The following is a 72,089-nucleotide window of genomic DNA, read 5'->3' as shown; positions in this document are numbered from 1 at the left end:
TTCCAGAGGATTGTAGTCCCCCAAACATCTCCAACGCCCAGGTGAGAACTGCCCTCACTAAGGCAAAAAACCACAGCATCCATGGGACCGGATGGTGTCCCCGGCTGTGTGCTTCATGAACTCAACGAGGAATTAAACCCACAGTTAGGACAGCTGTTTAATCTTAGCCTCACCTCAGGATACACACCCAAGGGGTGGCGCCGGCGACTGTGGTCCCACTTCATAAGGGCGGTGCCTCCACAGACCCTGGAAATTACCGCCCCATTAGCTTGACAAGCCTTATCTGCAAAGCCATGGAGAGGATCATAATGGAACTCATAAATAACGACATAGGGAACTTGCAGACTTTGGATCCAACCCAGTTTGGCTTTGTCAAAGGCAGATCCTGCCTCTTAAACTTGGTTGACTTTTTCGAGACAGTCACCAAGGCCATTGATGAGGGAAAGGCAGTCCATACAGCCTACCTCGACCTGGCAAAGGCCTTCGACACAATACCCCACTCAGGTATCATCGAAAAACTCATCAGCTTGAATGTAAACCCATACATCACAAGATGGGTTGCAAACTGGCTAAGCGACAGAACCCACAGGGTCAGAGTTGCTGGAGCCATGTCAGACTCAAAGCCTGTCACAAGTGGTGTCCCACAGGGCTCAGTCCTGGGTCCACTCTTGTTCGGCATCTACTTTTCTGAAGTACAAGCAAACACAGGAGGGTTATGGCTGACAAAGTTTGCAGATGACTGCAAACTGGGCCATAGTCGAAAACACATCTGACACAGATATCCTCCAGAAGGGCCTCACAGAAATGGATAACTGGTGCCAGAGCCATGGCCTGAAGTTAAACGCCAAAAATGCATAGTCATACCCTTCGGGAAAAACAAGGTTACCCTAGCTACCATATAGGTGACAATCCACTGAGCACAGCAAAAGTCATCAGGGATCTGGGGTCCCAAGTTGACAGTAGTCTTTCGGTTGACACTCATGTTGCTAAAGTAGTTAGGAAAACCTTCTATATCGCCCAACTGCTCATGATGGGGTTCACATCTAGATCAAGGGAGGTCATCGTCCCCTGTACTCATCACTCATTAGACCTATGATTGAGTACAATGCCCGTTCGAATGTATCTGACCAGACACCTGATGCAGCTTGAAAGGCCCCAAAAGTTCCTCACCAAAAGGATAAAGGGTCTCAAAAATATGTCTTATGCTGCCCGACTGAAAGAACTCCAGCTTTATTCAGTCTCATACCGCTTGCTCAGAGGTGACCTGTGCCTGACATATAAGGCCATGTCAAACCCAGATTTGATGAATATGCTTCACCTCAAAAATCTAGATCCCTCAGAACCACAAGGGCGGAGACTTAAACCTTGACACGGTTATAAATAGAATGTGCTGGAGGGACAGATTCATCACCCAGAGACTCCCTATGCTGTGGAACAAAATCCCGGTACATGTGAGGCAGAGCACCTCGATGGCCTTGTTCAAGAGGAATCTTGACCAATGGATGGGAGATCGCAGATATACCCCAGGGATTACTTCAGTGTCACTGCTTGACAGAGGCACAGAAAAATGATAGGCATAGTTTTTATTCAAACTAAAGGGGTGGCGAAAGCCACATAACTATGGGCTAGGCTTATAAATGCCCTTGGGCAGATAGCCTAGTATGAACCTATGAACCTATGAACCTTATTTAAAGTTTGCTGCCTCTATTTGCTTCTTATTTTTCCTTCTCCCATAAAACTTAAGACTAAAGGGACTACACCAGCTTTTTATAGGAATTAGTCTCTCTAAGACATCCTATTTATCTGCTAAGTTTTGTAAAGTACAGTCTCACTTTATAACTGATTGCCTTCCTTGGCTACATCTATTAAATAACTCCTTATTTTACTTCTTTAATTATCTCCCTCTAATTCTCCTACCTTCCTGATAGGATAGCTTACCTCTTTACCACACCTCCTTTTTTCTGCTCCGGTGTCTCTCTTTTGCACCTCCCACCTCCCCCTCTTCTATGCTCAATCCTTGCCTCAACTTATAAATATTGGTTAGGTCCTCTGGCGCCATTTTTAAAACTACACTCCTTGGTAGAACATTCCCCTCTGTGTGGTGTGCTGTCCGTAAGTTTTTCTTAGTATTTTGTTTGAATCTTTGATATGTCCTAATTTATGTTGTCTATCGTTGAGTTATTTTGGTATTGTATGAACGAAACAAATGTTTTTTTCATGTTTAACTGTAATTTTCAGCTGCTCAGCCTACTACTACTTAAGTGAGTTGTGAGCGTCCTTTTTTTCCCGCGTGGTGTGCTATAGTACAGTCTCACCATTGATGACCTGTGTAAGGAACAAAAGCCCTTAGGAGCAACATACGACAGCGTAATTTTGACCTTCCCAGTTATTTTATTAATTTTCATTGTTTGGTGTGGCCAGAAATCCTACTTCTTAGCGACCACAACATTAAGATTAAAGCTTGCTCTATAAAACAGTTTAGACGATAAGTGGTACATTTTTCTCTGAAGAAGCTGCAGGTATCTCATTGTAAAGCTCAGCTCCTGATTGCAGCTATTATTTAGTGCTTATGCATTTAGTGCTGCAATTTTACTTAGAATATTGCTTCACCTCCACTTTCTATTTACTCGGCACTTAAAGTGCCTTAAGTGCAGAGCTTGGTTACCTCCTGTAGCCTGCTCGGGATGTGCATAGGCACAGAGCGCTGATTCCTCACTTTGCTTATCAGAAGTGATATTCTAACCTTTATGGTACGTTTTTTGCAAAATATTTATTTCTGGTCTGCCCAGGGACTTAGCACAGAGCACTATTGGCAACTGGAAGTCGCTTGATTGTTCATAGGCTCTAAGTGGTGTTACTCTGCATTTGCTAAGCCTCATCAGTATTCTAGCCTTTTTAAAACCCTCTAGTGGCCGCTAAGCCGCAGCAGTACCCTAGCCTTTTAAAACCCTGTAGTGGCGAAATATTTTCTTTCTGGTCTGCCCAGGGACTTAACGCAGATCTCTATCAGCAACTTGAAGTCGCTTGTTTGTCCTCAGGCTCAGAGTGCTGTTTCTCTGTATTTGATAAGCTGTAGTTGTATTTTAGCCATTTTAAAACCCTCTAGTGCTACTACATTTATGTTAGATTATCTGTAGTGAAACTAACCATTAACCAGCCATCTAGTTTTAAAGGCTTTGCACCATATATAATTCTACATGCTCAAGGACTTAGCGTAGAGCACATCTTTCAATTGTAGGTCGCTATAGTCCCAGCTCCTTAAGTAGTTCAAGTAGCAGCAAATCATATAAGTTCATAACTACTGCAGTTTTTTATGTATGCTAACTTGCTTTAGGATAATGTTATACTCATTAGTACTCTGAAGATGGTTAAGATCTAAAATATCTATACATAGGGAATGCCTCAACAGGCATACATGGTATATTCTTTGTTGTAGTAGAGTCTTGTGTTCTACCTTAGCCTATATATATTATTTGATTAGGTTACATGTATAATTATTAATTGATCTAAACCACTGAAAGTTCTGATGTAGTGTGTATTTTAATTTGATTTGTTTTCTTTGTTACAACTGGTTGGGCAGCTTTGCTTAACTTTCGTACTGTTCTAAGTCTTGCACTGTATGTAGTTGATATAATTTCTACTAGCTACTTTTTTGCTTAGTTGTCATTCTAACTGTATTGTATGTCATACTAAGTATAACACGTTTTAATCGACTTGTTTTTGTAATCTAAATGCCTCTGTTTACTGGTTTAAAGTCAAATTTTCTGTGTAGCAGTATTAAACTGTAGTGTCTCTCCTCCTTCACTCTGTTACTTAACTCCACACTACCTCACCATTTCTCCTTCCCTCCACTGCCCTGATATCAACTTGGCCTTCTTCACAATTTTCTTAGTTTTCTTTTTTCTCTTACAGCTTGTGGCCTTTTGCTCTGATAAGGGCTATCTTCCCAACAGCTACCTAATACTTATAAGGAACCTCCAAACGGAAAGAATACCCTATCGGTAGAACCCACCCTGGAATACCTTGAAGTGTTTCCTACTACCTCATTTGTGTAGGTGGTAACCTGCTGATTTTAAATGTAACTCCAACATATTTTACTGTTTATCATATTCCTGTTTTTGGGATAGCACACCCGTGGACCCTCCCTGAGGCCTTCCAATCCCTCTTTTCCCCCTTTTTCTCTTTGCAAACTTGTTTTGAGACTAGGTGTACTTCCGTTACTGTACCACAAGAGGGCAGTAAAGTACACAACCTGTAATCCCAGTATCTTACCAGTATAATATACTTTACTAGAGTTGCTGTATGAACCTACTTTTAGCTATCCAAGTTTAAGTAACCACATAGCTAACCCCCTGAAACGAAATTGTAGACTTTAACCTGGTAGTCAATCAGGCAGAAAGACAGAACAGCTAACAACTTACCTTATCTAAAGTTTGCTGCCTCTATTTGCTTCTTATTTTTCCTTCTCCCATAAAACTTAAGACTAAAGGGACTACACCAGCTTTTTATAGGAATTAGTCTCTCTAAGACATCCTATTTACCTGCTAAGTTTTGTAAAGTACAGTCTCACTTTATAACTGATTGCCTTCCTTGGCTACATCTATTAAATAACTCCTTATTTTACTTCTTTAATTATCTCCCTCTAATTCTCCTATCTTCCTGATAGGATAGCTTACCTCTTTCCCACACCTCCTTTTTTCTGCTCCAGTGTCTCTCTTTTGCACTTCCCAACTCCCCCTCTTCTACCCTCAATCCTTGCCTTAACCTATAAATATTGGTTAGGTCCTCTGGCGCCATTTTTAAAACTACACTCCTTGGTAGAACATTCCCCTCTGTGTGGTGTGCTGTCCGTAAGTTTTTCTTAGTATTTTGTTTGCATCTTTGATATGTCCTAATTTATGTTGTCTATCGTTGAGTTATTTTGGTATTGTATGAACAAAACAAATATTTTTTCATGTTTAACTGTAATTTTCAGCTGCTCAGCCTACTACTACTTATGTGAGTTGTGAGCGTCCTTTTTTTCCTGCGTGGTGTGCTGTAGTTCAGTCTCACCATTGATGACCTGTGTAAGGAACAAAAGCCCTTAGGAGCAACATATGACTGCGTAAGTTTGACCTTCCCAGTTATTTTATTAATTTTCATTGTTTGGTGTGGCCAGAAATCCTACTTCTTAGCGACCACAACATTAAGATTAAAGCTTGCTCTATAAAACGGTTTAGATGATGAGTGGTACATTTTTCTCTGAAGAGGCTGCAGTTATCTCATTGTAAAGCTCAGCTCCTGATTGCAGCTGTTATTTAGTGCTTATGCACTTAGTGCTGGAATTTTACTTAGAATATTGCTTCACCTCCACTTTCTATTTACTCGGCACTTACAAGTGCCTTAAGCACAGAGCTTGGTTACCTCCTGTAGCCTGCTCGGGATGTGCATAGGCACACAGCGCTGATTCCTCACTTTGCTTATTAGAAGTGATATTCTAACCTTTATGGTACGTTTTTGGCAAAATATTTATTTCTGGTCTGCCCAGGGACTTAGCGCAGAGCACTATTAGCAACTGGAAGTCGCTTGATTGTTCTTAGGCTCTAAGCACTGTTACTCTGCATTTGCTAAGCCGCAGCAGTATTCTAGCCTTTTTAAAACCCTCTAGTGGCCGCTAAGCCGCAGCAGTACCCTAGCCATTTTAAAACCCTGTAGTGGCGAAATATTTTCTTTCTGGTCTGCCCAGGGACTTAACGCAGATCTCTATCAGCAACTTGAAGTCGCTCGTTTGTCCTCAGGCTCAGACCGCTGTTACTATAAGCCGCAGCAGTATTCTAGCCATTTTAAAACCCTCTAGTGGCAAAATATTTGATTTCTGGTCTGCCCAGGGACTTAGCGCAGATCATTATCAGCAACTTGAAGTTGCTCATTTGTCCTCAGGCTCAGAACGCTGTTACTATAAGCCACAGCAGTATTCTAGCCATTTTAAAACCCTCTAGTGGCAAAATATTTGATTTCTGGTCTGCCCAGGGACTTAGCGCAGATCATTATCAGCAACTTGAAGTCACTCGTTTGTCCTCAGGCTCAAAGCGCTGTTACTATAAGCCACAGCAGTATTCTAGCCATTTTAAAACCCTCTAGTGCAAAATATTTGATTTCTGGTCTGCCCAGGGACTTAGCGGCGCTATCAGCAACTTGAAGTCGCTCATTTGTCCTCAGGCTCAGAGTGCTGTTTCTCTGTATTTGATAAGCTGTAGTTGTATTTTAGCCATTTTAAAACCCTCTAGTGCTACTATATTTATGTTAGATTATTTGTAGTGAAACTAACCATTAACCAGCCATCTAGTTTTAAAGGCTTTGTACCATATATAATTCTGCATGCTCAAGGACTTAGCGTAGAGCACATCATTCAATTGTAGGTCGCTATAGTCCCAGCTCCTTAAGTAGTTCAAGTAGCAGCAAATCATATAAGTTCATAACTACTGCAGTTTTTTATGTATGCTAACTTGCTTTAGAATAATGTTATACTCATTTGTACTCTGAAGATGGTTAAGATCTAAAATATCTATACATAGGGAATGCCTCAACAGGCATACATGGTATATTCTTTGTTGTAGTAGAGTCTTGTGTTCTAACTTAGCCTATATATATTATTTGATTAGGTTACATGTATAATTATTAATTGATCTAAACCACTGAAAGTTCTGATGTAGTGTGTATTTTAATTTGATTTGCTTTCTCTGTTACAATTGGTTAGGCAGCTTTGCTTAACGTTCGTACTGTTCTAAGTCTTGCATTGTATGTAGTTGATATAATTTCTACAAGCTACATTTTTGCTTAGTTGTCATTCTAACTGTATTGTATGTCATACTAAGTATGACACATGTTTTAATCGACTTGTTTTTGTAATCTAAATGCCTCTGCTTACTGTTTTAAAGTCAAATTTTCTGTGTAGCAGTATTAAACTGTAGTGTCTCTCCTACTTCACTCTGTTACTTACCTCCAAACTACCTCACCATTTCTCCTTCCCTCCACTGCCATGACATCAACTTGGCCTTCTTCACAATTTTCTTAGTTTTCTTTTTTCTCTTACAGCTTGAGGCCTTTTGCTCTGATAAGGGCTATCTTCCCAACAGCTTCCTAATACTTATAAGGAACCTCCAAACGGAAAGAATACCCTATCGGTAGAACCCACCCTGGAATACCTTGAAGTGTTTCCTACTACCTCATTTGTGTAGGTGATAACCTGCTGATTTTAAATGTAACTCCAACATATTTTACTGTTTATCATATTCCTGTTTTGGGATAGCACACCCGTGGACCCTCTCTGAGGCCTTCCAATCCCTCTTTTCCCCCTTTTTCTCTTTACAAACTTGTTTTGAGACTAGGTGCACTTCCTTTATTGGACCACAAGAGGGCAGTAAAGTACACAACCTGTAATCCCAGTTTCTTACCAGTATAATATACTTTACTAGAGTTGCTGTATGAACCTACTTTTAGCTATCCAAGTTTAAGTAACCACATAGCTAACCCCCTGAAACGAAATTGTAGACTTTAACCTAGTAGTCAATCAGGCAGAAAGACAGAACAGCTAAAAACTTACCTTATCTAAAGTTTGCTGCCTCTATTTGCTTCTTATTTTTCCTTCTCCCATAAAACTTAAGACTAAAGGGACTACACCAGCTTTTTATAGGAATTAGTCTCTCTAAGACATCCTATTTACCTGCTAAGTTTTGTAAAGTACAGTCTCACTTTATAACTGATTGCCTTCCTTGGCTACATCTATTAAATAACTCCTTATTTTACTTCTTTAATTATCTCCCTCTAATTCTCCTACCTTCCTGAGAGGATAGCTTACCTCTTTTCCACACCTCCTTTTTTCTGCTCTGGTGTCTCTCTTTTGCACTTCACACCTCCCCCTCTTCTACCCTCAATCCTTGCCTTAACCTATAAATATTGGTTAGGTCCTCTGGCGCCATTTTTAAAACTACACTCCTTGGTAGAACATTCCCCTCTGTGTGGTGTGCTGTCCGTAAGTTTTTCTTAGTATTTTGTTTGCATCTTTGATATGTCCTAATTTATGTTGTCTATCGTTGAGTTATTTTGGTATTGTATGAACGAAACAAATATTTTTTTCATGTTTAACTGTAATTTTCAGCTCTCAGCCTACTACTACTTAAGTGAGTTGTGAGCGTCCTTTTTTTCCCGCGTGGTGTGCTATAGTACAGTCTCACCATTGATGACCTGTGTAAGGAACAAAAGCCCTTAGGAGCAACATACGACTGCATAATTTTGACCTTCCTAGTTCTTTTATTAATTTTCATTGTTTGGTGTGGCCAGAAATCCTAGTTCTTAGCGACCACAACATTAAGATTAAAGCTTGCTCTATAACACGATTTAGACGATAAGTGGTACATTTTTCTCTGAAGAGGCTGCAGGTATCTCATTGTAAAGCTCAGCTCCTGATTGCAGCTGTTATTTAGTGCTTATGCACTTAGTGCTGGAATTTTACTTAGAATATTGCTTCACCTCCACTTTCTATTTACTCGGCACTTACAAGTGCCTTAAGCACAGAGCTTGGTTACCTCCTGTAGCCTGCTCGGGATGTGCATAGGCACACAGCGCTGATTCCTCACTTTGCTTATTAGAAGTGATATTCTAACCTTTATGGTACGTTTTTGGCAAAATATTTATTTCTGGTCTGCCCAGGGACTTAGCGCAGAGCACTATTAGCAACTGGAAGTCGCTTGATTGTTCTTAGGCTCTAAGCACTGTTACTCTGCATTTGCTAAGCCGCAGTATTCTAGCCTTTTTAAAACCCTCTAGTGGCCGCTAAGCCGCAGCAGTACCCTAGCCTTTTAAAACCCTGTAGTGGCAAAATATTTTCTTTCTGGTCTGCCCAGGGACTTAACGCAGATCTCTATCAGCAACTTGAAGTCGCTCGTTTGTCCTCAGGCTCAGAGTGCTGTTTCTCTGTATTTGATAAGCTCTAGTTGTATTTTAGCCATTTTAAAACCCTCTAGTGCTATTATATTTATGTTAGATTATCTGTAGTGAAACTAACCATTAACCAGCCATCTAGTTTTAAAGGCTTTGCACCATATATAATTCTACATGCTCAAGGACTTAGCGTAGAGCACATCTTTCAATTGTAGGTTGCTATAGTCCCAGCTCCTTAAGTAGTTCAAGTAGCAGCAAATCATATAAGTTCATAACTACTGCAGTTTTTTATGTATGCTAACTTGCTTTAGGATAATGTTGTACTCATTAGTACTCTGAAGATGGTTAAGATCTAAAATTTCTATACATAGGGAATGCCTCAACAGGTATACATGGTATATTCTTTGTTGTAGTAGAGTCTTGTGTTCTACCTTAGCCTATATATATTATTTGATTAGGTTACATGTATAATTATTAATTGATCTAAACCACTGAAAGTTCTGATGTAGTGTGTATTTTAATTTGATTTGCTTTCTCTGTTACAATTGGTTGGGCAGCTTTGCTTAACTTTCGTACTTTTCTAAGTCTTGCACTGTATGTAGTTGATATAATTTCTACTAGCTACTTTTTGCTTAGTTGTCATTCTAACTGTATTGTATGTCATACTAAGTATGACACATGTTTTAATCGACTTGTTTTTGTAATCTAAATGCCTCTGTTTACTGGTTTAAAGTCAAATTTTCTGTGTAGCAGTATTAAACTGTAGTGTCTCTCCTCCTTCACTCTGTTACTTAACTCCACACTACCTCACCATTTCTCCTTCCCTCCACTGCCCTGATATCAACTTGGCCTTCTTCACAATTTTCTTAGTTTTCTTTTTTCTCTTACAGCTTGAGGCCTTTTGCTCTGATAAGGGCTATCTTCCCAACAGCTACCTAATACTTATAAGGACCCTCCAAATGGAAAGAATACCCTATCGGTAGAACCCACCCTGGAATACCTTGAAGTGTTTCCTACTACCTCATTTGTATAGGTGATAACCTGCTGATTTTAAATGTAACTCCAACATATTTTACTGTTTATCATATTCCTGTTTTTGGGATAGCACACTCGTGGACCCTCCCTGAGGCCTTCCAATCCCTCTTTTCCCCCTTTTTCTCTTTGCAGACTTGTTTTGAGACTAGGTGTACGTCCGTTACTTTACCACAAGAGGGCAGTAAAGTACACAACCTGTAATCCCAGTATTTTACCAGTATAATATACTTTACTAGAGTTGCTGTATGAACCTACTTTTAGCTATCCAAGTTTAAGTAACCACATAGCTAACCCCCTGAAACAAAATTGTAGACTTTAACCTGGTAGTCAATTACGCAGAAAGACAGAACAGCTAAAAACTTACCTTATCTAAAGTTTGCTGTCTCTATTTACTTCTTATTTTTCCTTCTCCCATAAAACTTAAGACTAAAGGGACTACACCAGCTTTTTATAGGAATTAGTCTCTCTAAGACATCCTATTTACCTGCTAAGTTTTGTAAAGTACAGTCTCACTTTATAACTGATTGCCTTCCTTGGCTACATCTATTAAATAACTCCTTATTTTACTTCTTTAATTATCTCCCTCTAATTCTCCTAACTTCCTGATAGGATAGCTTACCTCTTTTCCACACCTCCTTTTTTCTGCTCCGGTGTCTCTCTTTTGCACCTCCCACCTCCCCCTCTTCTATCCTCAATCCTTGCCTCAACTTATAAATATTGGTTAGGTCCTCTGGCGCCATTTTTAAAACTACACTCCTTGGTAGAACATTCCCCTCTGTGTGGTGTGCTGTCCGTAAGTTTTTCTTAGTATTTTGTTTGCATCTTTGATATGTCCTAATTTATGTTGTCTATCGTTGAGTTATTTTGGTATTGTATGAACGAAACAAATAGTTTTTTCATGTTTAACTGTAATTTTCAGCTGCTCAGCCTACTACTACTTAAGTGAGTTGTGAGCGTCCTTTTTTTCCCGCGTGGTGTGCTATAGTACAGTCTCACCATTGATGACTTGTGTAAGGAACAAAAGCCCTTAGGAGCAACATACGACAGCGTAATTTTGACCTTCCCAGTTATTTTATTAATTTTCATTGTTTGGTGTGGCCAGAAATCCTACTTCTTAGCGACCACAACATTAAGATTAAAGCTTGCTCTATAAAACGGTTTAGACGATAAGTGGTACATTTTTCTCTGAAGAGGCTGCAGGTATCTCATTGTAAAGCTCAGCTCCTGATTGCAGCTATTATTTAGTGCTTATGCATTTAGTGCTGCAATTTTACTTAGAATATTGCTTCACCTCCACTTTCTATTTACTCGGCACTTAAAGTGCCTTAAGTGCAGAGCTTGGTTACCTCCTGTAGCCTGCTCGGGATGTGCATAGGCACAGAGCGCTGATTCCTCACTTTGCTTATCAGAAGTGATATTCTAACTTTTATGGTACGTTTTTTGCAAAATATTTATTTCTGGTCTGCCCAGGGACTTAGCACAGAGCACTATTGGCAACTGGAAGTCGCTTGATTGTTCATAGGCTCTAAGTGGTGTTACTCTGCATTTGCTAAGCCGCATCAGTATTCTAGCCTTTTTAAAACCCTCTAGTGGCCGCTAAGCCGCAGCAGTACCCTAGCCTTTTAAAACCCTGTAGTGGCGAAATATTTTCTTTCTGGTCTGCCCAGGGACTTAACGCAGATCTCTATCAGCAACTTGAAGTCGCTCGTTTGTTCTCAGGCTCAGAGTGCTGTTTCTCTGTATTTGATAAGCTGTAGTTGTATTTTAGCCATTTTAAAACCCTCTAGTGCTACTACATTTATGTTAGATTATCTGTAGTGAAACTAACCATTAACCAGCCATCTAGTTTTAAAGGCTTTGCACCATATATAATTCTACATGCTCAAGGACTTAGCGTAGAGCACATCTTTCAATTGTAGGTCGCTATAGTCCCAGCTCCTTAAGTAGTTCAAGTAGCAGCAAATCATATAAGTTCATAACTACTGCAGTTTTTTATGTATGCTAACTTGCTTTAGGATAATGTTATACTCATTAGTACTCTGAAGATGGTTAAGATCTAAAATATCTATACATAGGGAATGCCTCAACAGGCATACATGGTATATTCTTTGTTGTAGTAGAGTCTTGTGTTCTACCTTAGCCTATATATATTATTTGATTAAGTTACATGTATAATTATTAATTGATCTAAACCACTGAAAGTTCTGATGTAGTGTGTATTTTAATTTGATTTGTTTTCTTTGTTACAACTGGTTGGGCAGCTTTGCTTAACTTTCGTACTGTTCTAAGTCTTGCACTGTATGTAGTTGATATAATTTCTACTAGCTACTTTTTTGCTTAGTTGTCATTCTAACTGTATTGTATGTCATACTAAGTATAACACGTTTTAATCGACTTGTTTTTGTAATCTAAATGCCTCTGTTTACTGGTTTAAAGTCAAATTTTCTGTGTAGCAGTATTAAACTGTAGTGTCTCTCCTCCTTCACTCTGTTACTTAACTCCACACTACCTCACCATTTCTCCTTCCCTCCACTGCCCTGATATCAACTTGGCCTTCTTCACAATTTTCTTAGTTTTCTTTTTTCTCTTACAGCTTGTGGCCTTTTGTTCTGATAAGGGCTATCTTCCCAACAGCTACCTAATACTTATAAGGACCCTCCAAACGGAAAGAATACCCTATCGGTAGAACCCACCCTGGAATACCTTGAAGTGTTTCCTACTACCTCATTTGTGTAGGTGGTAACCTGCTGATTTTAAATGTAACTCCAACATATTTTACTGTTTATCATATTCCTGTTTTTGGGATAGCACACCCGTGGACCCTCCCTGAGGCCTTCCAATCCCTCTTTTCCCCCTTTTTCTCTTTGCAAACTTGTTTTGAGACTAGGTGTACTTCCGTTACTGTACCACAAGAGGGCAGTAAAGTACACAACCTGTAATCCCAGTATCTTACCAGTATAATATACTTTACTAGAGTTGCTGTATGAACCTACTTTTAGCTATCCAAGTTTAAGTAACCACATAGCTAACCCCCTGAAACGAAATTGTAGACTTTAACCTGGTAGTCAATCAGGCAGAAAGACAGAACAGCTAACAACTTACCTTATCTAAAGTTTGCTGCCTCTATTTGCTTCTTATTTTTCCTTCTCCCATAAAACTTAAGACTAAAGGGACTACACCAGCTTTTTATAGGAATTAGTCTCTCTAAGACATCCTATTTACCTGCTAAGTTTTGTAAAGTACAGTCTCACTTTATAACTGATTGCCTTCCTTGGCTACATCTATTAAATAACTCCTTATTTTACTTCTTTAATTATCTCCCTCTAATTCTCCTATCTTCCTGATAGGATAGCTTACCTCTTTTCCACACCTCCTTTTTTCTGCTCCAGTGTCTCTCTTTTGCACTTCCCAACTCCCCCTCTTCTACCCTCAATCCTTGCCTTAACCTATAAATATTGGTTAGGTCCTCTGGCGCCATTTTTAAAACTACACTCCTTGGTAGAACATTCCCCTCTGTGTGGTGTGCTGTCCGTAAGTTTTTCTTAGTATTTTGTTTGCATCTTTGATATGTCCTAATTTATGTTGTCTATCGTTGAGTTATTTTGGTATTGTATGAACAAAACAAATATTTTTTCATGTTTAACTGTAATTTTCAGCTGCTCAGCCTACTACTACTTATGTGAGTTGTGAGCGTCCTTTTTTTCCTGCGTGGTGTGCTGTAGTTCAGTCTCACCATTGATGACCTGTGTAAGGAACAAAAGCCCTTAGGAGCAACATATGACTGCGTAAGTTTGACCTTCCCAGTTATTTTATTAATTTTCATTGTTTGGTGTGGCCAGAAATCCTACTTCTTAGCGACCACAACATTAAGATTAAAGCTTGCTCTATAAAACGGTTTAGATGATGAGTGGTACATTTTTCTCTGAAGAGGCTGCAGGTATCTCATTGTAAAGCTCAGCTCCTGATTGCAGCTATTATTTAGTGCTTATGCACTTAGTGCTGGAATTTTACTTAGAATATTGCTTCACCTCCACTTTCTATTTACTCGGCACTTACAAGTGCCTTAAGCACAGAGCTTGGTTACCTCCTGTAGCCTGCTCGGGATGTGCATAGGCACACAGCGCTGATTCCTCACTTTGCTTATTAGAAGTGATATTCTAACCTTTATGGCGTTTTGGCAAAATATTTATTTCTGGTCTGCCCAGGGACTTAGCGCAGAGCACTATTAGCAACTGGAAGTCGCTTGATTGTTCTTAGGCTCTAAGCACTGTTACTCTGCATTTGCTAAGCCGCAGCAGTATTCTAGCCTTTTTAAAACCCTCTAGTGGCCGCTAAGCCGCAGCAGTACCCTAGCCATTTTAAAACCCTGTAGTGGCGAAATATTTTCTTTCTGGTCTGCCCAGGGACTTAACGCAGATCTCTATCAGCAACTTGAAGTCGCTCGTTTGTCCTCAGGCTCAGACCGCTGTTACTATAAGCCGCAGCAGTATTCTAGCCATTTTAAAACCCTCTAGTGGCAAAATATTTGATTTCTGGTCTGCCCAGGGACTTAGCGCAGATCATTATCAGCAACTTGAAGTTGCTCATTTGTCCTCAGGCTCAGAACGCTGTTACTATAAGCCACAGCAGTATTCTAGCCATTTTAAAACCCTCTAGTGGCAAAATATTTGATTTCTGGTCTGCCCAGGGACTTAGCGCAGATCATTATCAGCAACTTGAAGTCACTCGTTTGTCCTCAGGCTCAAAGCGCTGTTACTATAAGCCACAGCAGTATTCTAGCCATTTTAAAACCCTCTAGTGCAAAATATTTGATTTCTGGTCTGCCCAGGGACTTAGCGCAGAGCGCTATCAGCAACTTGAAGTCGCTCATTTGTCCTCAGGCTCAGAGTGCTGTTTCTCTGTATTTGATAAGCTGTAGTTGTATTTTAGCCATTTTAAAACCCTCTAGTGCTACTATATTTATGTTAGATTATTTGTAGTGAAACTAACCATTAACCAGCCATCTAGTTTTAAAGGCTTTGCACCATATATAATTCTGCATGCTCAAGGACTTAGCGTAGAGCACATCATTCAATTGTAGGTCGCTATAGTCCCAGCTCCTTAAGTAGTTCAAGTAGCAGCAAATCATATAAGTTCATAACTTTTGCAGTTTTTTATGTATGCTAACTTGCTTTAGGATAATGTTATACTCATTAGTACTCTGAAGATGGTTAAGATCTAAAATATCTATACATAGGGAATGCCTCAACAGGCATACATGGTATATTCTTTGTTGTAGTAGAGTCTTGTGTTCTACCTTAGCCTATATATATTATTTGATTAGGTTACATGTATAATTATTAATTGATCTAAACCACTGAAAGTTCTGATGTAGTGTGTATTTTAATTTGATTTGCTTTCTCTGTTACAATTGGTTAGGCAGCTTTGCTTAACGTTCGTACTGTTCTAAGTCTTGCATTGTATGTAGTTGATATAATTTCTACAAGCTACATTTTTGCTTAGTTGTCATTCTAACTGTATTGTATGTCATACTAAGTATGACACATGTTTTAATCGACTTGTTTTTGTAATCTAAATGCCTCTGCTTACTGTTTTAAAGTCAAATTTTCTGTGTAGCAGTATTAAACTGTAGTGTCTCTCCTACTTCACTCTGTTACTTACCTCCACATTACCTCACCATTTCTCCTTCCCTCCACTGCCATGACATCAACTTGGCCTTCTTCACAATTTTCTTAGTTTTCTTTTTTCTCTTACAGCTTGAGGCCTTTTGCTCTGATAAGGGCTATCTTCCCAACAGCTACCTAATACTTATAAGGAACCTCCAAACGGAAAGAATACCCTATCGGTAGAACCCACCCTGGAATACCTTGAAGTGTTTCCTACTACCTCATTTGTGTAGGTGATAACCTGCTGATTTTAAATGTAACTCCAACATATTTTACTGTTTATCATATTCCTGTTTTTGGGATAGCACACCCGTGGACCCTCTCTGAGGCCTTCCAATCCCTCTTTTCCCCCTTTTTCTCTTTACAAACTTGTTTTGAGACTAGGTGCACTTCCTTTATTGGACCACAAGAGGGCAGTAAAGTACACAACCTGTAATCCCAGTTTCTTACCAGTATAATATACTTTACTAGAGTTGCTGTATGAACCTACTTTTAGCTATCCAAGTTTAAGTAACCACATAGCTAACCCCCTGAAACGAAATTGTAGACTTTAACCTAGTAGTCAATCAGGCAGAAAGACAGAACAGCTAAAAACTTACCTTATCTAAAGTTTGCTGCCTCTATTTGCTTCTTATTTTTCCTTCTCCCATAAAACTTAAGACTAAAGGGACTACACCAGCTTTTTGTAGGAATTAGTCTCTCTAAGACATCCTATTTACCTGCTAAGTTTTGTAAAGTACAGTCTCACTTTATAACTGATTGCCTTCCTTGGCTACATCTATTAAATAACTCCTTATTTTACTTCTTTAATTATCTCCCTCTAATTCTCCTACCTTCCTGAGAGGATAGCTTACCTCTTTTCCACACCTCCTTTTTTCTGCTCTGGTGTCTCTCTTTTGCACTTCACACCTCCCCCTCTTCTACCCTCAATCCTTGCCTTAACCTATAAATATTGGTTAGGTCCTCTGGCGCCATTTTTAAAACTACACTCCTTGGTAGAACATTCCCTCTGTGTGGTGTGCTGTCCGTAAGTTTTTCTTAGTATTTTGTTTGCATCTTTGATATGTCCTAATTTATGTTGTCTATCGTTGAGTTATTTTGGTATTGTATGAACGAAACAAATATTTTTTTCATGTTTAACTGTAATTTTCAGCTCTCAGCCTACTACTACTTAAGTGAGTTGTGAGCGTCCTTTTTTTCCCGCGTGGTGTGCTATAGTACAGTCTCACCATTGATGACCTGTGTAAGGAACAAAAGCCCTTAGGAGCAACATACGACTGCATAATTTTGACCTTCCTAGTTCTTTTATTAATTTTCATTGTTTGGTGTGGCCAGAAATCCTAGTTCTTAGCGACCACAACATTAAGATTAAAGCTTGCTCTATAAAACGATTTAGACGATAAGTGGTACATTTTTCTCTGAAGAGGCTGCAGGTATCTCATTGTAAAGCTCAGCTCCTGATTGCAGCTGTTATTTAGTGCTTATGCACTTAGTGCTGCAATTTTACTTAGAATATTGCTTCACCTCCACTTTCTATTTACTCGGCACTTACAAGTGCCTTAAGCACAGAGCTTGGTTACCTCCTGTAGCCTGCTCGGGATGTGCATAGGCACACAGCGCTGATTCCTCACTTTGCTTATTAGAAGTGATATTCTAACCTTTATGGTACATTTTTGGCAAAATATTTATTTCTGGTCTGCCCAGGGACTTAGCGCAGAGCACTATTAGCAACTGGAAGTCGCTTGATCGTTCTTAGGCTCTAAGCACTGTTACTCTGCATTTGCTAAGCCGCAGCAGTATTCTAGCCTTTTTAAAACCCTCTAGTGGCCGCTAAGCCGCAGCAGTACCCTAGCCTTTTAAAACCCTGTAGTGGCAAAATATTTTCTTTCTGGTCTGCCCAGGGACTTAACGCAGATCTCTATCAGCAACTTGAAGTCGCTCGTTTGTCCTCAGGCTCAGAGTGCTGTTTCTCTGTATTTGATAAGCTCTAGTTGTATTTTAGCCATTTTAAAACCCTCTAGTGCTATTATATTTATGTTAGATTATCTGTAGTGAAACTAACCATTAACCAGCCATCTAGTTTTAAAGGCTTTGCACCATATATAATTCTACATGCTCAAGGACTTAGCGTAGAGCACATCTTTCAATTGTAGGTTGCTATAGTCCCAGCTCCTTAAGTAGTTCAAGTAGCAGCAAATCATATAAGTTCATAACTACTGCAGTTTTTTATGTATGCTAACTTGCTTTAGGATAATGTTGTACTCATTAGTACTCTGAAGATGGTTAAGATCTAAATTTTCTATACATAGGGAATGCCTCAACAGGTATACATGGTATATTCTTTGTTGTAGTAGAGTCTTGTGTTCTACCTTAGCCTATATATATTATTTGATTAGGTTACATGTATAATTATTAATTGATCTAAACCACTGAAAGTTCTGATGTAGTGTGTATTTTAATCTGATTTGCTTTCTCTGTTACAATTGGTTGGGCAGCTTTGCTTAACTTTCGTACTGTTCTAAGTCTTGCATTGTATGTAGTTGATATAATTTCTACTAGCTACTTTTTTGCTTAGTTGTCATTCGAACTGTATTGTATGTCATACTAAGTATGACACATGTTTTAATCGACTTGTTTTTGTAATCTAAATGCCTCTGTTTACTGGTTTAAAGTCAAATTTTCTGTGTAGCAGTATTAAACTGTAGTGTCTCTCCTCCTTCACTCTGTTACTTAACTCCACACTACCTCACCATTTCTCCTTCCCTCCACTGCCCTGACATCAACTTGGCCTTCTTCACAATTTTCTTAGTTTTCTTTTTTCTCTTACAGCTTGTGGCCTTTTGCTCTGATAAGGGCTATCTTCCCAACAGCTACCTAATACATATAAGGACCCTCCAAACGGAAAGAATACCCTATCGGTAGAACCCACCCTGGAATACCTTGAAGTGTTTCCTACTACCTCATTTGTGTAGGTGATAACCTGTTGATTTTAAATGTAACTCCAACATATTTTACTGTTTATCATATTCCTGTTTTTGGGATAGCACACGCGTGGACCCTCCCTGAGGCCTTCCAATCCCTCTTTTCCCCCTTTTTCTCTTTACAAACTTGTTTTGAGACTAGGTGTACTTCCGTTAATTTACCACAAGAGGGCAGTAAAGTACACAACCTGTAATCCCAGTATTTTACCAGTATAATATACTTTACTAGAGTTGCTGTATGAACCTACTTTTAGCTATCCAAGTTTAAGTAACCACATAGCTAACTCCCTGAAACGAAATTGTAGACTTTAACCTGGTAGTCAATCAGGCAGAAAGACAGAACAGCTAAAAACTTACCTTATCTAAAGTTTGCTGTCTCTATTTGCTTCTTATTTTTCCTTCTCCCATAAAACTTAAGACTAAAGGGACTACACCAGGTTTTTATAGGAATTAGTCTATCTAAGACATCCTATTTACCTGCTAAGTTTTGTAAAGTACAGTCTCACTTTATAACTGACTGCCTTCCTTGGCTACATCTATTAAATAACTCCTTATTTTACTTCTTTAATTATCTCCCTCTAATTCTCCTACATTCCTGATAGGATAGCTTACCTCTTTTCCACACCTCCTTTTTTCTGCTCCAGTGTCTCTCTTTTGCACCTCCCACCTCCCCCTCTTCTACCCTCAATCCTTGCCTCAACCTATAAATATTGGTTAGGTACTCTGGCGCTATTTTTAAAACTACACTCCTTGGTAGAACATTCCCCTCTGTGTGGTGTGCTGTCCGTAAGTTTTTCTTAGTATTTTGTTTGCATCTTTGATATGTCCTAATTTATGTTGTCTATCATTGAGTTATTTTGGTATTGTATGAACGAAACAAATATTTTTTTCACGTTTAACTGTAATTTTCAGCTGCTCAGCCTACTACTACTTAAGTGAGTTGTGAGCGTCCTTTTTTTCCCACGTGGTGTGCTATAGTACAGTCTCACCATTGATGACCTGTGTAAGGAACAAAAGCCCTTAGGAGCAACATATGACGGCGTAAGTTTGACCTTCCCAGTTATTTTATTAATTTTCATTGTTTGGTGTGGCCAGAAATCCTAGTTCTTAGCGACCACAACATTAAGATTAAAGCTTGCTCTATAAAACGGTTTAGACGATAAGTGGTACATTTTTCTCTGAAGAGGCTGCAGTTATCTCATTGTAAAGCTCAGCTCCTGATTGCAGCTGTTATTTAGTGCTTATGCACTTAGTGCTGGAATTTTACTTAGAATATTGCTTCACCTCCACTTTCTATTTACTCGGCACTTACAAATGCCTTAAGCACAGAGCTTGGTTACCTCCTGTAGCCTGCTCGAGATGTGCATAGGCACACAGCGCTGATTCCTCACTTTGCTTATCAGAAGTGATATTCTAACCTTTATGGTATGTTTTTGGCAAAATATTTATTTCTGGTTTGCCAAGGGACTTAGCACAGAGCACTATTAGCAACTGGAAGTCGCTTGATTGTTCTTAGGCTCTAAGCGGTGTTACTCTGCATTTGCTAAGCCGCAGCAGTATTCTAGCATTTTTAAAACCCTCTAGTGGCCGCTAAGCCGCAGCAGTACCCTAGCCATTTTAAAACCCTGTAGTGGCGAAATATTTTCTTTCTGGTCTGCCCAGGGACTTAACGCAGATCTCTATCAGCAACTTGAAGTCGCTCGTTTGTCCTCAGGCTCAGAGCACTGTTACTATAAGCCGCAGCAGTATTCTAGCCATTTTAAAACCCTCTAGTGGCAAAATATTTGATTTCTGGTCTGCCCAGGGACTTAGCGCAGATCATTATCAGCAACTTGAAGTCGCTCGTTTGTCCTCAGGCTCAGAGCACTGTTACTATAAGCCGCAGCAGTATTCTAGCCATTTTAAAACCCTCTAGTGGCAAAATATTTGATTTCTGGTCTGCCCAGGGACTTAGTGCAGAGCACTATCTGCAACTTGAAGTCGCTCGTTTGTCCTCAGGCTCAGAGCACTGTTTCTCTGTATTTGATAAGCTGCAGTTGTATTTTAGCCATTTTAAAACCCTCTAGTGCTACTATATTTATGTTAGATTATCTGTAGTGAAACTAACCATTAACCAGCTATCTAGTTTGAAAGGCTTTGCACCATATATAATTCTACATGCTCAAGGGCTTAGCGTAGAGCACATCTTTCAATTGTAGGTCGCTATAGTCCCAGCTCCTTAAGTAGTTCAAGTAGCAGCAATTCATATAAGTTCATAACTACTGCAGTTTTTTATGTATGCTAACTTGCTTTAGGATAATGTTATACTCATTAGTACTCTGAAGATGGTTAAGATCTAAAATATCTATACATAGGGAATGCCTCAATAGGCATACATGGTATATTCTTTGTTGTAGTAGAGTCTTGTGTTCTACCTTAGCCTATATATATATTATTTGATTAGGTTACATGTATAATTATTAATTGATCTAAACCACTGAAAGTTCTGATGTAGTGTGTATTTTAATTTGATTTGCTTTCTCTGTTACAATTGGTTAGGCAGCATTGCTTAACTTTCGTACTGCTCTAAGTCTTGCACTGTATGTAGTTTATATAATTTCTACTAGCTACTTTTTTGCTTAGTTGTCATTCTAACTGTATTGTATGTCATAAAGTATGACACGTTTTAATCGACTTGTTTTTGTAATCTAAATGCCTCTGTTTACTGTTTTAAAGTCAAATTGTCTGTGTAGCAGTATTAAACTGTAGTGTCTCTCCTACTTCACTCTTTTACTTACCTCCACACTACCTCACCATTTCTCCTTCCCTCCACTGCCATGACATCAACTTGGCCTTCTTCACAATTTTCTTAGTTTTCTTTTTTCTCTTACAGCTTGAGGCCTTTTGCTCTGATAAGGGCTATCTTCCCAACAGCTACCTAATACTTATAATGAACCTCCAAATGGAAAGAATACCCTATCGGTAGAACCCACCCTGGAATACCTTGAAGTGTTTCCTACTACCTCATTTGTGTAGGTGATAACCTGCTGATTTTAAATGTAACTCCAACATATTTTACTGTTTATCATATTCCTGTTTTTGGGATAGCACACCCGTGGACCCTCCCTGAGGCCTTCCAATCCCTCTTTTCCCCTTTTTTCTCTTTTCAAACTTGTTTTGAGACTAGGTGTACTTCCTTTATTCAACCAATAGAGGGCAGTAAAGTACACAACCTGTAATCCCAGTATTTTACCAGTATAATATACTTTACTAGAGTTGCTGTATGAACCTACTATTAGCTATCCAAGTTTAAGTAACCACATAGCTAACCCCCTGAAACAAAATTGTAGACTTTAACCTGGTAGTCAGTTAGGCAGAAAGACAGAACAACTAAAAACTTACCTTATCTAAAGTTTGCTGTCTCTATTTGCTTCTTATTTTTCCTTCTCCCATAAAACTTAAGACTAAAGGGACTACACCAGGTTTTTATAGGAATTAGTCTCTCTAAGACATCCTATTTACCTGCTAAGTTTTGTAAAGTACAGTCTCACTTTATAACTGATTGCTGCCCACTCTGTTCGCCGTACGGACTCACTCCGCTTTCCTACCCTTCCCCCAATTCCCACCCACCCCAAATGGTCCTCCCCTTATACTTCCCATACCACACCCTCTCTCCTATCCAACCTATCCCACAATCTAATTAATCTACCTTAAGCCACACCCATATTTTACAGCTTTTCCAACACCCTCCCTCTTACAATCCTACATATACTACTCTCATCAGTCTTTCCACCTTTAATATTTTCTCTTCATTTCCCACACCTCCTTAACTTCTTACCTCCCATACAACTTCTGTCATTATACAAGCTTTTCATCTCCTCCTCCTCCCTACCTTATCTTTTTACAGCTCTCTACCCATCTAATTTCTTTTTATTACTTCCATAACTTATCTTTATACAACTTAAAGAAAACTCCTTTACTTGTAGCCTATTCTCTTCTCAACTACCCGATCTTCACTTCTTATCTGATACTACTATATCCTATCCTTACCTACCAGACTCAGTGGCATCTACTAAGTAATATGTCTGCAATAACTAAAACCATCTTATCCTTGGTAATACTCTCAACCACTCGTATTCCTATCCTGACCACTACCTATCTCCTTACCTCTTTTGAAAATGCAAACTGTTACTTCTTCAACTACTCTCCTAAACAAACATCACTATACAACACTGCCTTTACCCATCCCCTAATAAATATCTCCTCTACTTCTAGCTACCTGATACCGACATATCATCGCCTTACACACTTAAAATTACACCAGCCCATAATAAAAAAAATAAAAATTCTATCTGTTCTTACTTCTCACCCTCTTTTAGCACTAAACTCACCCTCCTTACAAGATGGTGACTTGGAGCATTGTTTTCACCTGGCCTTAATGACCAGTTGTGAATTCTGTGTTTGGATTGGCCTTATAGCAGGGCCTATCCCTATATATGTGGATGTATTGTGATACTCTGTTTTTTCACTTTTGTATTTCACTGAAGAAGGCTCTGAGGAGCCGAAACCGGTTTGATGAATGAAGTCTTTTTGTAAAAAGTCTTTTCTGTTATTGTTATTTACAATAATGGTACTTTAGGGGGGTTTTCCTTCCCTATGACAATAAATTGTTTTTGGATGTGGCTACTACCAACACTTGCTGGCGTTTTTGTTTGCTGTGAAGTTTTCCTTGCTTGGCCATGCAAGGGTTCCACGGGCACCTGCCTCTTTTTTGGATTTTCATTTTACAGTTGCTGGGAACCGTTGTTGGTGTGCCTATCCTAGTTGACTTTATTTGCATTTTTACTGGTATCGCAATACTTTTTTACTCACAGTACCCAATATTTACTGCAGGAGTTTTTTTAGTTATGTATGGCTGTTTCACAGCCACTTGATGACTTTCGGATGTTTGCGTCATTCTACTTCCTGTTTGGTTCAATCATGAACTGATTTCCATCACCGGAGGATGTTCGGATTCTAATGGCGGCCTGGACTTATTCTATGTTTGCGTTTTTCGCATAATGGGACTCAATGTGGATATGTATTACATGGTAGAATGCCATGTTCACTATTTACGATTGTATTGTTCCATTTAAATATTTTTTGATACACATGTGAGTTAAATTTGCGTTCATATGTTTTTGCTGACTTATTTTGCACAACTAGCTTAAATGTGGTGGATTATGTACAGGTTGTGATATCTATTTGCCTTTTAATAACAGTGCTGGCATACATATCTGTTTGGTGGTGCGCTACCAAGCAGGTTTTTATTGCCATTTTTTCAGCCTGTTTTGTCACTGTTTATGGTTCGCGGTTTACGCGAACATTAGGTATCTTCCTGTTTGTCAGTTATACTGGCGATTCATTTAACACGCTAGTTTGTGCAGTGTTAGGATTCCGTTGAATGCGTCATTCTTTTGCTTATGTGCCCACTTGTTGTGTTTGTTTAACATTGTGGGGGGTTTTTGTCCAAACGCTGGTTTGAACTATCGGGTGTTTGTGGTCTGAACTAAATATATCACACACATGCTATTTTGTGCAGATTTGTGAATCCTTGTCATGCATTATTTATTATTTTGTATTTGGAGTTCTTAGAACAGCAACATATGGCGGCTTTTTCCAGGCTGTTTATGTTCATGATTGGAGCTATACATACATAATTGGGTGGGTTTTTCCATCTAACAGGTTTGGTTGGTTTATATTGGTCGAGTGTGTTTACTTCATCATTTGGGCTATACGGACTGTTTTTGTCTTTCCGTCTCCCTCTCATGTTGGATTCAGTACATTTTTGTTGTCTACTTTTTTTATATTTTTTTTATGTATATGCAGCTTACATTTTTTGTGGGGTCCTATATAGCCACTATACTTACACTTTCTAGAATTAGGATGATGTTTGGTTTTTGAGGGGTATTTACATATATATTCTATAAGAATGTGTTTTTGATGGTCACTATTGATTCAATGGTGGACTATCATTCCTTAACAGTTAGATGTTTGTTATTTTATCACATTATATTATTAATTATAGATTGATGATTAACATATATCTAACTTTTATTATATAATATTCATGATTTTGGTTTGGATATTTTGTTACATTTTGGAGGTTCATAGTTTTTTGATCCCTTTGACCATGTTGTCATCATAGAAGGTATCAGGAAGGTCATTTCTGGTTGTGTGTTGATACGTATTATTCTGTTTGATTAGGCACATTGTGGTCCATCTCAGACATGTACCAATATTGTTGAACCATTATATTTGGAGCCAGCAAGACTAGTCTAATTGTGTGTCAATAAATGTATTAAAGTCTAGATTGGCTAATTATCACTGACACATCTTGTTGACTGGTTATTTCTGGGACCATTTGTATTCATCAGGTGGTCTATGACCAACACTATATGATATGATTCATTATATTATATATTGTATATGGAACATATTGATTGGTGGTGTTCATTATTGATTTTTCAACATATGATTATACTATATATGGTTCCTTGGAGACATTTAGACCAATATGCAGTAATACGACTTTGGTTATTTCTTTAGGTCGATTTGGCTGTTCTATTGTATTGGTCTACATGATTGGCTATTGATCCATCAGACTTATACACTATACCAAGTTATTCTATATATTATTTGTTTGCTGGTATTTGATGTATAATGGTCTGTTTTTGGACTATATTGACTTTTCACTGAGCCATTTTTTGTATATATATATTGGATCATTTTTGTGTCAGTGTTGATATTAGTGTTTTACCAACCTAATATTTTTTTGATTTATGTGTTTTCATTCTGAGACACGGTTTGGCTGGTCTGGTTGGGTCAAATTTTGAAGTTTGAAATATGGCACTTTCACCCATTATACAGGGTTTATCATCTGACATGGATGATTTATCTGTATTTGGTTTGGACAAGAATGGTTTGTCAACTGTGACAGATGTTGTTGGGTCTGATTTGGACGCACAATGTGACATATTTTTTAATAAATTGGGCAAGAATATGAAGATGGTTAGGACCAATGTGTGGCATTTACGCTTATTTAAAGCATATCAGCAGAAACATATTACCCCACGGGGTCTAAGGGTCAAAATACAACCTTTGGTCTCTGACATTGATGACCAGCTTATTCAGGATTGGGGTCATATTCAACAGTTGGCTTCATCAAAATTTGTGGATGCTTTGGCCAACTTTTATGAGCGTAAGGTACAACAGGGCATCAAGGATTTGGAAACTATTTGTTTGCAGACAAATAAGTTTGAAGCTTGTGATTCCTTTATGACACAGGTTAAGAAACTCACTACAGATTTGTCCAAAATGGAAACCACTTTAAAAGATAGGAAAATTAAAAAATTTCTTAGGGATGTAGGTGATTATGACAGGGGCAAACCTTTTGATACTTCCAAGAATGTATCTTTCAGATTGTCTCGGGATGATCATAAATATGATAAGAGATCATCTACTCCCAAAAGAAAAAGGCCTAGGTCTATTTTAAAGAAAAATTCTGGTCTTTCAAGTGGGACATCTGGTGAAGATAATTCTTCAAATACAGAAGGGGAATTTGATTCACATTCTTGCGAGGGATTACCTATGCCAAAACGAGATAATTTATCACACCCTCTCAATTTAGATACCGACGAGGGGGGCGGAAGCACAGGAAATATAACATCCAAACAAAGTTTGGAGACACTTTTGAAGATTATGACACAACATTAATCTCTGATTTCAATGTTCATAATATTTCATCTGTTGATTTGACCAATGTACAACTCAAATTATTAAATAAAGGGTTTAATTTTGTTCCTGGGTTCTTTGTTTCTGAACAGTCTTTGGCCCAGGATGTGATTAATTTTTGCCGTACTTTGAATCTGAAGGTGTTTTTTGATAACAATGTTTGTGACTCATCTTCTGATACAGTTGGTGACTTCAGATTCAAAAAATCTACTTTTACTCCACCCATGACTCATTTAGTGGGGGTATTTCAGAAAAATGTCCTTCGGGACATACATTGTCATCTTAAGGATTTTCCTGTCTCTTACAATAATTTGACTGCTGAAGAAATAAGCAGTCTGGATGAGTTGATTAACAACAAAAACCTTGTCATTATTCAAGCCGACAAAGTGGAGCGGTGGTGATATTAGATAAAACTGCTTATGATAGTGAGGCCATGAGGCAATTGGGTGATAAACAATATTATAGGCAGATGTTTGTGGATCCCTCTCCCCACTTTAAGCGCCAAATTGATGGATTTTTGACTGAGGCAGTGGAGGAGGGTATCATCACACAATATGTTAAAGAACAACTAATGGTTGGGTCACCTAGGAAACAGTATTTATATCTGTTACCTAAGATCCATAAACATGCCACGAATCCACCAGGGCAACCGATTGTCTCAGGACATGGGTCCCTTACTGAACCACTATCTGAATATTTGACTTGATATTTAAAACCATTATTGAGTCATATTAGAGCTAGGATTCAAGACACCACCCAATTTTTGGATATTATTAACAACTCCCAACTTCAATCACATTGGTTATTATGCACCTTGGACATCACCTCTCTTTATACTAACATTCCACACTGGGCGGGTTTACAAGCATTAGACTATTGGTTGGCTAGATCAGGTTTATATCAACCTGGATTTAACACATTTCTTGTATGCCTTACAGAATATGTTTTGTCAAGTAATGTTTTCTATTTTCACAATCTTTGTTACTGGCAAACGCAGGGTACTGCTATGGGTGCATCTTTTGCACCCATATACGCAGACCTTTTTATGGCATATATCGAAGAAATTGTTATTTATGATGATAATCATAATATTTACATGTGTGAGATGGATATTTGGCGTCGGTATCTGGATGACTGTTGGTTGGTGTGGAAAGCTGATGAACAGTATCTCATGGAATTTCTTGAATATCTGAACAATAATATATGGGGGATTGAATTTAAATTGACTTATAACAAATCGAGGATAGTATTTCTTGATGTAGAAATTATTAAGAATCAGGATAACACCTTATCCTCCAGGATGTTCAGGAAATTTCCTGAATTTAATTCATTATTACATGCCACCAGCTTCCACCCACAACATGTCATCCAGAACATACCCAAATCTCAATTTCTAAGAGCCAGGAGAATCTGTTCTAGCCAACAATCTTTTCTTGATGCCCAGGATGATCTGACTCGAAGATTTATCAGGAGGGGATATCGTCCAGGTGCTGTACATCTAGCCAAAAGATTTGTGTCCAGTTTAAATAGGGAAGATCTATTAACATATAAAGATAAGAGTAACTGTCACCAGTCACAACCTTTACGTTTGGTGACCACATATGGACGGAATACACAGGGTTTTAAAAATATTATACAGAGACATTGGAACGTTCTTAAAGCCGATTTAAAACTTAATTCTTTGTTGCCAGATCAATGTTCTTTTTCATTTAGAAGGGGACAGACTATTGGTTCTAAATTGAGTCATTACAAGAGAGTTGGTCCAGATTTTTCTGTTCAAACTCAGCTGTCCATCTCAGGGAAACCCATTGTTGGATGCATTCCCTGTGGACATTGTTCATTTTGCATTCGTGTTTTACGTACCAATGAATTTAGTAGTAAAAATACCTCAGAGGTCTTTGATATTAAGTTTTGGGCTAATTGTAACACTGAGTGGGTCATCTATTTGGTGACCTGCAATTGTTCTGCTTTCTATGTTGGAAAGACCTCTCGGGCTTTTCGTCTTAGAATTTGTGAGCACTTAAGTGACATTAAAAACAAACGTATTAGCAATGCTCTGTATAAACATTGTTTAAAACATGTATCTGCTTCATTTAAATTTGTTGTTATTGACTGCATCAGGGGGAGATGTAAAGACAAACAGTTTTGGCAGGAATTACTTAGCTCCAAGGAGAAAAAATGGATCATTAAACTTGGAGCATTGTTTTCACCTGGTCTTAATGACCAATTGTGAATTCTGTGTTTGGATTGGCCTTATAGCAGGGCCTATCCCTATATATGTGGATGTATTGTGATACTCTGTTTTTTCACTTTTGTATTTCACTGAAGAAGGCTCTGAGGAGCCGAAACCGGTTTGATGAATGAAGTCTTTTTGTAAAAAGTCTTTTCTGTTATTGTTATTTACAATAATAGTACTTTAGGGGGGTTTTCCTTCCCTATGACAATAAATTGTTTTTGGATGTGGCTACTACCAACACTTGCTGGCGTTTTTGTTTGCTGTGAAGTTTTCCTTGCTTGGCCGTGCAAGGGTTCCACGGGCACCTGCCTCTTTTTTGGACATCCACCCTAACCCAGGCCCTGCCAATCTCTCTACTTCACCTATTCTTAGTACCCCTCCCAACACCCTAACTACCAAGTCCAGCCCCTCTAACTTCTTACTAATAGGTCATCTTAATATCCGCAGTATTAACAACAAAGTTGCCCATCTCCATGCCCTTCTAGACTTTCACTCCTTTGATATCCTCTGCCTTACAGAAACCTGGTTAAAACCTACAACTAAAGATAATGAAATAACCCCCCAGGATACAATATACTAAGACTTGATAGAGTAAAATGCAAAGGAGGTGGAGTAACCTTACTGTTTAGAAATGAACTACACATCTTCTCTATACCTTATAACCCACCTGAAAGTAGTAAAATTGAACTCTTAATCACCAAATTTCAACTCAATCCCACCAAAGTACTATATATAATCTGCATCTATTTACCTCCAGGCAATAATATTTCTACAATAGAAGATACCTTATGTTGGTTATCTACAACTTTCCCACAAGAAACTATTATTCTTGGAGATGTTAACACTGACTGGAATACTATAAATACAGACAATCCTTCCTCTCATAACAACCTGCATGGCTTTAATCAAACTATCTCCACCACCACTAGAATCAACAAACCTAATAATAAAGAAACTATACTAGCTTGGATATTGATCAATAAACAAGCACAAACTTATAAAGTAGGAACTTTGCCTGATGATGTAAGTGACCACATGCTCACTTATATCATTAAACAAAGGAATGACATTAACAATACTCCCAACTATAGGACCTTCCGATCCAAGAAAAATTTCCAGCCTGTACTATTTCAAATGGAACTTAGTGCCTGTGACTGGAACCCTCTAAAAACCCTACCTCTTGAAGAAGCTGCTATATATTTCAATAATAAATTCTTAACTATCCTTGACAGTCACGCACCTAAACGATCCATTAGAACAAAATCCAAACCTGCCCCTTGGCTCTCAAAAGATACCAGACAAAAAATTTTACTTAGAAATAAGTCCTGGGCTAAGTAGAGAGCAACCAGAAATACCCCAGATCAACAAACCTTTAGACAGCTGAGAAATGCTACAAAAAAAGTTATTCTCTCTGATAAAAAAACTACTATAGCAAGCTGCAGCAAAATCACCACAAAAATCCACAATAATTCTGGGCAAGTGTGAACAACCTCCTTCACCCAGGCCACTGTAGCACTCCTTCACCTCTAGGGTCTGAAAATAATACCTCTCATCAAACTGCCAATGCCTTTAACACTTTCTTTACAAACACCATACAAACTCTAGCCAATGAATTATCTACAGACAACTCTGATCCTCCTAACTCCTTACCTAATACTCAGCCAACATTCCAACTACAACCCATCCCCCACCTCCTACATCCATAAACTTATCCACAAACTCAAGACTTGCACCCCCTCAGCTGATAACTTACCATCTGAATACCTTCAGCAAGCTGCCAAAGTTATCGCCTATCCTATATCCATCCTGATAAACTGTACCATAACTGAAGGAACCATTCCCAATCTCTGGAAAATCTCTCATATTATTCCCTTACACAAAGGAGGTAATGCTATTGACTATTCAAACTACAGGCCTATAGCCCTCCTCTCTCCAATAGCTAAGATTATGGAAAAATGCATTCACCAACAGCTAATGAAACACTTACTTAAACATAACATACTAGCAAACTGTCAGCATGGTTTTAGGCCTTATCATAGTACCACCTCAGCTCTCCTATCCTTTACAAACCATTAATAATAACCGTAATAATAGCAGTCTCTCATCAGCACTCTTTCTCGACCTATCTAAAGCCTTTGATATGGTTAACCATCAATTACTCATAAACACTTTGTCATCCATCCCTCTAGACACCAAAGCAATTCTCTGGTTTAAGTCCTACTTTAGTAATAGACAGCAAGCAGTTCTTTGGGACAATCAACTATCTTCACACCTTCCTATTTCCCTGGGAGTCCCTCAAGGTTCCATTCTTGGTCCTCTCCTTTTCTCATTATTCATCAATGACCTTCAAATAGCCATTCCTCAAACAACCTGTATACAATATGCTGATGATTCCACTATTATATGCTCTGCCAACTCTATTTCTGAATTGCAGTCTCTAACCCAGACAGCTTTTAACACCGTAGAGACATGATTCTCTAAACGGTGCCTTCTTCTGAACACTAAAAAGACCAAGTTACTACTGTTTACAACAAACAGCAAGACCCCCCCATAGATTTCTCCATTCAATCTAGCAATGGTACCCTTATATCCCCAGACACTTCCACCAAACTATTAGGTATTACAATTGATAATAACCTCACCTTTGACATTCACATTAATAACACTATTAAATCTGTTAATAAAAAACTGGGCTCCCTATATAGGATAAAACATTTCCTGACTCCAACTGCCAAAATGACTATTGCACACTCCCATTTAATTTCAACTCTATTGTATGCATCCCCCATTTACACTAATCTAAAAAAAGTAATCTTACCAAACTATCCAACTCCTATAATAGTATTGCTAGATTTGCCACTGGAAACCCATATAGAACTCACCATTATCTTAACCTTTGTCAACTAGACTGGCTAGAACGAAAAAACCTTCTGTTACTTTCCCAACTTACCATCACTTATAAAATCTTCTATCAACTTAACAATACTCCAGTACTAAACAACCTTATATTACCCTACAGGAACCTTGATTCCTTACGCTCCTCCAATAAACTTCTAGCTAGGACCACCAAGTCTAACAACTTAGCTGGTGACTCACTTTTCTCAAATACTGTTGGAAAACATTGGAACCTCTTGCCCTCTGACCTTACTGCACTTCCATCCCTTTCTCTCTTTAAGCAAAATCTTAAGAACTATCTTAAAAATCACTGGCTATGCCCTTGCTATTTCCCAGACTGAATCTCTAGATATCTCTTGTCATTTCTTGCCATTCTACTCTTCTCTTCTCTTTCCTGTCTATCCCTCTACTTTAGAGGCAACTCAAATAATCTCTACTACTTGACAACAATTATTATCCTTTTACTTAGCTAAGAATGTACCCTGATGGTAGTATTTCCTGCATTTTGCTTTATACCTCCTCCTTTTCTTCCCTAACTATTTTTCTGATAAAATGTTTAGTAAATTAACCATAGGAAAGTTACTGTCTGTGTAACTATTTTTACCTAGGTTTTAAAGATACCTCTAATAATGTCTATGGACTGCCCTAGACTTACATGCTGTAAAATGAGCTGTTGATGTATGTTGTATCTATTAGACTAATGTGTATTCAATTTTAAACCTTTTTTGCTGTGGTGCTGGTTGTTGAAATTGGAGCTTTTCTCCCCGGGCCTCCACTGAAAATGGAAATATATCCAGCTGGACCAGCCCGATTAACAAATGTTAAATAAATAAATAAATAAATAAATAATATATATATATATATATATATATATATATATATATATATATGTATACAGCATATATATATATATATATATATGCCTACATATATATATATATATATATATATATATATATATATATATATATATATATATTTATATATATATACATGCATATATTACAAATTCTGGACATGATACATAATTTCAACCTTTCAAAGTAGATCCATATATATATATATATATATATATATATATATATATATATATATATATAAATATAAAATATATACATATATATATATATATATGTGTGTGTGTGTGTGTGTGTGTAAAAAATATGTGTATATATATATATATATATATATATATATATATATATATATATATATATATATATATATCTAAATGCATATATACACATAAATGCATATATGTATATATTACATATTGTGCATATTTTATATATATATACACACACACACACACACACACACACATACACACACACACAGATATACAATGGAAGTCTGAATTCTATCAACTTAATGAGAAACTGACTACTACTACTGCATGATGAGTTAAAAGCATGAATAGTTTCCATGTCATGATTGTAAAATGTTAAGAGTTGGAATTTTGCTAAATTCTGTCTGAAGCAGACTTTTGGGTCCTTCCTTGTCCGAGAGGTCAGTATTGCTCCCTTTAGATGAATGAAGGCTTAAAACCTTCTGACGCCTGCTAAACCATATTTCTCCAAGATCTTTCCAAGACTTTTCTATAAGAAAGCTGGCTTAGGGAAATTCTTAAGTTAATATACATACTTTGTATATGTTCAACTGCTTTTAACTTGCTGTAAAGTTATAGAATTATAAATGAAGGAAATCATGAAGCTGTTCTATCACCTAACTTCTGTTCACTTTTCAATTTAAAGAAAATATATTTAATAAGCTATCATAATTAAATATCCTGCAACACAATATTTATATTGCAAGTTCAAGGAAAGCATCAATTACAAAAAATATACTTTATTTGGAAGAAAACCACAATGTAATATGACAAACAGCAGCTCACTTGGCTTTTTAATAAAAACAGTACCTTCAGAATTCTATCCATTATTTATAAACTTTATTATAGAGCCCTTCCACCAATTAACTGCTTTTTTTTTAGGAAAATGTCCATAACTGTAGGCCTCTCTTAGGTCCAGTTTTCTGTTCTGAATTTAGGTAAATCCACAATAGACCATCATTTGATTGCTGAACTTCATATCTCTGGGTCTGCAGGCAAGCACCTAGTTAGCTGTTTGTTGATCCTCTGAATGAGGGTCTAATTCTCAGGTTCTTCTGAATACACACCCTTCTTTATGCAACAGTAACAAAGTAATGCAAATCAATTTCTTGATTAACTTTCTGTGATCAAATTTTCATAGATAGATAGAATATCGCAATACACATTAAGTATATATATATATATATATATATATATATATATATATATATATATATATATAGAGAGAGAGAGAGAGAGAGATAATATGGATATATGTATATATTCACACACACACACACACACACACACACACACACACACACACACACACACACACACACACACACACACACACACACACACACACAAAACCATTTATAGGGTTTACATTGAAAAGACCATTTTCATTAATTCAAGTTTTCAGTATAGCCAATCTGACTTCATTTGAACTTTATAAAACAAAATTGTCAACCCCCCAAAAGAAAATAAATAAAACAATGCAATGTCGCATAAAATGCTCTGATCACTGCAAGCCACTACCAGTGTATGTATACCTAACCAAAATACTCACTTGCACTGATACCTGGAAAAGAGATGCACATAGTTGATCAGTTTCATACTTTATGTCAATGTAAGACAACAAAAAGCATGTTTGACCATGTGTGTGTCAACCATTATATGGTTACAACTCAAAATATCTAAAGTTTTTAGGGATGAAAAAACATTGAAATTGCAAAATACTAAAGGACATTTGATTGAATGCTGAAGTGAATGAATGCAGTTTTTTTTTGTGTTTTAGGTAAGATTGTACAGGAAATTAATGCTTAATTGAAAATAGAATTCAATAGAAAACTGGCTTTCTGAACATCATCTGATCCTAAATCCCAAAAAAGCGAAAATGCTGTTATTTTCACCAACACGTAGGTCTACCGCTTTCACCTTTACCATAAAATCAAATGATGGCACGATAATCTCCCCTGACCCATCTTCAAAACTATTAGGTGTCATCATAGACAATAATCTAAAATTTGACCTACATGTTAACCAAACTATCAAAACCATCAATAAAAAACTAGGATCACTTTACAGAATAAAAGCCTTCCTAAACCCTCCAGTTAAAATTGCCATAGCTCGCTCTCACCTTCTTTCAATCCTTCTGTATGCATCCCATCTACTCTCGAATGTAAACAAGACTGTCCTTAACAAACTCTCAATTTGCTACAACCACATTGCCAGGTTTGCCACTGGGCTGCCTTTTAGGACACATCACTGCATCAATCTAAATCAGCTTGGGTGGCTTGAACTATCCAGCCTATTCCAGTATAACCAACTGATTATGGCCTATAAAATCCTCTATAATCCGAACAATACTCCTGCACTTAAAAATATTATCACCCCCTATAACAATCCTAGACTGCTTCGATCCTCTAACAAACTACTAATTCAGACTAGCAAAATTAATAACACAGCCGATGATTCCCTCTTTGCAAACTCTGTAAGTAGATCCTGGAACTCTCATCCAGTTGATATTACCTTACTTTCCACCTTAGGTCAATTTAAAACTAGACTCAAACAACATTTGTCACTTAACTGGCTATGTCAATGCATCAAGCCTGGCTAACTCTCTCTAGAATGTGTAAAAATCTGTTAATCAGTTTACTGTATAATTTAATTTAATCCTGACTTGTGTTTAGGATTAACTGTAACCTGTGGAACTTGTTTAACTTGCTTACTTATGTAATTTCTGCAAATAGTCTGTTTGTAATATGTAATGCTGGTATTATGTAATGCTGTATCTGCTTACCCTTGGAGCTTTTCTCCCCAGGCCTCCACTGAAAATGGACATGAATCCAGTCAGACTATCCCGGTCAACACATGTAAAATAAAATAAATCAAATAAATTAAAATTGAAAAGGTTATAGTGATTGATGTGTATGTGTGAGCGTAGATGGATTACAGTTAAGATAGGGGTTTGGTAAGGGGATAGATTTACTGTGTTGCTTGGTTGGTGTTGTGCAGACCTCCCAACTGTCCCGAATTACTCGGTTTTTACCGAGTTTTGTGGTCTAAATGAAGGGGTGCCACGATTCCCGAGTAGCACCCCTTCATTTCCGATTTCTTTGCTTTTATTTTTTTATTTTTTTAATTTTCGCGCTGTCGGAGCTGACGTCGTCAGCTCCGTCAGCACTACCAGCCAGTCGGAACTGAGCTCAAGGAGCTCACGTCATCATTTCCGGCTGGCTGCGAGGAGTGCGACGAGCAGTAGATGCTGAAAGAACCAGGCGGGAACTGTTTAAAATCAAATCTAATTTTATCGTGTGGTGTGCTGTGTATTGTGTCCTGTGTTCTGCGACTCTGCGTGTAAATTAAAAGTGCCTTGTGGTTAACGTGGCCAGTTCATTTTTGGTACAAAGGAGGACAGCCTTTATTGTAAGCTACAGCTTGACTTTTTGTTCGTAACTGTTTCTGCCAGAAGAATTACTGGCTTTGCTTTAGCCAAGGGCTTTGCTGTGATGCTGCTGCCGTGCCGTACTCTGTAGCGACTAAGCGACTTAATGGATCTTCTGCTGCCGTACCCTGTAGCAACTTAATGGATCGTCTGTCTGCTGCTATTTTGGAAATGACTTGGGGCTTGCTTGGATATGGAATGGATTAGGTAAGGAACAAAATGTGAGTGTGTGTGTGTGTGTGACAAGTTTCCACATTGTGGTTGGAGGAAAATGTATTTGTTTGAGCACCTTGGGCGATGGTATTTGGTAGGGTTTGTCAGTTTTGAGAATGGTAGCTTGGCAGCTCCAACTTCTGCTCACTGTTTCTTTATTTTTCCATCTACATGTTTATGTATGTATAAGTAGTGTGTGCTTTGCTGTCCATTCCTATTTTTAAAGTCAAGCCGCGCAGTGTCATGTTCGAAACAGTTGGATATTTGTCCCTCGGAAGTGGGTGTTGCATTATCTTGTTTTAACCTATTGGAGCTCAGTAGCCATGTGGATTAGCACACAGTTTTTCTATGTATTTGAAGGTTTTTCTATGTATTTGAAGTCCCATTTTAAAACACACAGTTTGATCTCTTAGATGAGTTGGTGTTGCATAGTTACTGCTGTTCAAGTTTAGTACCATATTTCAGTATAATTGCAATGCAGTGACAGTTCAAAACAAAATTCTAGGGTGGTGTTCTATGGCACACAGCTCTTATTTCATCTTTCATGGGCTATTTATTGTGTAATTTTGTGTTCTGGTTAGGAGTTGCAGTAAAGTAATCTTTCACTGTGTAGGAGTGATGCTTCCCAGGTGTCTCACCTGCTTTGTCTAATTTTTCACTTGCTTTATCTAAAACATTTTTGTAGGGTTTGATGCTGACTTGCATAAGGGAAATTTGTAGGTGGCAGTTGGCTCTGGGACAAACATCAGTTATGTTTCTGTGCTTTGTGAATGCAGTTTGTGTCAGATGTATTCCTGCATCTTCAAGCTTTCCCTCTTTCTTTCAGGTTATTTTTGGCTCTTTAAAAATCCCCAAAACTTGACTGTCTAGTATTTTTTTTCATTTGAATTTTCACTTCATATTCATACTTAAATAAATGTAGGGAATGCAGAATGCGTTACTAGCATTAAGTCCCTCACACAGATGTAATTGTATAATAAACAGGGTAATCCAATGGGCTAGGCTTGTAAAGGCTCCAGAGCATTAACCTAGTACATACCTATGAATACAGAAATGCTGCCATTTTCATTATGCTGCAATTGCATGGAAAGGGTGCGTGGGTTTTATTTTTGTCATTGCTTGTGTCCTCCGTATAATCCACAATATAGTTCCTCATAAAATCTGTGGTTTTCTGGATTTCAGAATTCTTTAAATAATGGCAGGCAATGGCATTTGCATTTCAGACTTCATATTCTGCAGAAAATAAATGGCAACATCAAACCTTTTATTCTAGCAATTTTCTAAGGCTATAAAATCAGTATTTGAAAATTGTCCCTATTTTTGGGGCTGTATTCCCCCATTATTGGCTTTGGACAGTTTTTTTGTGCTAAGAGGTTGAGAGCTATGGTGAGAAGTGAGAACCGAATTCACTAAATGATAGCCATTTAAGTTTGTCTTTGATTTGGCATAGTGGTATGTTGCTCTGTCTGTAGTGCACAGGGCTGAGACTGCTTTCATTGTGAGACATTATTGCTTTGTTTAGCAGATGTCTATTGGTGTTTGTTCATTGTGCTATAAAATGTAAAATAAAATCCAAATAATCATTGTAGAAGTAAAGCAGTATGCACATTAGTGTTTATGGTAAATGGGGTGAAGTAGCCAGGTAATGGGACATTGGAATGGCTGCAGGGGGACTCTGGTACCATATTTTGGTTGTTTGTTCATTGGTTTGCGTTTGAAATTTGGTATCCCATGATTCCATTGGAGTGGGTGGGGTTACATAATTACATATGCAAATTTTATGTTAATAAGCGTACAGAGTTGTACCTATTTTTCATGGGCCTTGTCCAGATTTTTGATGTTTCCAGGTTGAGAGGTATGGTGTTGTGTGTGTTCTGTTTCTTTTTTTCTTGCTCAGTGCTACTGTTAGGGAAAGGGTTTTAGTAACATGGTTTACTATCAAAATGTGGAATGACACTTAATCGGATTCCACATATGCAGAATCACTTGATTGAGTGGAACAAATTGCGAAATGAGATAAAGTAATCTGAAAGTCAAGAGCAGATTTGGTGTTGTGTAATTGCATTTTAGAAGTTGATGTTTTGAATGGAGAATGTGGTACAGTGCATATCAGGACATTTGCACTTGTGATTATTGTAGTGTTATTTTGGAGTTGGTTTATTTATGGTGGGTACAGGGAGGCAAGCCCTCCTGCACAAATGTGAACACTAGAATGTAAAGTGGTTTTACACTATTGTCATTTAAAAAGACAAAATAAACATATTGTTTTAGTGCAGCAGTACAGTATGTAGCGGGCTACAGTTTTAATTAATGTCGGAGGTTTTGAACATGTTCAAATGTCAAACATTGCTTTTGTCATTTTCAGCATTTTGTCAATATGATATTGCAAAATTCAACCTAATGATTCACTTAAATAATTCAAAAATTTGTGACTTTCAAAATTTTGATAGTAAACCTAGTAACATAATGTGTAGGGTTAAGATTAGGGGCAGTGGTAGGGTTAGTGTTAGGGTAAGCAAGTGTAAGTAAATCCCCAAATGAAGAAAACAAATGACTCCAAGCCACAAGTGAGGTAAAGTTAGCACTTTTGTTTACTTAATCTAGCAAACTTCATCAGACAAACAAGTTAAAACAACAAATCACTTAAATAGGCAACCATCAATGACATCATCAAATATGAGTCTACAATCCACCCACATTTAAAGCTAAATACCCAAATTTGTATAAAACACTAAATACATTTATATATAAAAACATAATAAGTAAAAAAACACAAAATACATTGCCAAAGCACCATCAGATATGAAAAATTTCTGTAAAAAACCATCATAGGAAAAAAAATATACATGTATATTAAATAATGTAAACATATATATAAATAAAATAAAAAATAAATATATACTCACACATATGCACATATGTCCACAAAATTATATATATGTGTGCATATCACATATAAACTGGGGCCCCATATTACCTATCCATTAAATGTATTCTCAAGTTGAATTCTTTGGCTAGGTAATATGGGGCTCCCATTTAATCGGGCCAATCAGTTTACAATTTGAGTTCCCTATTGGACTGATTATAACTTTCTATATTGTTTATTATATTGTATTGTGCTGTGTGAATATATGTAAATTTGTATGGATGGAGTGTGATACACACATATATATAATTTTGTGGACATATGTGTATATGTGTGATTATATATTTATTTATTTATTTATATATATATATATATATATATATATATATATATATATATATATATATATATTTACATTATTTAATATACATATATACTTTTTTTCCTATGATGGTTTTTTAAAGAAATTTTTCATATCCGATGGTGCTTTGGCAATGTATTTTGAGTTTTTTTGCATATTATGTTTGTATATAAAATGTATTTAGCTTTTTATACAAATTTGGGTATTTAGCTTTAAATGTGGGTGGATTGTAGACTCATATTTGATGATGTCATTCATGGTTGCCTATTTTAATGATTTGTTATTTTAACTTGTTTGTCTGATGAAATTTGCTAAATTAAGTAAATGAAAGTGCTAACTTTACCTCACTTGTGGATTGGAGTCATTTATTTTCTTCATTTGGGGATTTGCAGTTCAGTTTGCGTTTGTTTTTGTGCTAAACAAGTGTAAGTACACATGAATTAAAAACCTTTCCCTAACAGTAACACTTATAAGATGATACTTGATCTCGTTTTTGTAGTTGGTGTGATGCCTGTGCACTGCCCCAGCAATCAAGGAGCCTCAACCCTCACCACTAACACCAGTGAGGGGCATCCATATTGGGAAAGGATAATAAATACATACACGTTAAAGTACAATTTCTCTTAAGAGTACACAGAGATCACAGTCAGGCTGGGGCCTGATCTCAGTCTAGTGGGCAAGCTAAAACATCCAGCACCCTCTCTGTCCAACCAGTGCTTTGTGTCCCTGCCCAAGTAGCTGACACACACTTTGAGATAAGAGTTTATATAACCACACATACACTCCTTGGGAAGACTGGCACAGGTTCTCCAGCTGTGCCCCTTTTCTGCCCAGTCTGAAAGGTAGTACCAGCTGCCACCACCCACTAATATCAGCTACTCAAAGGCCCTTAAAAGGGTGTCCAATTATTACTGTGCAATATTATTATCCAAATAGTAAGTGTGACCTAACAGTCAAGACATATTTGGAGTGACTTGGTACAGCATCACCATATACATGCAATGTACTCTTAGAGCTTAAATTATCTCTACACAAAACAGCCACAGTTGAAAAGTTTAAAAATATTTAATAATAAATAATTAAAACCCAAGATAATACATCTTACTACACAGTGCTAGTTAAGAGTTCAGAGGTCACAGAGAAATACTTAAAATAATATCATAGAAAAGTTCTGACATCACAGAAAAACAAACTAGTCTAATCTTCCTAAATCCTAGCTATATCTAAGAGAAAGCACAGTTCTAAAATAAACTTACATAAAGAGCAAAGCAGTGCTGGTGATGTTGGATGCTCTCAAGACAAAAAGAAATGCTCTCAGCTCTCTGATTCTCTCTCTTTAAATTGATAATACAGAGCTGCTTCACATGACATCATTCTTCACACTTCTCTAGTGTTCCCAGGCTAACAGAAACTACATTTACATTCTTTATACCTGGTCAGAAACCAGAGCAATAAAGGACATTTATACATGCAAATTCTAGCCATTAATTCTGGTCTTAAAACAATAGGCAGGATGCCTCACTCTAGATGTATCGGCTCCAAATTTTGACATCAAAGACAGACATAAAATGCTTGACTTAGCTTTCTTACAGCAGAGTGCACTGCTGTTACATTTTTGCAGTTCAATATCCAATGCAGTCTTTTCACATTTAAGAGAACAAGCCTGTGGCTTACATTAATATTTACAAATGACACAATTATCTACAAAATTCAATCTGGCTAGGCTGGCAGCCTTCACCTATTTTCACAGTTGAGGTGTATAGTATAATAAATGTCATTTTTTGCTGGATAAAATGTTTAGATATTTTGTGATTAGATATTATGAGTTTTCAGTGTTTTGTACTTTCAGTGCTTTTGTTTAGATATTTTGTGGTTCAATATTTTGAGTTGCATTAATTACGAAGTATTCATTTGAATTCCCATCTACCAGTAAGATCTTGAAGAAAATTTAAATTTAATGTTTGTTTTACTTAAATTTCCCTTCCATGACAACTTCTCACCTTTTTCATAGTACCAGTACAACTTTCCACACTGTTTGGCAACCATGAACATCTGATTGCTTTTATTGAACAACATGTCTTGAGACTATGTCCCTATGATTAGGGGTCTGAATTTGAGGAAAATGCTGCCCAGTACTAAAACTGAACACTCTTGTATTCATTGTCACATAATGGTACTACAGGTGTGTTAGTAAGTAAATTAGAAATCTTAGTTACTGAATTAAAAATGAATTTTACCTCAGTCCTACCCAAGAGTAATTGTTACATAGAACCAAATGGCTTTCTGATTCAAAGCAAAAAGACAACTTTTTTATTTTGTTTTGGAGATCCACATGGTAGCAAACAATAAGTTGTGATAGTCTAAGGATAATATTAGATTTACTCATGGTCAGAATGGATTTCCCATAACATAAAAAAAAGTTGTTGATAATTAGTGGAGTAGGTAAACACAACACATCACTCTGACCTTAGTGCTTTTGCACAGTGTCCTTTTTAAGATGTTATTTTCTTCATTTTACATATGCCTAATTTATGAGATGTACTTTATAAGAATATAAGTTAATGAAAAGATACCCAATGACATTGTAGCAAATATTCTCCCCTGTTTTTAATTAACCAAGAATTCTGGATATTAGACTTCAGAGTTCACAAACGCTTTTTTCATGTGATGCTTAAAAGCTGTTTTAAACTATACCTTCCCTAGAAAACATAATATACAAATACAATGAGCCAACTCTTCCATATGAATTCTTTCTCTTTCTGTGTGTATACCATTGCTATTACTATTACTATTGCTATTACTGTTAGTATTAATACTGCTATTTATATTACTATTACTACTACTATTACTACTGCTATTTGTGATGCCCATGCACTAACCTAGTAATCAAGGAGCCTCAGTCCTCACGACTAGCACCAGTGAGAGGTGTCCATATTGGGAGGGATAACAAATACACACACAGTAAAGTGCAATTTACCTTAAGAGCAAACAGAGATCACAGTCAGTCTGGGACTGGTTTCTCCCTTTCTCTTCAGATCTCAAGTGACACAGCTATAGGGTACAGATCTCAGCCTTGTGGGCAAGTTAAAACCTCCAGCACCCTCTCTGTCCAACCAGTGCTTCATGTCCCTGCCCAAGTAGCTCACACACACACACACACACACACACACACACACACACACACACACACACACACACACACACACACACACACACAAACACACACATACACACACTCCTGGGGCAGGCTGGCACAGATTCTCCAGCTGTGCACCTTCCTGCCAGTAAATAGGGTAGTACCAGCTTCCACCAACCACTAATAGTTACTAATAAGACACTTACCAAAGGGTGCCCAATTTACTGTGTAATATTATTACCCAGTTAGTAAGTGTGACCAGAACTTTTAAGGCTTATTGGTGTACCCTTGTACAGTATCACTATATATATGCAATGTACTCTAGAGCCTAAATTATCTCTACACAAAACAGCCACAGTTGAAAGATTTAAAAATATATAATAATAAATAATAAAAACACAGGGCAAATCTCCTCAGTTCAACACGGTGCTAGTCAAGAGTTCAGAGATCACAGGAAATGCTTAAAATAATACTGTAGAATAGTCTGACATAAATATAGAAAAAAGCTAGACTAAACTTACTATTTTCTATTTCTAAGAGAGATGCTAACGTCTAATATCCTACTTACATACAGAATAAAGGCAGAGTACTGGTGAGTGGATGTTCTTCAGACAAAATCCAAAATGCTCTCTCTTTCTCTTTGAGATCTCTTAAATTGGTAATACATCACTGCTGACTCATTTTAGATTACATCATTCTTCTCCGGTTCCCAGGCTAACAGAAACTCAGAGTTTTAACATTTCTTTGATCTTGCACATGGCCAGCAAATCACAGCAATAAAATATATTACACATGTAAAATCTAGCAATTAATTATGGTGTCAAAACAATAGAAGGAATTCCTTAGTCCAGACATTCTGTCTCCGAGCTTTGAGATCAGTCATAAAATGCTTTACTTTGTCAGCTTTCTTCCAGCAGAATGCACTCTGGTTAAATGTTTTGAAGTTCAACATTTAGCATAGTTTTCTCTATATTTGTGAAACAGCCTGTGGATTTTATTAATATTTACAATGACATAGACTTATCTACAAAATTCTATCTAGCTGGGCTGGCAACCTTTCAGTTTTTCACATTTCTTCCCCCTCTGAGAACTCAAGCTAGTTTTTCAAGTGTCCCTTGAGAAACGTTGCTTGAGAGGGTTAGGTCTATCTGAATATACCTTAGCCCATTCCGTGTCTTGAGAGCCCATCTGCATTGGCATTGCTAATCTCACTGTGGTGTTGCACTGACATATCATATGCTTGCAACCCTAGGCTCCATCTTAGCATCTTGGCATTTTGCTGGCTGGCTTGGTGTAACCATGTTAGGGGATTGTGATCTGTAACTAGAGTGAATTTTCTTCCATACAGATAAGGCTGAAGTTTCTGCAGTGCCCAATCTATGGCTAGACATTCCTTTTTCTACAACTGCATAGCATTCCTCTCTGGGTTGGAGCCTATGACTGAGATAAACCACTGGGTGCTCTTCTCCCTCTGAAGAAATCTGGCTAAGTACAGCCCCCACCCCATGGTTCAAAGCATTCACCTGCACAACAAATTCTTTGCTGTAATCTGGACTGGCTAACACGGGGGTCCTCCCAGAGCTTCATTAAGCATCTGGAATACCTGCTCACATGCTGTGGTCCACACCACCATATTTGGCCTGTTTTCTCTTGTCAGGTCTGTTAGGGGAGTAGCTATGGTACTATAACTGGGGACAAACATTCTGCAGTACCCTGCTGTCCCTAAGAATGCCCTCACCTGATTTTTGGTAACAGATGCAGGCCATGCCTGAATGGGTTCCACTTTGGTAGCTTCTGGCCTAATCTTACCACCCCCTCTCTATGTCCCAGGTAGGAGACCTCTGCCATACCCCCCTGACATTTGCTCAGCTTAATGGTCGACCCTGCCCTCTGTAGTCGGTCCATCACCTCCCTGACATGCTGAAGGTGCTCTTGCCAGGAATGGCTGTAGATGGCAGTATTATCTAGGTAAACAAGGGCAATCCCTCCTGCTCCTGCTAGGATATGATCTACCAGCCTCTGGAAAGTTGCTGTGGCATTTTTCATCCCAATGTCACAAAGGCTGACCTCCCTCTAGCACTGTGAGTCAAGGGCAACTGCCAATAACCCTTTGTAAGATCAACGGTTGTGAGATACGTAGACCCATCCAGTTGCTCTAGGGCCTTATCAGTCCTAGGCATGGGGTAAGCATCTGACTCTATGTGACTATTTAATTTCCTGTAGTCCACACACAAACTGGTGCTGCCATCCTTCTTTTGGCACCATCACCACTGGAGAGGCCCAGGGAATGTTGGACTCTTGAATTACCCATAATTCCAACATTTCCTGTATCTACTCCCTCAGAGTCTGTTTGACTCTCTCAGGCACCCTATAAGGGGCCTACCTAATAAGCTGTTGGTGTCCTGTATGCACCTGGTGCTGTACCAGGTGGGTGCATCCTGGTTTTCCAATCAACATGTCTACAAACTCTTGTAACACTGCCCAGATTTCTCGATCCTTGGTAGGAGATAGCAGCTGGGACACTGCTACCCCTTCCACTGAGGTGTCTGTCCGAGCCTCACGGAGGTGATCATTCACCAGATCTCCCTCAGAATCCTCCTGCAATCCACTGCAAATAGTCAGCACAAGGGCTTCCCTATCATGATAGGTTTTCATCATGTTAACATAGTACAATTTGTGCTCCTGCCTAGTGGTTCTATCAGGTAATTAACATCAATTACTTTGCTTACCACCTTGTAGTATCCCTCCCAGGCTGCTTGCAGTGTGTTGTGTCTGACAGGAATGAGAACCATTACCTGCTGCCCTAGAGCATACTCTCTATCTCAAGCATTCCTGTCATGCCAGACCTTTGTCTGTTGTTGGGCATCTGCCAGATTCTCCTGGACCAAGCCCATGAGTTCCCTAAGCCTTGTCCTGAGGTTTAGGACATATGCCACAACAGATTCCTTGTGAGATTCACACTCACCTTCCCACTTATCACAAATTAAACCTAGAGGTCCCCTCACCCTATGCCCATACAGCAACTCAAAGCGTGAAAAACCTGTGGACTCCTGGGGAACCTCTCTGTAAGCAAACAACAGATGGGGCAAATATTTGTTCCATTCCCTGTTAAACAGGTCTGCAAATGCCCGTAGCGTGGACTTGATTGTAGAGTTTAACCTTTCAACAAGACCATTAGTCTGGGGATGGTAGAGGTGGTTTTCAGGTGCTTCACCCCACAGTACTTCTACAGAAAAGCCAGCAGGGCTGACATGAAATTGGTACCTCTGTCAGACAGTATTTCTTTGGGAAACCTACCTGCTGAAAATGTCTAACAAAGCATTTGCCACCTTTTCTGCCTCAATGGGGGACAAAGCCACTGCCTCAGGCTATCTTGTAGCATAATCTACTACCACTAGGATGTACTTTTTCCCTGTGTAACTTGGGGGACTCAAAGGCCCCCCAATATCCATAGCTACCTTCTGAAATGGCTCCTCAATCACAGGCAAAGGCATAAAAGAGGCTCTCACCTTGTCTCCTGCCTTGCCTATATTTTGGCACTGCTCACAGGTCCTGCAGTACCCAGTTACATCTCTGGAAATTCCAGGCCAATAGAAGCTCTGCATAATATGTCTCTTTATACATTTTATGCCCATATGACCTGCAAAAGGAATATCATTGGCTGTCTAGAAGTGCCAGATGGTAGGCTCTAGGCACTACCAACTGCTGTATCCACTCACTTTCTAGCCCTCGCTCAGGGGTCCACTCTCTATACAACAACCTTTTGTCCCAGTATACAGATTCCCCCTTCCCTTGAGAATCAGTGCTTCACTAGCTACATGCCTCGGGCCTTGTAATGTAGGGTCTGAGAGTTGAGCCTGTCCCAACCCTCTCTTTGTAACCCTTCCCAGCTCCCCTTCCACAGGAAGTCTGGCATCCTTTGACAGCGGTGTCTCACTGTCAGCCTAGGTACTACTACTACTCACCTCTATCTTTTCAGTCACACTGTCCAAGGGAACATCAGTACCAACAAGGAGCTGTGGCTCACCTTCAGTCTCACTGCTACAGAGTAGCTCCCTCCCTGAAGTAACCACCTCACCAGCCCTGGCTGCAAGCATATATTCTGCCTGGGTCTCTCCCAGGCTACAAGACCCACATGCTTGTCTCAAATCTTAACTGTATGTAACTGCATAAACACATTGTACTGCCTCATCCAAATCTTTCCCTATCAGGACATCTGCAAGATGGTGGTTTGGTACCGTGTTTGTCTTGAGCCAACCTACTACTGGTATTTTGTCTTTCCTACTTACTGGCACTCTCACCTTTTGTTCCCAACCTTGCCTCCATGGACATCTGTATGCCACATGGCCCCACTGGTTGCATTCAAAACATTTAACTCTAGGTCCTGAATGTGTACCTGGACTAGTGGCTTCCCTGCTACTGGAAGAATCTGTTGGGTTAGTCTGGGCTGCCCAGCATGGGTTCCTTTAGACCCATGAGCAGTACTGGGGGTCCCTTTCCTGTGCAGGTATGCCCTGCTTGCTAGGTATAGGTCTTCCTTCTTCCCAAACTCATCTGAAATAGCACATTGTCTTTCAGCTAACCAGATTCTCATGTCCTCAGGCAAAGTGATAAGGGCTTGTTCCCTGACAAAAATGTCTGTCAGCCCTTCAAAAGTGGTGAGCTGACATCCACTCACCAACTTATGAAAATAAGTGCTCAGTTCAGCAACATATTTACACACTTTCTTCTGTCTTGCGTCTATGCTCACAGAACCTTTTCCTTTAAGCTTCAGGTGTTAGCTTAAAAAATTCTAGCAAACAATTCTTAGCAGTATAATCAAAAAATTCATGATCAGATAATTTAGACAGCACAGTTACAGGTGTACCATGGAGTAAGGAGGTCAGGAACTGTACCCAGAGCCTTTGGACAACATGATACTCTTTACATACCCTCTCAAACATATGAATGAAACTATCAAACTTATCCCCTCTGTAAACAGTGGAAGACATTTACTGACCTTTTGTGCTTCTGGGGTCCAGTTACTCCCTTTCCCATTACCTCCATGATTCTGGCAAAGAGTCAGCATCTCTTTTTCATGCTGCCTCTGCCTCTCCTTCTCCTCAACTTCCAGGCAAAGCAGTTTCTCATTCTCTTCAGCCTGTAGATGTCTCAGTCTCTCTGCTGCTTCTGTTTCCAAATGCCTGTCCTCCAACTTAAGTCTCTTTAACTCCAGATGGATTTTCAAGTTATCTACAGAAAGGTTGAGCTGTTCATTCTCTGAGTGTTGTATATCTCCTCAGCCAGTCTGATCATCCTCCTGATTGCTGTTTTCTGATGCAACTGTGACCAAAGCTGCAGTCATGTCTGCCCTAGTCAGGTTTCCATGCACCAGTCCCTTAGCCTGGGACACCTCAGCCAACTGGCTCCTTGTCAGCTTGCCATACTCCTCTGCTGACATGTTTGCCTGCTCTCCCTGACCAAGCTAACAAAAGAAATAAAACAATTGTGATCTGAACTCTGAATATTCACTGCATGGCTGATTTAGAATACAAGGACACATTCAGTGATCACTCTATACAAGCTGCAGGAATTCACTATCCACACCACTACAAGCCAATTAGTATGTGCCAAACAATTCCTATGTGGTGTGGATATACCACCACTGCCATCCAATTAACATGTACTACCCATGTACTGACCCAGTAATCAAGGAGCCTCAATCCTCACCACTGGCACCAGTGAGGGGTGTCCACATTAGGAGTGATAACAAATACACACACAGTAAAGTACAATTTCCCTAAAGAGCACACAGAGATCACAGTCAGTCTGGGGCTGGTTTCTCCCTTTCTCTCCAGATCCCCAACAAGAGTCCCCACTGGCACATCTATGGGGTATAGATCTTAGCCTAGTGGTCAAGATAAAACCTCCAATACCCTCTCTGTCCATGCCCAAGTAGTTCACACACACACACACACACACACACACACACACACACACACACACACACACACACACACACACACACACACACACACACACACACACACACACACTTTAAGATATGAGTTATATACAAACACACAGACACTCCTTGGGCAGGTTGGCACAGGTTCTTCAGCTATGCCCCTTTATGCCAGACTATAAGGTAGTACCAGCTGCCACCAACCACTAATATCAGCTGCTAAGACCCTTACCAAAGGGTGTCCAATGTTACTGTGCAATATTATTCTACAGTTAGTATGACCAGAACATTTAAGACTTATTGGAGTGGCTTTGTACAGTATCACTATGTACATGCAATGCACTCTAGAGCTTAAATTATCTCTAAACAAAACAGCCACAGCTGAAAGATTTAAAAATATTTAATAATAAATAAAAGCACAAGTCAAATCTCCTCAGTTCAACGCAGTGCTAGTCAAGAGTTCAGAGATCACAGGAAAATGCTTAAAATAATACTGTAGAATAGTCTGACATAAATATAAAAAACAGCTAGACTAAACTAACTATTTTCTATCTATTTCTAAGAGAGACACTAAAGTCTAATATCCTACTTACATACAGAGCAAAGGCAGAGTGCTGGTGAGTGGATGTTCTTCAGACAAAATCCAAAATGCTCTCTCTTTCTCTCTGAGATCTCTTAAATTGGTAATATATCACTGCTGACACATTTTAGATTACATCATTCTTGTCTGGCTCCCAGGCTAACAGAAACTCAGAGTTTTAAAATTTCTTTGATCTTGCACCTGGCCAGGAAACCACAGCAATAAAATACATTATACATGTAAAATCTAGCAATTAACTCTGGTCTCAAATCAATAGAAGGAATTCCTTAGTCCATCCATTCTGTCTCCAAGTTTTGAGATCAAACAGTCATAAAATACTTTGCTTTATCAGCTTTCTTCCAGCAGAGTGCACTGTGATTGCATTTTTTTGAAGTTCAACATTTAACACAGTTTTCTTTACATTTATGAAACAGCCTGTGGATTTTATTAATATTTACAATGACATAGAATTATCTACAAAATTCTATCTAGCTGGGCTGGCAGCCTTTCTGTTTTTCATGCTATTACTATTACATTGTGTGATGTCCAGACTCTGAAAGTTAACTATAACATCAAGAAAAGAATACCATCTCTCATGGTAAACAGCATTATCCCTCAACCCATTTCCTCCCTTTTTTTCATTTCCTTTAACCTATACACACACACATGCAATTCTTAATAGTGGCTTTAAGGATGTCTAATTCCTGTATGTCAGGTGCCCAAAATTTTGAGCTTAGGATGCTGCTGTATACCTGTTTCTACTAACATACTGAATATAAAATTTTTAAAAAGTCATAATTTATTTTGTGTGCAGGACTTCTGCCTGTCTCTCTCAGTGTGTACCTGCATACCTCTCAACCTCTTAGCCCAAGAAATCTGAACAAAGCCTAAAATAATGGAGGAACAAAGGCTCAAAAATAAGTACAGATTTTAATCATTGTTCTTATAAACTTAGAAATGTGTTATAATAACATGTTTCATATTAGCATACATTTTCTGAAGGATTTTAAGCCTGAAATTCAATGCATGTAATTATTTAGTGATTTCAATTGTCAGAGATTTGCCAGAAATTCACAAATTTAATGAGGAACAGACCAAAAATATGAGGCAAGAATCTGGACAATTGAGAGGTATGCATATTTACTGCCATCTATTGCTCAAAACAACATGACTAGAATCTTCTATGAACAACAAATATGTCATTACTAACTGGAACTAGAAAAGTAAATTCAGGAATTAATTTTATATACAGGCTTAGGTTTCCTTGTATTTCTATGGACATTTCATATTTTGGCAACTGCATGACCATTTCTTAAGTTTTTGGTCCCAGATGACAAATATGACAAATATAGGGGTTATACTGCATGATAATGGGTGCAAACAGCATGTAAAATGGCAAAACTGTCATGAGGATAGCACCTTCTTGGAAAACTAAACATTTTACCAATTTGTTCATAAGAAAGGACTGCAAGATCATTTTGAAAACTGGAGGAAAAATATCAAAACTCAGTATGGCCATGAGCTGAAACTCAATCTGGTGAATACACTCCCATAATATTGACTAATTAGGAATTCTGGCACTGACTTTCCAAATTATAGCTATTTATTCAAATGACTGTGTTAATAAGACTACCATCATATTAAAGCGAACATGTTTAATACACCAAGAGGAGACATTTCTTCTACTATGAAAAACACTTCCTGGCCAAGATGTAAACAGTTTTCCTATCTTTATTTCTGAGGTGGGATCATACGAATGGTGCAGCAAATATGGGAAACAAAGATTTAATTTACAGTAGAAGAAAAAGCACTGGAAATAATTACTTACTTAATTTTAAGGAAGTGGAGAGACAAGAACATATATGTTGGATGAAGTAGTAGGGGTATCAGGCTATTGAGGGAGACACCGATATTAGATGACATAGTCAAAAGTAAAAGCAAGGCAAATAAAATATGAGAAATATGATAAGTGAACATTGTGAAGAAAAATGCATGGGATGAGTATACAAATAAAAGATACAAGTAGAAGAATGGAAGACATGCTTTCTAAAATTATCTGTAAATGATTTATCTCCAAAAACACATATTATGGCAGGCATATTGTGCTAACAGTTCTACAGATGCTCTAATATTATGCCAGGCTTCATATGATGTAATTTAAGTCTGGCTAAAACATCTGTCAGGTCAAAATGTTGACTAGAACACTAAGAATTCTGTCAATTTTCTTATAATCTATGTGACATATTAAGAACTTTTAAAATCTGTAGTATAAGCAGTAGTTAATTGTGGTATTATACACATTTCTGCAAGTGCCAAGTGTTTCCCTTACTGTGAGTAGAAACACCGATGGTCATAATCCTTTTAATACAAAACCTTTCTAATATCAGCAAAGTGAAGTATTAGATGCTGATGTGTGTCATTTTCTTTGTTGTGTTTGTAAAGCACAGTAAAGTGTGCCTGATTAGATAATTGTTCAATTAAATAATGCTTCATCTATTCATTCTACAGGAGAACAAAAGCTGGTTAGTGCATTTAGACAGTAAAATCAGAATTTTAGTATGTTATTAATAGAAGGCATTCATAAACACGATGTTGAACTAATCTTTTTTTCAAAGCTGTCATTAAGTACATGACAAATGAAATCTGACAAATGCTTAATGATAAATGTCTTAAATGTTGGTGCTGTTTATCTAACACAATGATAATAAGGTGGCACAAAGAAACAGCATTAGGAGTATTGTTCTCAATTCAAGTTTAATCTAAAGTTGATGCAGAATTGTTCTTTCACTCAAAAATCTTGACAGTTTATAATCTGCAATTTCATTATTATAAAAAAGAATTCCTAGTAGTAATAATGCAATATATTAAGTTAGCACTGTATTAAAAAAATCACAAGTGCTTTATACAATTTTATGATTAAATCTGAAATTATTTTATGAATTCCAAAAATTACACAAACATCTTAATTCTAGATCTGATTTCTACTGACAAAAATGAAATAATTGTCACTCATTAAGAAAAGTTTAACTCTGATATAGAAAATCTTAAAACAAATTTTTCAGTAAACATCTTCAGCATTCACAAACTGTTCAAATATTCAGAGAGATACTCATGATGGTATATACTACAGTAATTTATTTAAATCACAAAATGTGATAGCAGATAAAGTCTACCTGCCCCAGTTATATAGCAGAGAAGTACTATTTGCCCCACCCTGTCTGCATATTTTTGTATGTGCAAGGAAAGCTACAAATTCATTCAGTTCTACTAAAAGGGTTTCTTTCTTACATCTCATAAGAATTATCGTATGGCTGTGCCGTTCATTCTTGAATTTCTTATTTTTTGACACTGTTATGAGGTAGATTCAATAACTATTACATGGTCCACTAAGACTGTGATAGTGCACTGTTATGGATCCAGTAAGGGTCTCTACATGGAGTGTAGAACTGCACAAACATGGCAAACACCATGGTATGTTAATTACTGCATAAGCAGCTGAATTGTATGTTACTCAACCAATCGAAGATGGAAGAGCTATTCAACAAGCTATAAAGCAACTGTGTAGACTCAGTGCTGGTTTCCCTGTGAAATCTAAAAGCTATTAGAATACAGTGATGGAAAGGAGTCTACACAGAAGCAATATTAGGGGCTGCTGTTGCTTTAATTCATGTGTATGTGCAACAGGCTGAAGTTTATGCTGCTGCTGCTAATAGACTAAGGCCAAGAAGAATTGTTTTTAGACCCCATTTAACTTACCACGCTATATGTGGTGGACATTGTAGAGTGCTAGAGGGTATATAGAGACACACTACAGGAACTCTGCAACTTCTGTCATCCTCAACTCAAACCAAGGGCAAACAAAGGAGAACCAATACCAGTGCTGACTAAGTTATGTGTAGCACTTAGAATTTTACCTAAGGAACCTTACAGAGACCAACAGGGACATGCTGGGGGTGTCGCAGTCATCAGCATGCAGGATCCTCCATCAATTCCTGAATGCTATGTTCCAGCATGCCAGTGACTACATATAATTTCCCCATACATCTGAGGGCAAGGCCACAAATATGCAGGGGTTCTGCCCTGTAGCATACTACGCTGAAGTACTGGGTGCCATAGACTGCACACATATAGAAATCAAAGCACCGCCCAGGGAACAGAGAAGGGTCTACATAAATAGAAAGGGCATCCACTCCATTAGCTGCCAAGCCATGTACAATGCCAAGGGAATCATCTTGAATGTGTGGGCTGGCAACCCAGGCAATTACCACGACTCACATATCTGGCATAACTCCCATCTGTATCAGATGTTTCACTAAGGGTGATATCCCACAGCGTCATTTACTGGGGGATGCAGGTTATGCACTAAAACTGTGGCTGATTATGCCCATCAGAAATGCACACACACCAACTGAAGAGCGGTATAATGAGGTACAGACTCAAATCAGAAACATCATATAGCATGTGTTTGGGCTGCTGAAGTCATGGTTCTGGTGTCTAGATACATCTGGGGAAGCCCTGGAGCACAATACATATACATATACTGAAATCTTCACCATATGTGCCATGCTTTACAACATCATCTTGAGAAAACAGCTTCAGCAGGATTGACAAGGGGAAGGGGCACACATCTCACCACCACTACTGGCAAGGTCCCCACAGCTACATACAGGTGAAGAGTCAGATGGAGAACCTGCTGCTGCTGTGGGTGTAAGCAGATGTAGGAATGCTCAATATGCCCTCACATTGACTAAGAGGCAACATATAGCACACTCACTCACCACTTAAGGGGCTAAAACCTTCATTCTACACATACACACACACACACACACACACACACACACACACACACACACACACACACACACACACACACACACACACACACATAGTAACATTGAAGCATACAATGCTCACAACCTTTACCTGCCCATGTAATGGCTCTCTACTCCCAGCATCAGACAGAGTCAGCCCTGAACTGAAACTGTAGCAACTGTCGGATTTACAAGGTAAGTGTTGAACCTGGAATATTTAAAAAAAATGTGTAATAATACAAATGAATGGCATATCCTTGCATACTGTTACTTGGGAATTTAAGTGAGTAAAAGGTGGGTGATTTTTGCAGCAATGACTTCAACATGTGACAGCAGTGACTTATGTGAATACATCCTCTAGCAAGTAATAGGACTCAGGCATCAAAGATTCACACATTTATACCTCTCAAAAGTACTTATGGTGACCAAATGTCCTCAATTTAGCCTAATACGTTTGTACTGGCAAACCATTAAAACGAGAAGTTAGAAATTAATTACACATATTTCAGTTTCAGACTTCATGTCTCTCAGAAAAATCTTAGAAATAGTTACACAAAAAAAAACTGTTTGATTCTATCAACCGTCTAACTTTGTAAGACCAAAATATTTAAAAAGTCGCCCTATTTTTCAGCCTTTGTCACACTTTTTATTAATGGCTTGGCCCAGCTTTGTTATTGTAAGAGTGTGGAAGGCAAGTACACATTACATAAACCTGCAAGAAAGCAATACAATTAGCAAAACATCATAACAAGCACATATATACTAAGCATTAAGTTAGCTATGCATCCTGAGCATCAGGCACAAAGCTTGTGTATTCCTGATTCCAAAAGGTAGAAAACAAGGATATGGCACAGTTATCATCATTTGCACAAGGTGTTGTGTGGGCCTTGCAGGAAGCCTAGGCTGACACAAAAGGTAAGTGAGTATGTGTGAGCAAGAAAGAGAAACAGGCAGACACTTGGATAAAATATCAAATGGCCACTGAGACAGAATGAGCTTTAAGTCTCACTCCAGGTGAAACTGTTGTGGGAGTGCTGGCTCTGTATCTTGGTATGTCAGGCTGGTGTGATCTGTGCATGGTAGAGGTGGAAGTTCATCATCGTTGTACCCGACTATGAGAAATGGCTCTGCCAGGAGTTACACTGGCATATCCACACCTACGGTTAGATGCACTGTTGCTGCCTGAATGCGACTGATATCTGCTGGATGAGCTATCCTCACAAATAGACCCAAGACCATGAACCCATGGTCTGCCACAACTGGGTGTAGACACCTCAACCACTGATAGAGCAGTGGAAGTAGTGCCACTATGGGAGTCTGATTGGGCATGGCCACATTGGCTAACATCAGATGATGTGGCTGAACTATAACCATGTGGATGCCATCCCCCTGCCAGCAGATATTCCATTGCAAACACCGCCCATTCCAATGTGTCATTCATCTGATCCATTGAATTGCCAACACTGTAGAGACAGCCCCTCATGTCAGCCTGTGCCACATCTACAACCCTATGTATTTATTTGGCAGCCCTTTTGGAATGTGCCTGCACCTCCATGGTGGCCCTAAACATACGTCAAGTGGCACAGAAAGACACACCTGAATCAGGTGGAGGATGGACAGCAGATTTCCTCGCTGCACTCCTAACAACCCTCCTGTTTAGTACCTCACCCACACTTTGGCTATGGCCAGAGTCAATAGGCACTGAAACATCAGTAACCACACTACCCTGATTGAGTGTATCACCCCCCACCTATCCAATATCTGAGGGCTCACTGGAATGGGTTGGCGTAGGCCTACTGGCTATGTCTGATGGAATTACAAGGCATGGCTGAATGTCAACCTCAGTGTCAGATTCAACATCTCTACCCCATGAATCTGCCTCTGTTTGTCCACCATGATCATCAGAGTCTGGTGATACTCTGACATCAGGTGGATAGAGTAATACACTTAACCTGTCAGGATCACCTGTAATAATAAGCAACAAACACAGGAAAGAAATGAATAGCTGCACTACTACAGTTCAATATATGCTAACAAACTAATGGTAGTGCCACTCTTACAGACAATACACACAGAACTGGCACCCGCATCACACATACAGATAAAATAAATATTTCTGTGAATTGCTCATCAGTACTTAAGTAAAAATGTTTGGCTTACCATGTGCAGATGACTCTACACTTCCTTGGAAGGATGGTCCCAGAAAATGTTAAGAAAAAGGCAAGGCCACCATCATCACAATTAACAGTAACACAGGGGATGAAAAATGTTGGTCCTTTATATGTCTGTTAACAATACATTTAACAGAAACTTGGATGACATGTCTACCCCCAGCCCATGTGTAATGAACCAGAATATGTTAACTGTATCAACCTATAACTAGCTCCCCCAAAATATTGTTAGACAAACTTAAGCATTGCTGTCAATATTTTACTATACAAGAAATATTTAACAATTGACATAGGTAAGCCTACCTGGAAGCTACTCCTGGGACATACTTGTAGTCCCTGAAACAGCAGCACCAACATCAATCACATGCTTTTGTACACTTTCCACTGAGCTCTCTAGATCCCTAACAGTGGACAGGAACTCTTCATTTGGTGTCAGTGATAGCTCTGTAGCAGGCCCACCCAGTAGCTATCTGCCCATGGGCCACTGCAGCTGCTCACCGTCAGGCTGATGAAATCATATCAGTGGCCCTATGACCACCTGATCATATGTCCTGCTGCAGCCCCAAACAATGTTGACATTGTCCACTATCTGCTGCCAAATTTGCATTCTTCCAGACATATCACCATGGCACCTCTCAAGCAAAAAGGTACCATATCACCTAAAGGCTTGGACAATGACATAATTCTCAGAGTCACTGAAGGGGGGTTGCAAGGATTAGGATACCTGGGTTCCATAGTCCTAGAAGATATAAAACACAAAATAAGGATAATACACATATATATATCAGATAAATGAAAGTCTTGCTTAGATATAAAACATAAGTAGTTTTTCAATATTACCCACTGGAGAAACAAAAAAACTTTCAAGATGTTCAAATATAACAAAAAAGAATTTATGTGGTTGTAGCATATCACAGTCACATGCAATGCAAGGTTGGATACAAAACAAGGGGAGCAGCAATAGCAAAGCAAACCTCTGCGCAAACAATTCTGTTTGTGCCAACACAGAAATGGAACTTGCCTCCCCTATCCCCAAAACAACAGGGAAATGACATTGTGCTACTAAACAAAGGAATAAAACACCAGTGAACTGTTATAAGTGCTATCAAAGAAACTGTCTCAGAAACATGTGCTGTGCACTCATTTATCACAGAACATTCATTTTTATGTAATTGCCAGTCACTCCTACTTGTGACCAGTACTCCCCTAGAGGTGTCTATGGGGTATCCTAGAAGGCTAACACCCCTTTGTCATTGACAATGTAGGAAATTTACATTTCACTGAAATAACAAGAGAAGAGTGTAAAGAGAAACAGCTGTAACATTAACACTTGTAATTAATGTTAATATGGCTATGCATCTGAGAAAGTAAAATGTTCTGACAAAAATAACTATGCCGTCAGTAAACTTCTAAGAAGTGCATATAGATAAAAGTAACATTTGCTAATGTATATATATATAAATATTTTCTAAGAAGTGACATCTAAATATATCCAGTATATAATTGAAAAATGCAATCATACCTTATCACCATCAGTATTCTTCTGTACAGATAAATCCAAAATAATAGCAATCTTTTTCTGTGTTATCCACATAAATAAGTCTCTTCACTTTCAGGTTCCCTAGTTACATAGTTACCTTTTCATAGTATAGATTCAAGCCTATGAGCACAGTGAAGATGCAAATGAGGTGTGAACTCATTAGCATTGCTGAATCCCAAATTCTTGATTTCATGTTTCAGATGTAAACGTAGTGCAGACACTCCCTTTATGTTTGTTACTAATGGATTACAACTGTGAATGATTACAAGTAGGGAGAAGGAAAACACAACATCAAGTCAGACTCCCTTACTTAGTGGTTGTGTCGCCAGGTTAGAATTACAAAGTGTAGAAATAATTGTATCGAGGTTTTAAATGTGAGTAAGCAGCATGCATTTCACAGTTACTGTTCAGTAAGATAAAACCTCCCCTGCATTGGTTAAAAACTGTATATTATTGTCATTTATTATTCTCTGACATTTTAAGGACAATGATACAAAATGCTTTACAGACTGCATATCTCAGATTATTGCTAAGATAAGGGAAGGATGAATGCCATACAGAGATAAGACAGAACTGCATTTCTACAAACAGTAGTCATAAATTGTACTCACTCATTGCACCACATCTGAAATTAATACACGTACAAACAAATCAGAAGTGTACAAGTGCCATATGTCTTGCTGATATTGTGAATACATTTCGACTTGCTTGCATGCACAATGATTCTTATTCTTTATTGCAAAGCTGTTTCTGTGGCAAAGTGGGATAAGACATCCTTACTGTGTTTTGAAGGTTCATTGATGTGAGAGCTAAATGCAGACTTGTGTAAAAATCTTTCACGTATATTAATATGTATTTTGTAGTGTTGTTTATTTTATAGATTTCTTTTTTTTATTAATGCCAGTATTTGCATGATGCCTGGCTTAGCGCAAATGGAGAAGCTTATAAACACAATAAATGTCATGTAAAGTATTTATTTGATAAATAATACATAAAATACAACTGTGAATCACTTGTGTGTAGCACATCTGCTAAACATGTTGATTCCCATGGCATATAGTATCAGGGTTCGAGTCCCACCTTTGTCTTTTAAGGATGAAACCTAATAAACACTACTCACAAGTCTAAAATAAGTTTAGCTTTGCTTGTTTGGTTTGCATGATGTTTACCAATGCACAAATTTGGAGTAATGGCCCACGCATTGAAGCAGACAGAAACCTTCAGGCAGGATGCAGACATGCTTAATTAAAAACATGATACATTGTTGCAATTTTGGCTTCCCAATAAGCAATGTTGCAAGGTAGTTAGCAACCTTCCCAAACACCTGCAGATTCAGAATACCTGCAGAGAGGAAGCAGACAGTCAATAATTTCAAAATTGATAAATTTTATCAATTCTGTTGGGCACCATGCAAACATGCTAAGTGATGCTACATGAAGGTTAACACACATAATTTAATAATAAATAGGGAAATATCCAACTGTTATTTAGCTATTCCTGTGGCAGCAGGTGAAAGTGTAAGGCTACAGTGCAGATGGTTCTGGGTTATAATACAGGAAATTCCAAATATTTCTATTGTTGCTCCATTTCACTTTATATTAAATGTCACATAAAAAAGGTAAACATAATTAAAAATAACAATAACAATAAGTCTGAATAGCAGTGGAGCTCATATGAATTACATGTATGACTGAGGGTATACAGACTACTATGTTTCTATAATTGCAACTGTGCTAGCTGGCCTTGGATGGCCTTCAGACTTCAGTAAGACTCATACACACGTGAATGTATAAACCAGGACATTGTGAGGTGACACACATATATGGTTAATCCCTCAGTCTGTCATGTATATTCATATATAATTCATGACAACATCTGAGAAGCACTTCTTCTGTGGCAAGAAAGAAAAATCACCACTGTGAAAGAATATGTTTTGTCCCTTATGCATAGGTTTGAATCCTAAATTGCAAAAATTAATTTTATCAGTGTGTAAAGCCACACAAAAAAATGTGTCAGGTCATATGTTTTATACCCCCAATACATCTGCAAAGTTAAATCACTTAACAGTTACAGCAGCAACCAACCCTCAAACTAATGCCAACTGTCATATTAACCATCCCATTTAAAAACTGCTTTCCCCTCTGTTTGGCACGGGTTCTCTCTGATTAACATTGTGCAAATGTGGTTGGCATCATTTTTCAGGTTTGCGCAGTACAAGTAAATGTGATAACACCCATTGGCAAAAAATCATTATTAGCTATTGCTATTCTTTCTGGTTACACATATCTGGTGGTAGAAGGGAAGGTGCCTAAATTAGGGAACAGAGGTGGGGTGTTGAGGAGTCCAGAATCTTTACTGGACTCCTTGTAAAGTGCCACAGCTGAAGGCTTTTGCAGGGGACTATACCAGCTCCCACTACAAGTCTGAGGCTTGCAACAGCCTGTCCAAAGCTGTTTCCAGTGTGACTTGTATTCCACATACTGGAGAATGGTGTAGGCATCACTTTAATTACCTGAACATTTACAAGAGGGATACACTCAACCAGTGGCTGGATGAGTTCAGAACTAGTAACATCCCACAGTTGTGTAAGTATACTAATAAAGAGAACTTACAATACATAGAAAGCTACATTTTGGCAAGACTGGCATGCATGCTTTTCTGTTCTCTTCTCTTCATTTCATAACTAATGCAAAAATAACTGTGAATAGAGAAGCCCGTGCTGAGCATCTAGAGAGACTGAGGGAAGCAAGGGGTATGTATGCAGCACAAGAGAAGTTTTATTGGAACATTTTAATTAAAACGTATTTTCTATACACTTGTTGCAAAGTAAGCATGCATATCCTAACTGCAAAAGAAGCATACATGCTTCAGTCTGTAGCACAAACCACTTGTAGGAGTCAAGTGTGTAAGACTGCAATCAGATGTTTTTTTTTTCAAATATGTTTTTATTGAATTTTACAGACTTTTCAAAACATGAAAAGGAAAACTGTAAGTCATTATAGGAAGCAGTAAGGTAGAGGAGATACAAAATAATTAATACAAATGCTATGCGTTTACAAAACAGCAGTTATCATTTCAGGCAACTTACATCTTAAAGAATACAATAAGTAATATGGTACCCTAATAACCTATTATAGTCAAAGTCTAAAACTCACAACTGGAGGATGGCTAGGAGGGAGGAGTATATGTCTGTCTTAAGAAGAATTAGAGGTGGTAAGGAGTGTACATTGACATGCACTATTTACACTATATACATCTATTAATGACATATTTACAACATATTTACAACACGGATGCCAGAGGACAGCAATATAAAATAAATAGAATACTTAGCAAAATCAAAAGTCACAGTGTAATGACAATATCTAATGATTATAGGACTGGGTAAGACACAAATGAAGGGCTTCCTGGAATGTATAAAAGAAAAGGTGACCCACAATTCTGGAGACTATTTAGTTTGGATTAGGTTAAAATGGCTACACTAATAGTTCTGAAAACAATCTTTTTCTTTTTATTATTATTGCACAACTTATGTGCATGTATATATTTAATTGCCATTGTTGTAAAGTTATCCCAGGCTATTGCTGAGGGGTTATCCCAGTTCTTGGCTACAAAATATTTTAAGAGAGTGCAGGCCGTAACAAGGATGTGGCGATTGATGCCCTTTTTGGGAGTTATATTTAGAATTGGGGTTTGCCAGGAGAATGTGGTTTTCTCATACCCCATTTTTTCCAACTGAGTTTTGAGGAAACACCAAAGTTTGTAAATATTCTTACAACTCCAAAAAATATGGAGTATATCTACATATGGGAGGGAGCAGAAAGGACAGGTTAGGTTTTTGTTGTATCCGAATTTTAGTAAGACTGCTGGAGTATAATAAGAATTGTTGTTGATCATACGTTGAGTATAGATTAGGTTCTTGAAGGGGGTTCGATTCAGGGTATTACTGATTGCTTTGCATTTAGACTCCCTAGGGATTTTGCCTTGTATGCCATCCCTATACTTGGAAAATAGAAGTGAATGGTTATGTTTAATGCTTGACACAAGTTTATAGGTATACAAAATCATTTTGTTCCTTAAGGAAAGTGATTTAATGATTGATTGTAATACGGTAATGTCTTGCTCCTTCACTCTATAGTTAGAAAATTTTTGTTTTATAAGTGAGCTGAATTATCTTAAGATAGGGTCATATTTGTTAGGAGCCCCAAATAAAGCTTTGACCTCAGCTGCATTTTTAGAGTTATAAAAGTGCCAGATTGTGGCCTTCCTGATAATAGGGAAGTTATAGGTCAATTATTTTATTATTGATTTTTAGATTAGTATTTAGATGAATGGGTTGGAGAATGGGAACAGTATTGTGTAGATTTAAGGAGCTCATCAGAACTTGAAAAATGCGAATTTTGTTCTTCTAGTGAAGGCAAAATCTTAAATTTGTAGTTTCTATCAAGTGTAAGAAAAGGGACAGAATAAGGGTTGAATTTTAATGAATATATATATATATATATATATATATATATATATATATATATATATATATATATAGTTGCACCAGATTTTGACCCAGGTTGGGGACCAAGAATCAGCAGGAGGATTGTAACAGGCTATTTGGATTAGACGGCTAGCATTAATTATGTGGTAATATAAATTAAAGTCTGGGAGGCTTAAACCAGCTTTAGTCTTTGGGGTAATTAGCTTCCTGTATGATATTCTGGTTGATTTAGGGAACCATAAAAACTTTGAGATTGTGGTTTCCATTTTTCTGAAGAATTTTTTTGGGACATTTAAGAAGATGAAGTTAAGATGGAAAAGGATTCTAGGTAAAATATTCATTTTAATGATAGCGGATTTTGATAATAAAGAAAGATTGATGTTTTTCCATCTAGTTAGATAATTATTTATTTGATCCCAGACTCTATATAAATTTGTTTTCATTAGTTCTTGATGGGAATGTGTGAAATTTATTCCTAGGTATTTGAGTGTATATTTGAGAGGGATGTCTGACAGGGGGAAGCAATATTCTAAATGTTTCATAGGATTTAATGGAAAAATGGATGATTTTGCAGGGTTTAATTTATAGTTAGCAACCTTAGCAAAAAGATTGATAGAATTTCGGATTTTATGAAGATCGTGTTGGGAAGCTCAGAGTAGATGTTCAGGTCATTTGCAAATGCAGAGTAATTTATTTCTATGTTGAAGACTTTTGGGATATGGTGGTAAGCCTTTTGTTTAAAATCAGAGAAGGAGAGGTTCGAGATATAAATTAAAAAGATAAGGTGAGAGTGGGCAACCCTGTCTAGTGCCATTGGTAATTTTGATAGTATATAAAGGGAAGAAGAGGCATTTTTATAAAGCGTCTTAATAGTGTTAATAAAATAGGGGGTTAAAGTATTTCATAGTTAGGTATAAGAAGTTTAAATCAATGTTATCAAAAGCTTCGGTTGCATCTAACATGAGTGCATAACGTGGGTGGTTATTGCTTTCTAGAAACAGCATTAATGTATTTAAGGTAAGAGAATTGTCACCAAGCTGCCTTTGTTTCATAAATCCCAATTGTTCAGAAGAGATGACTGAAGCTATAACTTTCTGGATTCTATTAGCAAAAATGGTAGATAAAATTTTGATGTCAACGTTAATGAGGGCAATAGGCCTATAGCTGAGAGGGTTGGACTTGTCAGAGTTGGGTTTTAGGATGAAAATTGTTTTTGAATTGTTCAAATACTTTTCAGTAATCCCTTTAGGTTATATAATTATAGATGTTGAGGAGAATTTTAGACAGTTGACGACTAAAAGTTTTATAAAATTCACCTATAAAACCGTCGGGACCTGGCACCTTATTTGGTTTAAGTTTTTTAATAGCTAACATTATTTCATTTAGTGTTATAGGACTTTTTAAAATGGTGTTTTGTGTGATAGATAGTTTGGGAACAGATAGCTCATTAAGAAATTCTGTGTACATTTCTTTCTGGATTTGGTTTTTGGGATTATAAATTTCAGTGAAGATATTTACAAAAGAATTAACAATATCTTAATTTATGTATAAGTTTTTCCCTTTCTAATTTATTTCATTTATATAGTTTGAACGCTCTTTGATGTTAATGAGTCTAGCCAGGATTCTGGAGGGGATTTGAGCCCATTCTGAATATCAGTGAAGGAGTTTCAGTTCTACCAGGGACTGATTTTGTAAGTGGAAAGAATAGATTTTTTTTTGGTATTTCATGCAGTTTTTTTTCGAGTTCAGGAGAAAAAAAACTTTTGCAGTTGGGCATCAGTCATCTGTTGCTCATTATTTAGGTTATTGATGTACAATTTTTCTTTTTTTTTATAATAAGATGCTTTTTGTATGAGTTTTCCTCTGATGACCGCTTTTGCAGCAGCCCATTGGATATCTAAAGGGATGGTGGATAAACAAGATTCAGCATCAAATTGTTTTAGATAGACATTAATTTCTTGAGAACGTCCTCTTTTTTAAGAATGCTACTGTTTAGTGACCAACTGGGACTACTACCATCACGATTCAGATGATGAGTGGGATTAATACAAAGGGACACATTTGAGTGGTCAGATATAGATCTAGCCTCAAGGGCAAAGTTGGAAATTTTGTTAGAGAAGACATCCAAGATAAAAAAATAATCAATTCTGGACCAGACTTTATGCGAAGCCGAGTAAAACATGAACTTATTTAACTCTCTCTCATGGTCGAATATAAAAAAAAGGGTCAACTAAGTTGAAGCTATTTATCAAATCATGAATAGATGCAGTTGTTTGGGAGGGCTGTTTCCTGTTTTTATTTGAGCTATCATTCAGGGGGACAATGAGTGCATTCCAGTTGCCACCTATAATAAAAAGATGATTAGGGAATTGAAGTAGTAGATTATGTATTTCATAGATGAACAAGTGGTTTGTATATGGGCTCTACAGGTTTAAGGAAAGTAGAGGACATTTTACCTGAGGGTATGAGCAGGAAACTATAACACCATCTTCCATTTGGATCAAATTTAGTTATAGTACTTCCCCAGGAAAGGATTTTTTAATTAATATTGCAGTGCCTTTTGATGCAAGACTATTTCCTGATGATATCATGAGTTTAATCCAATTTCTTTTTTTAACATTATCCCATTGATCATATGTCATATGGATCTCCTGTAGAAAGAAAATGTTGGATTTGTCCTGAAAAATCAGGTGCATTACTAGTTACTTTTTATTGATTTCTTGAAGGCCGTTTACATTTCAGGAGTTTACACTAATCATCGTACTTTAGAGTAAAAAATTAGATATTTGTTAGGGTAATTTGAGAGAAAAGCCCTACTAGGGACGGTCCAATTAGTGAACAAACTTTTTACAGATAACAGAAGGTAAAATATAGTAAGAAATCATACTCTGGCATCCATGCTCCTTACCATAAACCCCGTGCCTAACCATGAGTTTCCCTGAAGCATTTTTGAGTAAGTTTGAAATAGATACGAGTGATCTGTTTTTAAACAATTCTGCCTATGACAGGTAATACAGGAAAAAAGCAGGGAGACATACAAACTAACATTAGTCCAAGCGCCAACAGGCATTGCAGAACTGCGCCCCCATGCTACTCCCAAAAAATGTTAAAGAATATAAAAAACATAAGTACAGAGAATGGGCGGTTAAAGGCAAGGTGACGCTTGAGTTAGGTGCTTAAGGAAATAACAAACAATATCACAGTAAAACAAAATGTACACATCGTTATAGAATTATTGACTTTGAACTCTAGCAATGGAAATAGGCAAGTAAGGTTGAAGCAATGTAACGAATAAAAGTTTCTTAGTAATTGAGACCAATTCAATCTATAACAAGGAATAGTAATAAACCTTACAGCAGACAGTAAACAGGTTTTACTATAACTGGCATTACAGTAGGTAACAAAACATCCTAATTATATCTTTTTATTACTTGTCAGGAAATAGAACAATCAAACTAGACAAGAGCTAACTGAGCATAGTGCTATAATGGGAGGTCAACGAAGGGGTCGTTATAACATTAGGAGTTACAAGCTAAGTATATGCATCAAAAAACAGAATAGCACTAAACAAGTGCAAAGGCATTATTAAACTATCTATGTAACCAACTGGATTTACTAAATATGCATTTCACACTGAATTACATAGCTATAGGAATGAAAAAACAACTAACAAAAGCATTAATTGACTACCAAAGCAGTTACCTGGTTTTACACAAAATGCAATTCACAGTAGATTACACATCCTACCAGTAAATTACACATCTATAAGATTCAGATCAATAAAAAAAAAAAAGAAAAACGAAAACAGTTTAGCAAGCCCGCTATTTAAGCCAATCCCTAGCATATAGCATACCAAGTTAACTAGTTTGAAATACTGATATTCATTAAGAGAAAAACACCCATAGCCTGCACTTTTAGTATAAAACAAACTGTATTAAAAAAACTGTAAACATAACCTTAGGCTGCTAAATTACCCTGACCAGTGTCCTTTATAGTCCGTTCAGTTTCCAGCATTTTGATATGTCCTGAAAATGTTGTTTTAGAGCCATTTCACCTTAATTACTATGTAAATCATGATTTTAGCATTCCCAGTAATGCACTGCTTCTTTAGCTGTGATCTCTGACCTTGTGACATCATCAGCCAACATTTCTGCTGCATTCTGGGCTATGGAATGTTGAAACGGCCCTGGAAGCTTGAAAACCCTCGTGGAGCTTGAAATAAGGCCTCAAAAGGCCTCTGGAAGCATCGCCCACTGCTACCAATGGGTCCACAAGTAGCTGAAGGAATAAAACTGATAGATAGCACCATACAGTCAGAAGATGATAGAAACAAGCTGGGAAGATGCCAGGGTAAGTTAAGGTCAGTTAGCAGTGTTAATTAGCCTGCAGAGATAGGTGTATTGTAGATGCATTATCTTGGTTGTACTATTTTGCTAGCCTTAACAGTATTAAATAAAACTGTAAATACATACTGTATTATCGTGTCTGTATTATCTTGGCTGTATTATTTTGCTAGCTTTAACAGTAGAATTATTAAGCTGGTAGTTCCTTAAAAACTTGCATGAATACTTTTTTTGCTTCATCAACAAAATGTATTAGGAATTTCTGATCATTATACTTGAAGGAGAGAATGGCTGGGTACTTCATTTGGAAGTGCAATTTTTTTTGATTAACAAAGCACAGAAAGGGGCTAAAGCTTGTCTCTGAGCTTTAATAGGCTGAGGCAGATCCTGTGAGATTGTAATCCTGTGACCTCTCCATGAAATGTTACTTTTCTTTTTTGCAGCCATAAGAAGTGTATTAACATGTGCAGCATTAAGAAGTCTTGAATAAATCTGTCTGGGGACAGCATCGTCTTGTGATCTTCGTAATGCTCTATGAGCTCTTTCAATAATAACTTCCTTAGCAAAAGTTTTATTTTCACTAATGTGTTCAAAAAATCTCAGTTAGTATGACTGGCAGTTGGACTTGATCAAACTTTTCAGGGATGCCACATATTAAAATGTTGTTTCTCCTACTGCATGTTTCTAAGTCAATTATTTTTTGCTGTAAGTCACTGCTAGTTTTATCATTTGCAGTTACCTTGGTTTGTAGATCTTGTATTTGCTTTGAATTCTCTTCAGTTTTCTTGTCAATATGGTTAATTCTGGTTATAATTTGGTTAAGGTTAGATCCAAATGAGTTTAATTTGTCTGAGAATAATTTGAAATCTTCATGCAGAGGCTATAACACTGATTTAATGTCATCAAGTGAAAGGACAGTCTCACCTTTAGATTTTGCTGCTCCTTTGTTTAAATCTTGTGTTTATGTATTTATTCTCTACCTCTTAGCTGTTACATCCTTTTTGGGGGAAATTACAGAAGAAAGTTTGGTTTTAGAAGTTGTAGCATCCATGGATTCTTGTTGGCTAGCCATCACTGTATGAATTATTGTGCAGACTTAGAACAAAGCTGAGTGGCTTAAAGATATCCCTTTTAAATGCTTCTTATTTAGAGCACAGTCTTTTGAAGAGAAGGATGCCGTCATGCGGCTGTGTCCATCAAAAGAGTGACTAGAGGTAAGCACTTGAAGAAAATATAGTAAAAATATACTTTTTAGCCTGAAATACTGCTATATATATTTTCCTTGGAGCATAGTTAAGTAAAAAAAAACTCTTTTCCAGTGAGATTTGATGCCAGATGTGGATTTTTTGAGCGGATAAACTTAGTTGATACAGGAGCAGCAGAAAGCGTGTGTTTAGTGCTCAATGGCCATCTTGAACCCCAAGACTGCAGTCAGATGTTGTAGGTTCAAATACTACAAGTAACAAGTATAAAATAGTATAAGCCTTTAAAAATATTGCATAAATTAATTTCTACATAAGTGGCATAAATTCCCTGATGTTAACTTTATCTGCTTATTTGGACCAAGACATGTGCAATATCTACACATTGCAAGGATTACTTGGAGCAATCCTTAATTATATTTTTGGCATTTGTGTAGTTGAAATTGAGTCTGACGTGTGCTTTATATGCTTTGGGGAGACCATCTGCTCGTACCAGGGAATGCAGTCTCTATTTTTAGACATCATATGACAATGACATTATTGCTCTATTTTTGACATTTGTACAGTTGAAATTGAGTTTGATGTGTGTTTTTATATGCTTTTTATAATTTCAGGTTGTGATTAGTTGCTAGGATAATACATGTAATATGCAATGGTAATTTATGTACATCTGTTTAGATAGGCAAACTGACTTTAAATTATATAGAGTGAGTGGCTGACGTCACTTACTCTGTGTGTGGGTATATGGCCAGTATTTGCTGAATGAATGAAGCTTTTGAAATGCTGAAGCATTACTTGTAAGTATAAAACTGTTATACTTTGTATTTGTTTATATAAATGGTCTGTGGTGAAAGCGTTAACCTGATATTAAACATTTTAACATACATTGTATGTCGTTTAGAGTCATGCTTTGCTTCACTGCTGGTTTTGTTTGTGCATTAATCCTTATTTATAGTTTGTAGTTGTTAAGAAGTATACTTAAATGTAAAATTTCAGATAAAATATTTTTATATTTGTGATAATGCATTGGATGTGACATATGATGGTAGTGATTTTATCTCTTTTTTTTCTCTCACCCCAAGCCTTATTTCTTTTTTTCTGTGTTGTCAAAACATTTTCATGTCATCCTTTTCTAACAAATCACAAAATACTTTACAGCACAGAAAGGTAGGCCAACCCCAGTGGCTCAGCCTGCTCCCACTCCACTGGTACTGTTACCAACACCCAGCACATTTGGGATGCAACTTGGCAGTACTGCCTCTGCTGCCCCTACCCTACCAGCATGATTAGCTAGCACTACCATGGCAGCTGGTGCTGTGGTACCATCTGGGAGTACTGGCAGAGGTGAGGCTTTTATCACCCACCAGAAGATGCCAGGGTTGGTCCGTAGGGTCATGCACAGCACCGTTGGTGCACGCCTATGCCAGATGGAGAAGCTATTCTCCCTTATGGTCTGTAAGAGGAGATCTTAAGTGCTCCATTAGCCAGGGGAGTAAGGAGACGGTGATGACAGTCCTGCAAGTGAGGACTAGATTCTCATTGTCCCCATGTCTGATGGGCATCCACTTCTGTTGTCCCCTCCCTAACCCCAATCATGGTGTCCCCCAACCTTTTGTGTCCCTCACCATCCATGTGTCTTGTCTTGTTTATCCTGTTTGTTTTCATCTGCTTCCTCACCTACCCTACTTACCTGACCCAGAAATACCAACATACCTTACCCAACATTCTTCTCTTACTGATGTAAAAGAAAAAATGGGCAATTGTCCCACAAAAATAAAATTTATTTGCATCTTTTAATTTTATTTTTATACTTTTTTATGGATAATTTTTCTAGATATAAATATTCATTTAATACTTAACTGTGTGGGTGTGTGGAGTCACATGATTAATTAAATGAATTAAAAAGCCTGTGTGAGTTTATGTTTTTATGCTTTGAAGAAGTCTGTTCACCATTCAGACGAAAGTGCTCAGTATTGGAATAAAACAGTTTTGGATTATATATTTCTTGGCTTGCTGTCATCCTTCTTGCTTCCTGTGGAATTTGGAAAGTAAAAAAAAATATCGTCCCATATATAGCTTTCACCTTCACACACATGTCTTCTTGGCACACTTGATTTGGTCCAATTGACTATACAACATGATTACCTTGTTGTCATCCCTCTTTGTTTAGGTCACAGTCCAAATTCAGGCAATATTGAAGAAGCGGATAGATATGGTTCTTTCCTACCTCCCTCCTGCACATTCCTATATTGCTTTCTCTTTGTTCTTTCCCTTGCTTACCCCCATTTCATCACTTTCCTATGTACCCCTTTTTAACACATTTAATCTGGTCAAAGTATAGAATCACTCACAACACATGTAAGTTAAAAAAAAAAGCAATGGAACCCTTCACATTTTGGCCTCTGTGTTGGAGTGGAGTTTTGCATCATGCACCAATGCCAAGTGACAGTGAACATCTCTTCCTTGGTGTGGTTACCTCCACGCAATGGCACTTAAACATGCTGTGCTAAAGTAACACACAATAATACCCAGTGAATGTAATATAAAGAATTATTTCATTGCATTATCATTACTTATTTAAAACTATTACATACACCTGGATTCGAACTCTGTATAATCTGGGCTCCAAATGAAATGTGTCAATGCATTTATGCCTGCTAGGACATAGTTAGCTAAGCAGAAGGTGTGTTTCATGCACTCAGTACTTAGAACTCTCATAATTTTAGCAATGAGGCTTATGTTTGCTCACCGCTTAACTATGCACAAACAGGGAAAGCAGTAGAAATGTGTATCTCACATGCACAAACGCTTTGCCATTGTCCACGCAAACCAGTGCTGCACTATGGAAAGTTGTCAATAGCATGTATTACTTATGTTTATTGTCCATTTAGTCTTCATCCCATGAAAGTACATGTAAAAACACAAACAAAAGGAAGGTACTTTTTAAGAAAAGAACACATATTTACACTTCATCCATCTGATACCTGCCCCCATGTACTGCATATTTGGTCTGTCAGTACCTGTTCACAAATATATCAACTACATTACATAAATAAATAACAAATGCTTTTTTTACATACCATGCAAGTCTTTATAATGACAATACACATTCAGATTTTCAAATACTTGTAATGTGGACAACTGTTTGCATATAGTTTGCAAAACTGTCTCTTGGAGTATACATGCACATTGAAAATACAACAGCAAATACTATACATTACACACTCATTAATCTGGTAACATGCAGATCTTTAACATCTTGACAGCTGGACATAGTTTGCTATCCATTTCATGCAGGCCTCCAAACATCTTCTCTCCAACATCCATTGCTGATGTCATCCACTATAAATTGTCCTGCAGCCTTGTAAAAGTCAAGCATGACCCATCACGCTTGAGTAAAGTACTGAGTTCTCTAGTGTGTGTACATAGGTAGGGGTTCTAATCTCACTGCAGTCAACTGATGTGTGTGTGTGTGTGTGTGTGTGTGTGTGTGTGTGTGTGTGTGTGTGTGTGTGTGTGTGTGTGTGTGTGTGTGTGTGTGTCTAGTCAGAAGAGCATAATTGTGCATGCTGCAGTTACCACTCCAATCCCATGGAGTACTAATATTTTGACAGCTGCACATGCCTACACATCCATTTCATGCAGGCCTCCCAAAATCTTCTCTCCAACATCCAGTGCTGATGTCATCCACTACAAATTGTCCTACAGCCTTATAAATGTCAGACTTGTGCTCTGGTGCTTGCATAAAGAACTGAGTTTTCTCATCTGTGTACTTAGGTAGGGGTTCTGTTCTCACTGAAGTCAATGTGTGTGTGTGTGTGTGTGTGTGTGTGTGTGTGTGTGTGTGTGTGTGTGTGTGTGTGTGTGTGTGTGTGGACTTGCTTGACCTTAGAGACAGCACTTTACACCAGCATGTGTTACACTGCTATTCCCATCTTCTCCTCAACAGATACTGTTGATGTCATCCCTTATAGCATGTTGTCTGATAATCTCCAAGTCAGACTTCAGCTCTGATATTAGTATGATACAGACAGTATCAACACACATAAAAGATTGCTGCCACAGCTGTGAAGACACATGCGATGAAACAAAAACATGGGGGGATTTCTTACATTATAAAAACAAATACACAACTCAGTGATAATGTAGACATCACACCCATATGAGCAGACCAAGTGGTATCTGACCCTTGTACTGAGGTAGATGGCATATGAAACATCCACCAGCATGTGCCCACCGTGGTGAGTGCTTTCTTGTATGTAACACAACCTCTGAGTCTGTGCAGGACATCTACATCAAAGGCCATAATACTTCCATAGGTCACAGCCTTCGTCACACCAATAACTGCATACAATGCACCCTTCTTCATATACCTCCCTACACATCTTCCAGGGATATGTAATTCAAGTGT

This window comes from Protopterus annectens, chromosome 11.part0 (genome assembly GCF_019279795.1).
Source record: "Protopterus annectens isolate FY-2018-M chromosome 11.part0, PAN1.0, whole genome shotgun sequence".
Classification (NCBI taxonomy): domain Eukaryota; kingdom Metazoa; phylum Chordata; order Ceratodontiformes; family Protopteridae; genus Protopterus; species Protopterus annectens.
This window is presented reverse-complemented; position numbering follows the sequence as displayed.